This window comes from Marmota marmota, unplaced genomic scaffold, assembly GCF_001458135.2.
Source record: "Marmota marmota marmota unplaced genomic scaffold, marMar, whole genome shotgun sequence".
Lineage (NCBI taxonomy): Eukaryota > Metazoa > Chordata > Mammalia > Rodentia > Sciuridae > Marmota > Marmota marmota.
In genome coordinates this window covers 3,753,079-3,807,997 of record NW_026000140.1, presented here as the reverse complement: position 1 = coordinate 3,807,997, position 54,919 = coordinate 3,753,079, and the positions used below count along the sequence as shown (strand labels likewise).

At 36.4% G+C, this 54,919-nt stretch overlaps 2 protein-coding genes across 4 annotated transcripts; one reads left to right on the top strand and one right to left on the bottom strand.

Moving 5' to 3' along the window:
• The first annotated feature begins 1,962 nt into the window (after positions 1 to 1,962).
• LOC125611317 (broad substrate specificity ATP-binding cassette transporter ABCG2-like) lies at positions 1,963 to 28,701 on the top strand. Of its 2 annotated transcripts, XM_048785790.1 has the most exons (9): positions 1,963 to 2,170; positions 3,571 to 3,660; positions 3,967 to 4,214; positions 11,728 to 11,810; positions 17,415 to 17,504; positions 19,086 to 19,210; positions 20,318 to 20,472; positions 22,717 to 22,806; positions 26,069 to 28,701. In XM_048785790.1, the coding sequence occupies exons 1-9, from the start codon at positions 1,990 to 1,992 to the stop codon at positions 26,078 to 26,080; spliced, it is 1,074 nt and encodes a 357-aa protein (XP_048641747.1). In that variant the 5' UTR covers positions 1,963 to 1,989; the 3' UTR covers positions 26,081 to 28,701. The 2 variants fall into 2 exon arrangements, with proteins under 2 accessions (XP_048641747.1, XP_048641746.1); XM_048785789.1 differs by lacking the exons at positions 22,717 to 22,806; positions 26,069 to 28,701 and having other exon boundaries at positions 20,318 to 20,935.
• A 21,371-nt stretch (positions 28,702 to 50,072) lies between these two features.
• Positions 50,073 to 52,282, bottom strand: LOC107158783 (growth-regulated protein homolog gamma). 2 transcript variants are annotated; one of them, XM_015505273.2, is made up of 4 exons: positions 51,995 to 52,282; positions 51,765 to 51,888; positions 51,571 to 51,654; positions 50,073 to 50,754 (listed from the first exon to the last, which is right to left on the bottom strand). In XM_015505273.2, exons 1-4 carry the CDS (start codon positions 52,089 to 52,091, stop codon positions 50,742 to 50,744), a joined length of 318 nt encoding a protein of 105 aa, XP_015360759.1. In that variant the 5' UTR covers positions 52,092 to 52,282; the 3' UTR covers positions 50,073 to 50,741. The 2 variants fall into 2 exon arrangements, with proteins under 2 accessions (XP_015360759.1, XP_015360758.1); XM_015505272.2 differs by having other exon boundaries at positions 50,740 to 50,752; positions 51,567 to 51,654; positions 51,995 to 52,211.
• Between the last annotated feature and the right edge of the window lie 2,637 nt (positions 52,283 to 54,919).

Sequence of the window (54,919 nt, the reverse complement as noted above, 5' to 3'; positions counted from 1 at the left end):
GTAGCTATGGTCTCTCCCTTTGTCCACCACCTCTAGAAACTCCTCTGCCCCATTGTTTTAAGCTGCCAATCACACTACTTTCATGGCCTCCCTTCTGTCACAACCTTGCTTCCTCTGATGCCCATGACTCTTTGAGGAAGTCTCTATGCTACAAGAGAGGAAACAACAAGAACTGAAGATATGTATGGGTTTAAACTTCTTAAGTTTAAGATGTCATTTACACGTATAAGTGAAGATGCCAAGACATGGTTCTGGAGTTCAGGCCCCATTACAAAACATATGTAGGATATTTTTATTCACAGACATTTTCTTTGTGGGTTGCTCTGCTTAGCACACAGTCCTCTTTCCTCATGCCCAGAGCTTTGGTCAGTCCTTCCCAAGCACTGCTGAGCATACTCATCACCTGGGGACTTGTTGAAATGCAGATCCTGTTTCTCTAGGTTCCCGGAAGGAATCAAAGTTCTCTACAGTAGTTTTAAAGAATTACTGACATTGATTCAGTTAGTCCTCAGGCCCCACTTTGAGTGTTAGAACTCTCAGGTATCCCATGTCCATCTTCCAGTCCTTCCTCAGCTTCTTATTGTCAGTTGAATAATTTCCAGTTTCTTTTGGAAGGGTTCAAAATGGTCCTCTTTGGTTCTCTCTATTAGTTATCTTCTTCACCCAAAACAACAGCAACACAAGCACACACATAGACACTGCTTGTTGTGTTACACAGAAACGCTTCTTATAGTTTTGAATTTTAGACCTGTTCATTTCACACTTTGTTCACCTTGTATCTCTTTTCTTAGTTCACTATCATTGGGAATTTGGATATTCTACTTTTATCACCTCCAGAATGGGTTATCACTTTCTCTTTTTTGTTTATAAGGAGCCATTAACTTCTTCAAATCCAATCATATTGAAATTATAGACCTTATCTCTTGTTTCTCTTTGAGGAAGATCATCTTTGGATATATTAGATATACTAGGTGCTTATCAAATTCTTAAATTGAAGTGATTCTTCTCATAAAATATTTACAAAACAGTTTGGGAAAGTTTTTTTTCTGCCTTTGTTTCTTATACCCATAAGTAATAATTCCTATAACAGGTAGGTGAGAAATGTTTCTACTATAAAATCAAACCAGACTCAGATTCCAGCCTTGCTATTTAGTAACTGTGAGCCATTGGTTAATTACTTGACCTTTAAACTTTATATGTCAAAAGAAGAAAATACTAATATTATAATAGCCTTGTGAAAACATTGTGAAAATTCAATTTATCTCTAAAACATATAGCTAAGTGCTAAATAACATTCAAAGTGCTTAACAGTATTAATGTATTACTAAGGTAGGATGAAAAGCAATTACTAAAGATCCAGGATACTTAAATGATCAATGAAAATTTGTATATGAACATCCTTTTAATACTTCATTGATAACTAGTTTCAAAAGTGAGTATACTCAAAGATAATCTAAGATACTTGTTAATAATATGGACTCTCTATTCCAACCACCAGAGATTGTATACCAATTTCCCTGAATTTACTGTCTTGGAAAACTCTCTAGGAAACTGCATTTTCACCAATTTCTAGTCAATTCTAGACTGCTAAAGCAATAAACTTTAAGATTCTTTAGTCTTTTAATAAAAGCATTGAATTTAAATATTCTCAACTACCATGTATGTAATGAGTTGAGATGAGAAATTTGTAAGAGAAAATCAAGTTGAACTGAGAGAAAACGCTCTACTGGCAGAAATAAGTATTTTACAAAATATTGCAAGGTTCAGATATTTTGGATGGAGGATACTGGGGATTGAACTCAGGGACACTTGACCACTGAGCCACTACCCCAGCCCTATTTTGTATTTTATTTAGAGACAGGTTCTCACTGAGTGCATAGTTCTTGCTTTTTCTGTGGCTGGCTTTGAACTTTGATCCTCCTGCCTCAGCCGCCTGAGCCACTGGGATTATAGTCGTGCACCACCTTACCAGCAAGGTTCAGATAATTAATGATTTATTATTTTCCTTTTTCACTTAGGATTTCTGAGCAGGGATGCACGATCATCTTCTCCATCCATCTGCCTCGCTATTCCATCTTCCAGCTGTTTGACAGCCTCACCATACCGGCCTCAGGAGAACTAATGTATCACGGTCCGGCCCAAAGGACTTTAGAGTACTTTGAGTCTGCAGGTGCGGTTAAACATTTTATGCCCTAGATCCTTCATTCATAGACTCCTGGCAGAGCACAGGAGTCCCCAGGAGTGCTACAGGAATGCTCCTTGATCTTGCATAGACTTAACTGGGGTGCCTCCACTCTAAAACATCTTTGGTCAGTTCAATGCCAGAATTCTTTTTCATTTTGCAGCATTTGCTTGTTTTTCAGGTCTCTTCCCTTTTCCTGTCTTATTTGAATATGCATGGTGTGTGTGTGTGTGTGTGTGTGTGTGTGTGTTTCATGGGACTTTTTTCTCCTTTTCAGTTATGTTGACCTTTCCCTGAAAGTTCAGTAATTAACATGTTGGACTCACACTTAGTATTCTGTCAGTTGAACTTTTTTGAAAAGTTCCAAACCATTGCCTTTTAAAACATGTAACAGATTGTGATATTACAGTGTTTCCCCTGACACATAATCTTGCTCTGCCTTCTTCAGGGCTCATGGAAATGTTTCTTAGAAACATTAAATTGAATATTTAAGTTTTGAATGGTTGGCCCTGAATCTGATATAATGGGCCAAAATTTCTGGTCTGTCTGGTTCTTTCTATTTCAGACTGAGTACTCTGATTTCTTTAATGGTTTACCTTTCTGCTTCACCTTCAGGGGTTTGTGGATATGATTATAGATGTTTATCCACGACCCCAAATGAAGTTGTAAATAATCATTCCTTCTTAATTTGTTTTTATTAAACATCTGTCACTTAAAAAAACATCAGACACATGAGAGTTGGGAATCCAGGGAAGATGAACTAAAGAGTCAGAGCTCAGGCCAAATTTAGATGTTGAGGTGAGAGGTCAGGTGTGCTGTGCTGGTCATGTCTCTCGATAATGCTTCTCTGGGAATTTGTTGTCTATTTGAAATTATGGCAGCTTGAGAGATGATCATTTGGAACTCTGAAATTAGTAGGTTGCAAAGCAACATCTGCTAACATACCTACTGCTGTTCCAGTATTCTCTAGGTGAACTGAGAGAGCACAGTTCACCAGAAACTTAATATCCTTTCTAGGCTCTACATTTAGATTTTTGAAGAAGTACTAATAAACAGTAGAGCATATTGATAGCTGCTTGGATTTTGAATTTTTATGAGAGGTAAACACTAATGTAAGATGTTCTGAAGAGTCCAAGAATAGTTTGGAATACGTTTTTTTTTTTTGTTTTATTTATTTTTTTGCCTGAGAGAGACAGTTGTTGAAATGTTATGTGATTGAATAAAGAAGAGGAAAGGATAAATTAGAGAGGGCAGAAGAGAGCAAGAAGATGAGGAAAAAGTTGTTCAGTCTGCCTTCCCTACCCCTCACCTCCAGCATCCTCTGCATGTGAGTCTTCTTTACCTTCCAAGACTATCAGCTTGAGTTCTTGGGGTATCTTATTTTGTAGGTTTTCCCTGTGAATTCTACACTAATCCTGCAGAAATATTCCTGGACTTCTTTCATGGTGTAATAAAGAGAGAGTCAGAAGAACATGAAGGTATGTGTAAACCTTTCACATTTTCACATTTTTGCCCGAGATTTAGCAATGAGGTGATTCATGAAAACATGATCTTGTGAATTTACATGTTAATGTGATGAGCAAATAGACATTGTCAGTGAGTGCTGTGGGCATTTTTATTTGTGAATGTACATGCTAATTCCTTTTTGTACTCAAGCTTCAAAATATAGGAGTTGTACAAATAAAAGGTCAAGAGAAAACTTGTGATATCAGGAGTAATTTGTTTATAATGAGTTAGTACTCTATGCAGTAATCTGTGACCTGTTATCCTCTTCCATTCCAAAGCTAACAAGACTGAAATGCCTTCAAAGACAGATGATTCACAGATAAAAGAATTAGCTAATAATTTTTCCAAGTCCACTTTCTACAAAGACATAAAAACTGAACTGCATGAATTCAAAAGGGATGAGAATAAGAGGTGCTGGGTCAGGAAGGAGATTCCTTATGTCACCTCCTTTGGTCATCAGCTTATTAGCCTCACCAAGCGTTCATTCCAAAGCTTTGTGGGTAATCCCCAGCACTGGATAAATGAGGTAAGTGAAAAATTCTTCCAATTATGCTGTGAAATACCCATGTGAGAGCTATTTGTTTCTAATATGGACTTATGCAGGATTATTTTTTCTTCTACCCATCCTTCCATTTATTAGTCATGCCCCCTCCGTTTGGAATTTAGAAACAGCCAATCAATCTAGTGTATTATCTTTGATATGAATGGTCCCCCAAAACTCATGGTTGAAGACTGGTCTCCAAAGGAACAATATTCAGAGGTAGGGCTCTTTGGAAGTGGCTGTATCATTTGACATCATCAACGGACTAATCCTTTGATGGATTCATAATTTGATGACATTATTAGGAGGTGATGTAAACTGTTCCAATCAGGATCTAGTGAGAGGAAGTAGGTCAAGGTTGCCTGCCTTGGAAGGGTTGTGTTGTCCCTGACACCTTCCTTGCTCTGTTTCCGGACTGCCATGAGATGAGCAGCTTTCAGCCTCCACACCCACATGCCTTGAAGTTCTGCCTCACCTTACTCTTAAACCACAGAATCTGAACTGACATGTCTAAAACTGTGAGTCAAAATAAAAGTTCTCTCTTACTTGGTTTTCATGTTGCTGTGACCAGTATCCTGACAAAAACAACTTAGAGAAAAAAAAAACAAAACATTTATTTGGGGATCATGGCTTCAGAAGTTTCAATTCATAGAGAAGTGACTGCATTGTTCTGGGCCCATGATGAGGCAGCACATCATGTAGGAAGGGCTCAGCATAAAATGCTGTCTAGCTCATGATGGACTCAAGAAGCAGAGAGAGGGAGCAGGGCTGCAGGAAGAGCAATGCTTTCAGGGCACCCCCTGCTTTACTCCCAGTGACTCATCTCTTTCAGCCACAGCCCACCTGCCTGCAGTTACTGCCCAGTCAGTCCATTCAAACTAGGACAGACAAATTAGATTACACAATTCAATCATTCACCTGTGAATTTTCCTGTATTACCATAGGAGCTTTTGGGGGACATCTAATGTCCAACCATAACATGTTCTTTCTTGGTGTTTTAAATTTTTATTTTTGTCTCAGTGATAAAAGTTGAGAAACACAACAAGTAAAAAGCAATTGAGTTTTTACTCATGTAAAGCTCTTCAAGTGGCTTCTGTACTATATAACTCAAAAATGTTGAATATATATATATATATATATATATACACACACACTATAATGGATAATGTTAGTCACAATTTTTTTTGTTAAAAATGTTCAGACAGATGATATCAACCACATATGGAATTTGCTGAAAGCTGTCCATTGTCATTTATTGATTCATTCCAAAGATACATTGAAATATCATGTGTTCCATTTAGAGACTCTACTACACTAGTGAATGAAATGAGTAAAAATAAAAATCTCTGCTTGTGTAGATCTTTTTTCCATATGAGGGAAGGGAAATGATAGATGAATAAAGAAAATACAGACTATGTCAGATGGTAGGATGGACTATGCAGAAGGAAAGAGATAAATCGTAGAAATGAAGAAGAGAGAAGGCTCAAAATAGGGAGAAGAGGATTGATTTGCCAATAAAATCAGGTGTTAAAGGATCCCAGTGTCATTTATATTCTTGAAGGTAGTTTGTTCTGTCCACTGTCAGAGGGAGGGGACTGTAGGCAGAATGCTATTCCTTAGGATTGACCCTCATCATTGAGAGATTTTATTATTGGCAAAACAATAGATAACTCAAAGTATGTGTGGTTTATGCACAGGAAGTAACCAGATACAACAAGAATATTCATGGTGGGGTTAATTGCCTTAAATATGACATGATAGTGTTCTTTTCTCCTTTTGATCTACTTTGTGGTAGGTGTTTTCAGTCCTCCAGGTTTTTATTATATTTTGTTTTGTTTGTTTGTTTGTTTTTTGCAATACTGAGGATTGAACTCAGAACTTCACACATGCTAGGCCAGTGCTCTGCTATTGGGCTATATCTCTGGCCTATTTATTAGTTAATCTTAATCCCTATGTCACACAAAACACTGATTCCTTCAGTTAATTTGTCCAACATTTGTAGGGAAATCAATTTAGCTGGTTATTATTTTATTGATATTTTCATTGTCAATCGTTGCATTTCTATGTATTAAGATATGGCATGTTGTTGCCTTAATTAACTGACTTCTCAACATAAGGACCACAATTTTCATATTTAAGTATTGTTGCTCTCCAGGTGTACCTGAGGGCCTGCATCCCCATTTCAGTGAAGATGTTCATTGTTTCAGACTTCTTTAGTCCATGTGATTTGGCATTTCTCTCAAGCAGTTTTGTGTCCCATTGTTCAAGGACAATATTTTATTCTTAGGTCATCGATTTGACATCATTTGGAAAAATGTCAGGCCAATTAGATGCATTAACTTTGGTAGCCCATTGTTCAACAGGAAGATGCAGTATAATAAGCTGATTCTTCAGAGTGATTTATTCATTAGGCTTTTCTTACATGTCTCTAAAACTGATTTTTAAGTGTCTTATCCAAGAAACATATGGTATTCTGGGCAAGATGTTATTAGAACACAGGTGTTTTTACATCAGGATTATGAGTGTTTTGAGCTTAGGCTTCCTTAAGAGTCAAACAGCAGGCCCAGAGCCTCCAGGTAGCACATTCAGCCTACTTGTCTCATCATCGAATTCGGTTCTCCAAAAGCAATTCCAGCAATGATCAGGGAAGCAATAGTCTCTACCATAAGGGAAGAACCTTGTAGATCCCTGAGCTTAGTGGAACAACTCTTGTTCAGGATTTTAAATGTTGAAATGTTAGCTCAGGAACAGGCAAACCCTTGTAGGTAAAATCTCAGAAGTTATTCGTTTTAGACTTTCATGGCCACATATGTCATTTGTTTCACAAAGTCTATTCTGCCATTTCATGATTAAAGCAGCCACAGCTAACATATGAGCAAATGAACATGGCAGCATTCCAATAAACTTTATTTAAGGACACTGAATTTTGAAATTCATATTGAAAGAAATATTATTCTTGACATTTTATCTCCCAAGTATTAAAAAAAAAATGGAAAAACCAAACTATTGGTTGACTGTTTTTGGCCCATAGTTTACTGATCCTTGGTATAAGTGATTTTTGTTTTGTTCTGTTTTGTTTTTTGGTACTGAGGATTTAACATTGGGGGGCTGTACCACTGAGACATATTGCCACACCTTTTCACATTTTTTTTAGGACAGGGTGATGCTATGTGTATTAGGGCCTTGGTAAGTTTCTGAGGTTGGCTTTAAATTTGCCATCCTCCTGTCTTAGCCTCTCAATTCACCAGGATTACAGGCATGTGCCTTCCACCATGCGACCAGCGCACTGGTTTCATTAAAGAGGTTCGTGGCATAAAAGTTAGCTAGTGAGATCAAAATAAACACACAGACTCAATTACCTTTTTCTATGACCAGGTCCGAGACGGCTCTCACCTCTCTGGCTCATACCTGGAACCACCCGGCAGGGCAGCAAGGCTTACTCAGGGCTAGCAGGAGAGAGAGAGAGAGAGATCACACCAGGGAGTGGCCTTTTATTGGGGAACAAGAAATTCAGGGGAAAATTCCATCCAATGAAGGTCTAGGGGGCAGCATTCCAAGGTCAGGGTCAGTGATTGGCCTCAGGGTCAGTGGTCAGTCACACCCCCACACGGACAGGCTCTCACACCAGGAGAGGGTGGGGAAAGCTCCGACACAGTTTAGCCAGAGCTCCTCACACCCAATCCGGGAGGTGCCCAATCACGTACAAGAATGGCTTTCCACATGTGCCACCATGCCTGGCTCTAACATGGAGTCCTTAATCTTGTATGTTTTTTATTTTTGTAAGTTTTGTGAAATGGAGTTATTTAAATGTAGAAGATATACAATCAATCAACAAATATATGAAAAAAATGTTCATTATCGCTAGCAATTAGAAAAATTCAAATCAAAACTAATGCTTTCTTAGTGACATTCCTTAATTTATTGCCTGATTTTTGTATTTTGTTGTAAACTAGTTATTTGTTGACATGATTCAGACTTGACATTTAACCAGATATGTTGGGAAGGTATAGGAATGAATGGATTATTTGGAAAAAAAAAGGTTTATTGTTCATTTAAGTCTACTTTGACAACATTCTCATTGATCTCTCTGAGATTCATTGTCTATATTTGCATACTAAATATTTGACTATGCATTCAATTTTTTATTAAATTATTTATTTATTCCAATTTGTTATATATGATACCAGAATGCAGTTCATTTCATATTACTCATATAGAAGACAATTTTTAAAGTCTCTGGTTGTACTCAAATATTTTCACACCATTCTGTCTTCATACATGTACTTAGGGTAATGATGTCTAACTCATTTCACCATCTTTCCTACCCCCAAACCCCCTCCCTTCCTCTCTTGCCCCTTTTCCCTATCTAAAGTTCCTCCATTCCTCCCATGCTCTGACCCCCATTGCCATTATGAGACAGCATCCTCATATCAAAGGATACATTGGGCTTTTGGGTTTTGGGGATTGGCTTACTTCACTTAGCATTATATTCTCTGACTCCATCCATTTACCTGCAAATGCCATGATTTTATTCTCTTTTAGTGCTGAATAATGTTCCACTGTGTATATATACCAAAGTTTCCCTATCCATTCATCTACTGAAGGGTATCTGGGTTGGCTCCACAATTTAGCTATTATGAATTATGCTGCTATAAACATTGATGTGGCTATGTCCCTGTAGTATGCTGTTTCTAGGTCCTTCAGGTATAAACGGAAGAGTGGAATAGCTGGGTCAACTGGTGGTTCCATTCCAAGTTTTCCAAGGAGTCTCTATACTGCTTTCCATATTGGCTGCATAAATTTGTGGTCCCAATGTATGAGTGTGCCTTTTTCCCCACATCCTCACCAAGACTTACTGTTGTTTGTATTCTTAATAGCTGCCATTCCGACTGGAATGAGTGGAAATCTTAGAGTAGTTTTGATTTGCATTTTTCTAATTGCTAGTGATGATGAATATTTTTTCATATATTTGTTGATTGATTGTATATCCTCTTTTGAGAAGTGTCTGTTCAGGTCCTTGGCTCATTTATTGATTGGATTATTTATTTATTTTTTGGTGTTAAGGTTTTTGAGTGCTTTATATATCCTAGAGTTAGTGTTCTATCTGATGTGCTTGTGGTAAAGATTTGCTCCGATTCTGTAGGCTCTCTATTCACCTCACTGATTGTTTCTTTTTCTGAGAAGAAGCTTTTTAGCTTGAATGCATCCCATTTATTGATTCTTGGTTTTAATTCTTGTGCTATAGGAGTCTTATTAAGAAAGTTGGGGCCTAATACAACATAATGAAGATGTGGCCTGTTTTTTCTTCCATTAGACACAAGGTCTCTGGTTTAATTCCTAGGTCCTTGATCCACTTTGAGTTGAGTTTTGTGCATGGTGAGAGATAAGGGTTTAATTTCATTGTGTTACATGTGGAGTTTCAGTTTTCCCAGCACCATTTGTTGAAGAGGCTATCTTTTCTCCAATATATGTTTTTGGCACCTTTGTCTAATATGAGATAGCTATAATTATGTGGATTTGTCTCTATGTCCTCTCTTCTGTACCATTGGTCTACCTGTCTGTTTTGGTGCCAATACCATGCTGTTTTTGTTATTATTGTTCTGTAGTATAGTTTAAGGTCTGGAATAGTAATACCACCGGCTTCACTCTTTTTGCTAAATATTATGCATTCAATTTTTAATTTTTTTAGTGCAAGCTACAAACATCCATCAATCCATAACTTGAGATGTGTTCTTTAAATACTTCTGGAAAAAGGGAGAATGACATAGTTGAAGAATATCTCATCTTGATCTGTTTTGAACAGAGACCATTCGTACATATACAAAAAGCTCATAGTTAGGTTCATCTACACTGTTGTGAAATGTTCAGTTTACTCAATGGCTTTGTTTTTCTTCATGCAAGAAGATATAATACATGTGAACTTCGTAAAAGCATGGCATTATCATGGATTCATCATTTTGTCAACATATTTGAAAATTGGCTAAAAATAACTAAGGAATATCCAAGTGATAATATTCAGTCAGTGAAAGAAATGAAGTGTGAATACAAGAGAAATGAAGGATACAGAGTGTCTAATTTGAAGTCTGAATATATTGAAGGTTATACAATGGAAAAGCATAGACTCTTGCATAGATGTGCATGCTGCATGGTGGTAGAGCCATTAGCATAGATTTTGGAAACTTGATTAGTTGCAACAAAGAACAGATTCTGAGGGTCTTGAGGGATATAGCAGGGGAATGGATTCCTACCCCCTACCCCAAATTTCTGTATTATTAGCAAAGGACATTTCATAGGTGAAACATTTCACTAATTTTTCCAGAGTCTGGTTTTTACAAATTATTCTTTACAATTCATTGTTCCTTTCTTTGCATGTTGCCTGCATTTTTGCCAAGTATCCATTACAAATTAGTTCATGGCTTGATACTGTTGTAATATTGAGATATTTTTTTAAAACTTTGATTATTGCAAGATAACTGGTAGGTATTTAGTTTTCTTTACATTCCTATCTCCTGTATTATTATATTTAACTCACATATAATTATAAGAATTCCTTATATAAAATATGTTCTAATGTAACCCTAATCTTTTGCCAACTGAAGCACCTTTAAGAGAGTTTTTATTCTAAGAGGAAATGTAATATTGTTCCATTTTCTCTGGGAGGTATATAGTCTGAGTAGGTGAAGATGGGTGGGAAAGGCAAAGAATTGGCAGCTCAGGTGTGTCAAGTTATCTGTAAGCCTCATTGGCTGGGAAAGAAAGACAAGAAATATGAGCGGAGATGGTAATGGGAGGATTTGGGTAACCCCATCTGGCCAAGTACTTTGGTGACAGTGACAATGCACTTTTCCTGTGCAGGTGGGGATTCCCCACATGTTAGCTAGGTGCATTCCACTTCTTCCTTATCATTCAAAATTCCATTCTTAGAATTTGGATGTGGCATTAAAATTTTATGTATTTCTGTACTTTGCAGTGATGGGGATCAAACCCCAGGTCTAGCACATGGTAGGCAAGCAGTCTATTGCTTAGCTACATCCACAGCCCTGAAATTTCCTTTATTTCTCACAATTAGAGTGAAGTCATCTTGTTTTAATTTGAATCTCTTGAAGTTTAAAGCTGTGCACATTCACTGGCATGAAAGTTGAAAATTCAGTTTAAGTCAGCATTCTTATTTTGTTCCCAAAACATCTCCCTCATATGCCTTCCTCACACAGATACCCTGTATGGTATTTGTGGACAGAAATTGGTAGACACTGGAAGAAACTTATCTCATCAGGTCATCTGTTCTCTTGTCCTGTCAGTGCCCAAAACACAGAATCCTGACATTCTCAATTTAATTTAGAAAATGTTCTAATAATAACCACTGTCTGATAATTCCCCAGTTACTCTGGCCAATCCATTTAATGTGTGTATTTCAGTGGAGAGATTTGATTAGGTAATAAAAAGTTTTACCTGTAATTGAAATTTTTTCTTTCTAATTTTCATTTTTCTCTTTGAAAAGATAATTGTCACATTGGTTTTGGGACTGGTTACAGGCACCATTATCCTTTTGCTGAGAGATGATTGTACAGAAATCCGAAATAGGTAAGTAAATTTGAATCTCAATTTTGTGAAAATGCTCTTACTTTGATGAAACTAATGAAAATCCATTCAGAATTTGAATTTATGACAATACAGGGTAAACATTGCTGTTTTATTATGGGGTAGGATCAGATAGTGTATTGAAATGGGAATGGAAGAGTTAATTTTCGGTTTCACATATGTATGTATGTGTGTAAATTACACATCATGGACATATCCTAACCATTTTGAAGTGCACAGTTTAGTGCCAAAACGTCCATTTATGTTGTCACCTGACAACACCATCCAACTGCCTTTTCTTTATCTTCTCAGATGCAATCTTCAACCCACCTTAGAGTAACTACCCATACTCATCATTGCCACCTCTGCAACCATCTGCAACTTTCTGTCTCTGAATGTGGCCATTCTAGGAAACTTATCAATGTGAAGTCATACAGTACTTGTCTTTTCATGACTGCCTTATTTTCCTCAGCATAAAGTCCTTAAGTTTCTTCCAAGGTTGTAGCATGGGATTATATTCTTTTTTTAAAAAGCCAAATAATATATGTGTAGAAAGTACATTTTATTTATCCACTCATCCATTGCTGAAAATCAGGGTTGCTAACACCTTTGAGCTATTGTAGTCATGTTGCTATGGGGGGCACACACTTGTCTGAATCTTTCTTTCAACAGTCATTTGGGGCAGATACCCAGCAGTGGAATTGCTGGGTTATGTGGTAATTTTTTGAATACCTGCCAAAGCCTCTTCCTACTGCATTTTACATTCTTAACAGCAACACATAAAGTTACAATATCTTCTCATTCTCACAAAAACTTACTTTGTTTTCAAATAACAGTGATCTACATGATCTTTGGAGAGATGTTTGTTTTTAGTCCTTTGCCAATTTTTAAGTTGCATTCTTTGGTTTTGGGGTGTTTTGTTGTTGATGATGGTTGGAATTCTTTATAGTTATGGGTTATTCATTCATTTTCAGATATATGATTTACAAATATTTTATTCCATTTTGTGGGGTTTTTTTGCACTCAGTTCATAATGCCTTTTATGCTGAGATGTTTTTGATTTTGAAATATACTTTTGCTCTGTTTTCTTTGGTGGTTTGTGAGTTTCCTCAATTTTGGTGTTTGTATGACTTGGGAGTATAAGATGTATGGATGGGAATCAGTTTTTTCTAATTCTGTATGGAAAGCACTTACATTAGTGTCATGCTCCTTTCTAGTTTCAGTCATAATGTGCCCTTAAAACTCTTATTCCTAGGTGTTATTTTAAACAGCTGGCTCATGTTCTAAACATAGATTCTCAACATTCCAGAATTCATGGTTCTCATCACAATTCATGTATACAGAAGCACTTCTCACTAGGCACTGAGCTTCATGCTTGACAGCTATGGCTAATGTTAACTCCCAAGGGCCAGAGAGTGGGTGGTCTCATCCCCATTTTACTGTTGAGAATGGTGGAGCTTGGTCTTTGTCCCAGATGCTGATCTTGATCCAAATAATGAGATGGTGTTTTGTTTGTTGTTTTGCTTTGTTTTTGTTTTTGTTTTTGTACTGGGAATTGGACCCAAGAATTGAAGGGCATGACAACCGTCCTGGGGGAGAAACAGTGTTAATCTTGATCCCCACAGGCAGGGAAGGAGGAAAGGAAAAGACTAAGGAAAAGAAAAGGAAGACATGTCAGTTTTTAATTAAGCCTCCTGTGTTTGAGCAGCAAGATGCATACCAAAAGCCTGAAGTGAACTCTGGATACAGGCAAATTGTTTTTGAATGAAAAATAACCATAAAAATTCTTTATTTAAATTTGTTTATTAAAGTGGATTTTCCTATTTGTTGAAGTAGATGGTGTTTTCTTACAAAAAGATGACTATTACAGCTGTTTTCCAGAGTTAAGTCACTTTTTTACCTTCTTCAGGAAGAGATCTCTGAATTTTTTTTTTTTTACAACCGTTAGTGTCTGTGCCCTATGTACATGCTGTTTCTTAACAAAGCTCAGCAGAATCACAGGGTTTTGAGGCCATGAAACATGTATACTGTGCAGCAAGAAGACTGTGTTGAGGAATCTGTCATCAACTGCAGTTTGAAAGAAATGAAAAGCTGACCACCACAGGTTTTGGTCAAAAACGTCAGAGAAATACATGAGTGTAGTCATTTCTTCAGATGTTTTCTGGAGAAATTGGACACTAACCTTATTTTAATTTGCATTTTTGACTATCATTAGCTACTTTTTAAAGAATATTTGGACTCTGTGAGAGTAGCCTCTGTGTGTGTGGTTCATCTACCTCTGCTTTGGATGACCAGGTGATTAGTGATGACTGGGTAAGAAAATGATGTCTCAGCTTCTTCTCTGGAACCAAGTAGTTAGAACTTTCTTTGGGCAGGAATATCCTTCCTTCATTTGACATTGCTGTGAAAGCCAGTGGTTTAGTACTGTTCTTGGAATCAAGTGGTGTCTTAGCAATTCCTCTTACCTATGTAACTGAGGAACTGGGTTTGAATCCTGTGTAGAGTGTGAAGCACTTTGACTTTATAGCCTTAATGTGTTGTTTTGACAGCTAAACAAATTAGGAAAATGATGGTTTTTTTTTTTTTAAATTGGATCTATTAATCCCACTTCAGGGTGTTCACACAAAATATTTGAAGTCAATTAGTTGAAGAGGGATCTGCGCTCCCGTGTTCATTGTAGCCCTGTGCACAACAGTCAATTTGGACATCAATCTAAGTATCTGTCAGCTAACAAACAGATAAGGAAAATGGGTGAATGCCCCAGGGAATGCTGTTCAGCCACAGGAAAAGGAATTTTACCATTTGTGACACCATAGACGAAATTGAGAATGTTATGCTAAATAAAGTGATCCAGACTGAGAAAGACAAAAGCCACATATTCTTGCTTATATGTAAATTCTGACACTTTTAGTCTTTTAAAGACAAGAGTAGAATGGTGTATGCCAGAATGGAGTATGTGAAGGTCAAAGGTACAAATCTCAAGAAGGCAGGAAGAATAGGATATTCTTTCTATTGAGATACATTGAACAGGGTAGTGAATGCAGTAAATAATAGTGTAGAATTCAAAATTGCTGAGCATAAACTCCAAATGTTCTCACCATAAAAATGATGAAAATTAAAGTATATTAACTTTAAAAGTAATGGATCTCCATAATAGACTCATTTTATTATTCTTTGACATTTTACTCTCTAGGGACGTTTTTTTCTCAGTCCTTTTAATTTTTTGAGACAGAGTCTCATTAAGTTGATTTGGGCCTCCCTAAATAGCTGAGGTTGGCTTTGAACTTGTGATCCTCCTGATGCAGTCTCCTGAGTGCCTGAGAATACAGGTATGAGCCATCATACCCAACTAGCATTGAATTCTTGAAGGATAACTTTACTTTGTACCCTACAAATGTATGAATATAGTTTGTCAATTTATAAATAAAAATAAATCTGATCTCTACCAACAATAAAAAATTAAAAAAAAATCTGATCTCTATTTATACATGGCACATGAATTGCCACCTTAAAAAGCATTGAGTGCATTAAACTTTTTTCATGATAAAAACCTGTTTATTATGAAGTAAATCATCTTCTGTCTTAGAAAGGATTTATGAATATTACTGTATTGTTAAATGTGAGAAAAAAAATTTAATTGAATTTTTCTTCTATCCCATTGTTTTCCCATGGACCTTCAGCTTGATATTAGGTTTACTATGTACTAATACTTATTTGGCTGTTTGATTCTTGGACCTGACTATTTTCCATTCTTTTTAATTATTGATGAACTTTCATATTTAAAAGAGCCTGCACTCTTACTTCTTCATTTCTTAGATGTGATAAATATCTGTCTAGAGAAGCCAGGCTGCACCATAATTTTCTGTTGATGAGAGGCTGTTGTGGAAAAGGATGGACGTAAGTGGGTGATTTGAGGTGATATAAAGTGTTTATTTAAATTGAAAGTACACATTCACACCCACATCTGAATGAAGTAAAGTGTACTTACTGCTTGTAGGGAGGATAGCTGTTTTTATAACATGGATATAAGCTGGGAAAGCGTGATTTTGTATAGGTTTCAAATGAACCTTCTCATGTGTATGAATAAAAAGTTTTCTATAAACTCTTTAAGGTAGTTGGAATTGTTCAATTGTGTTTACATTTGAAAAACTTTCTCTTGTTTTTAAGTAATTTAAATGATGTACATATATCCTTTCTTTACATGTTTATAGTAATATCTGTTTAGGTGTCTGATTAGGCAGGGAAGCCGATGTTTTAAGGATGTTGACAAACTCCTTATTTCACTTGAAATATAAACTTATTTCACTTGAAATATAAACTAGCCGAACACTTTTCTTGCTAACCCTCAATTATTTTACTGATATACATATTAATAGTCTTCACACAGGTGATCAAATTGATTTTTATTATGAATAAACATCCGTTTGATTTTTTTTTATCACTTTGGAAACCCCATAGGAAAGTGGTTGTTCCAAATCAAGGATGGTGTCCAGGCTTTCTGGTGGTCTTGTGTAGTTCTGGCATTTTCTTTCCACATGCCTTTACTCTTTTGTTTCTTCACTTCAAAACCAAATTGAATTGAATACCTTAACCCTTTGGAGCTCTATTTAACTTAAAGTTTCTCTTCATACATTAGGAATGATACTCAGGATTTTTGTGAGTTAAATTCAAGGTGAAAGTATTTTATAACCTAAGTGTTAGCACAGGCTGTCATAGCAATGCACCAGACTGGGGGACTTACAGGACAAAACTTTGTTTTGTTTCAGTTGTAGAGTCTGGGAGTTTGGGTTCAGAGCTCCCTTCCAGCAGTAGGCTCCTGTGAGGGCCCTGCTCTTCCTATAGATGGCGCCATCACCCTGCATCTCTCATGGCATAGAGTTTCTGGGGTTTCTTGCTCTTACCAGGGCACTGGTCCCATCATGGGGGCTCCACTCTCATGACCTTGCCTAAACCTCATTACTTAAGTTACCAATCTCAAAAAAACAAGTGCCAAATGTTTTCTCTGACATAAGGTAACTGACTCATAGTGGGGTAGGGATGGGAGAATGGGAGGAATAGATGAACTCTAGATAGGGCAGAGGGGTGGGAGGAGAAGGGAGGGGACATAGGGTTAGAAATGATGGTGAATGTGATGGACATCATTATCCAAAGTACATGTATGAAGATACGGGTTAGTCTGAACATACTTTATATACAACCAGAGGTATGAAAAATTGTGGTCTATATGTGTAATATGAATTGTAATGCATTCCACTGTCATTTCCTTACAAAATAAATAAATAAATAAAATTTAAAAATGTACCTCTCAGTACTATTGCATTGGAGGTTATTTCTTTATCATATGAATTTTAGTGAATACAAGTCAGTGCACAGCAGTCCACACAGAAATTTCAATATGTACTATAGTGTGGAGTAACCAGGGCACCTCTGAGGACACTCAGGGAGAGCCCTGATGGGGTGATGCTTTCCTATCTGTTTAAATGAAAAAGTTCCACTTTTTTAATGTCTTTGATTTTACATTACTTCTGGAAGGAGTTCTGAGGGAAGAAACCAACCTAAGAGCTCTGATTTGACTGAGCTGCTTTTATTCCCATTTTCTCTTGACAGAGCACTGATGCTCTTCTTCCTGATGGTCTACCTGTGTTGCAGAAGAACAGTGGCAGTGGATCTCTTCATGATCCAGAAGAAGCGGTTTGTGTGAGTTGGACTCTGTTCAGGGAAGGGGCATTGCAGCCTGGTGGGCAAACTGGTCACATCCAGAATTGGGCCAAGGATTTCATAATGGGGATAACTGGAAAATTTATTTTCTTCTCATTTCTTTCCCATATCTTATGTTTAAAATTGTCATATTTAAATTGTGTCTATCTGTACAACACAAGCTTTTGAAGTATATATAGTTTACCAATATTATTTGAGAAAAAGCAGTCTTCAATGGAGTGGAAAACCAAGAGCACATGAGGTCTGCTACTAAGGGAAAAAAATATCAAGGTTTAGGTGTGGTCAGCAAGTCCCAATTTTGCAGAGAAAGTGAGGAATAAAAGGATTGAGAATTGTCTTTGGTTTTGAAAAAGTAATAGGTCATAAAGCCCCTCTCTAGGAAAATTCAGGAGTTTGATAGATATTTAAGTGTTAAGTATCAAATTGGAGATGGGATATGAAGTTTACAAAGTATGTGGCCAAGCACAGCCCTGAGTGGATCAAAGAATGGAGAGAGCCAGAGGGCAGCCTTACAGGAAAGGGCAGGATGGTTTTGTTCATTGTAGTTTGCAAAGATGGAGGAGATTTGCCCATGCCTACATGCCCGGAGTGGGATCACCGCAGAGGGAAGGAATGAAGGCAGTGGTGAAAGAGTTTGGAATTTGGAAAGAGAGGCATTAGGAATAGCAAAGATTAAGGTTTGGTATCTGACAAGGGTATCTTGTTGAAAGGCATGATCATTTTCTTGCTTCAACATAAGAATAGATTTGAAAAGAGGTTTTGGGATCTTCATCTATGTTGGATAGAGGATGATTCTTTTGTTCTTTTATTGTTTGCTTAATATTATACTGATATTGGCACAATTAATATTCACAAGTACACAGGGAGCTACACCAGCTGTACTCATCCCTTCTTTTCTTTAAGGATCAAAGCTATGGATGGAGACTCTCTTTGTCATGAGTATAACAAGTTCACTTGTGGGAAGAAGAAAAGCTTCTTTTTTGGAGGGGAGGGGTACTGGGGATTGAATTCAAAGGCTTTTGACCACTGAGCCACCTCCCCATGCCCATTTTGTGTTTTATTTAGAGACAGAGTCTCACCGAGTTGCTTAGCACCTCTCTTTTGCTGAGGATGGCTTTAAACTTGCAATCCTCCTGTCTCAGCCTCAAGGGCCTCTGGGATTACAGGCATGCACCGAGTGCCAAGCCAAGCCAGAAAAGCCTCTTTTACCAAGCCTCTATTACCACTGATATTAGCCCTTTCCAGTGAGCTAGCCTCAGAGGAAAAGCAGAGGCTCTGAGGAGAGTGAGGAAATGCAGACTCTGTGTTCCTGGAGGGGTGATGTGGGGCCAGAGGGGATGGAAGCAGGAAGGGTGCTGCCATGAGAGAGGTCCACAGCATGGGGCTGATGTCCCAGAGAGGATGCACCTGCGATGGGGAAGGACATGGGGGGATGAGCACAGAGCTTGTGGGCAGCTGCAGGGTTAGACCTGGTGGCAGCAGGAGTCTGAACAGCATCTTATCTGGGCTGTGCCTTTTTAAACTAACCTGGCCTGTGTGGTGTATGTTTTTATTCTATAGACATGAGTCCATCAGTGGGTATTACAGAGTGTCATCTTATTTCTTTGGAAGTCTTTTGCTTGATTTACTACTCGAGATGATATTGACAAGTTTTATATTTATTTATACACTATACTTTATGGCCGGTAAGTAACACGACAAAGAGAATGTGTCTTTACTTTTGGATATGTGGAGAAGTTAACTTCTGTTTGCAAACATGAATTTTGTTCCCCAAATGGCAAAGCAATCTATAGGGAGAAAGCATGTGTCTATTGAGTACTTTATAAATAGCTGGTTAATGCGGACACTCTTTACTAGACTTTTCCCAACTGAACTATTAAAACTACTTATAAAATGGTAATTTACCTATCACCATTTATAAAACTATACAGATGCTGTGTGTTTTACACAAATATGGTCCAAATTTATAAAATTATTTGAAACTGTGCTAGAGGAGCCAGGATATTTATTGCCTTTTTCTACGTTTTTTTTTCTCTCTCTGTATATATTTCAATATAGAGATAAAATATCAATAGGAAGTGTTACCTCTAATATCTGTAGAGACATATATAGAGAGATAAGAAATCATTATACACTTATATTCTCTTCATGTTTACTTTTCTAATTAGATAAAGATGATGACTTCGGGGTTTATTGATTTAATGAAATTACTTGTTTGATGAAGTGGACAATATCATTTGTGAATTATACTCTGGGTTTACCCTAGACTCATTGAGTTATCGTTTCCATAATTTTCACTGATACACACATACAAACACACACACAAACACATACATTCACACACAACAAAAGTTTCTTTAACAACCCACTATAGAGTTTGAATCATTGATAGAGCTTAAACTTTCCATTTTAGAAATATATGTATGTGATAAGAATTATTCATGGAATCTGGAGCCCTGAACTCCTATCAGTGTTTTTTCAGTTGTTCCCAAATCTTCAGATCATATGACACAAAGCATTAGCTCATGATAATTATAAACTACTTTAAGAACTTAGCAGCCCTATTCGCAATCACAGAGTCATTTGGCAATTTGTCTATGAGTACTTAGTGATACCCCCTCTCAGTTATATGGAGGGAAATAATGAAATTGGTGACCCAGGGTGTTAGGACAGAGGATGATTATTTTTGTTCTCTTACTGTTTGCTTAATATTATCCTGATATTTGCACAATAAATATTTATAAATACACAGGGAGCTACACCAGCTGGACTCATCCATTCTTTTCTTTAAGGATCAAAGCCACGGACGGAGACTTTCTTTGTCATGACCTTTACCCTCCTTATCTTTGGTTTTTCATCCATTTCCATGACCCTGGCTCTAGCAGCAGGTTATAGCAAAGTCTCTATACAAGGAAATGTTGTGGACACCTATTTTACATTTATGCTGGTGAGTGTGAACTGTGCTTCTCTGGGACAGAATTTTTCCCCTTGTTTGTCCCTTCACCTTCTGTCATGTAAAACCAGCTTTGAGGATTGTGGGATGGGTCTCTGATGCTTCAAGGAGGTTATATATTAAAATACAGTTTACATTAGAGAATGTGCAACTTTTCTTCTTCCTCTTATCCAGTCTTTTTTGCCAGTTTCTAATGTAGTTACTTAACTTTGGCCCCATGTACTTACTAATGAGCTTTTAAAAGGGACTTCTTGGTGACATATAAAACCTTCATAGGTTGGGACTTCAAAACCCAGAAAAATTGGCTGATTCCCTCACAAAAAACATAGCTCTCTGCCTGCCTTTCATGCTGGTGTTAGAGAACTTCCAGCTGTGTAAGCAGCAGAGGTGGTTTGGTTGGATTCACTACTCTCCAAGGTGAAAGTCAAGCTCCCTGAGAAGTGCATTAGGGGGGGTCTAGCCAGATGCCTCTTGCATTTTGAAAACGTTTTAAAATTTATTGGAAAATTCTAAAGTCCATAGTATTAGGTCACCTGTTGTGTGGGTTACTGAGAATCTCTTACATTAATATATTTCTGTTTTATGCTTTTAAAAAAAGTTGCTTAATCTATCATGCTCCTAAATCTTGCCCTCACTTATATGAATCAACAGATAAACAGAACAAATTATCACATTCCCTCCACTACTATGTCAGTGATGCAGACATGCTCAACCTACAGAAGGAAAAGATGTCTTTCAATGACATTTATGGAGCACATATTCTTATTAAGAATTGTTTATTATTGAGTTATAGTTATCCAATAATATTGGGGTTCATTTGGGTTTAACCATTCCAGCATAGCTTAGCACATACTATTGCCAAAGTTGAGTTCTTCTGTTTCTGAATTTGGAGATGAATATGAATATGAATATCATTAAAAAAGTGATGTCTTGTTTTTATATCATCTACTGTAACAAAAATGTACTTCAATAAAATAAAATGTTTTGTTTTATTTGATACTTGATTGATTTTTTTTATTTAAAGGTTTCCATGTAGAATTTTAAAAGCTAGTCATGAAATTGCATTTCACTCAGGATTGCCATGTTATGTATCAGGCACTTGTTAGGTCAATTCTGATATACGCAGGTACACCAACACTATCATTGCTATGCATATCCCAACATACCCTGTACAAGTTAGGACAAGTATAATGTGGATTCCTTAGCAGTCCCTCTAGTTCATCTCCAGCATTCCTTCCTGAGTCAGCATTACACTGCTGCTTTTTTATAGCCTTAAATGAAAAGATTCACTATGTATTCTGCTGTACTACACTGCATTCTGCTGTTTATCAGTTCTAGGCTTTGGGTAACCTGAAACCTGCAATTCTGAAGCCCAAATTATTATTAACATCATGGATACAACATGCAAACTTTGTAAATAACAACACTTATTGATATATGGAAGTAGAGAGGGATATGTGTTGCTCAGGAATGTTCTGTATATGTTTCTAGATTTCTAAGAATTTTAGAGGTAACACATGGTAGAGATATAATTAGAATATAGAGTACAGTCAGCCCTTCAAATACATACTTTATGGATTATAAGATGCAATTGACTACAAACAAAACTTACAAAACAAGTACTGTGTCTGCATAATTTTTCTTTTTTTATTCATTATTCTCTAAACTATTTAGTATGTATAAGTTATATATCTATGGTATAAAATACATACATAGCATTTCTATGCTACTAGGTATTATAAGAAATATGGAGCTAATTTAAAATCAAAGGATATATATACATTTAAATATGAAGGATTTACTTGGAATTACACACAAATACTATGCTATTGTGAAATAAAGGGCCTTGAGTATCTGCAGATTTGGGTATCTGTATGCATGTGTCCTGGAGTTGATCTCCCTTGCATACCAAGAGAAAAGTATACTTCTTAATCTTCCATTGTGTACTGGTACAGAGGAAGTTAAGTACAAAGTATTGACAATAAGGATCTTTCAAATAAATGGAATATATAATATAGATGTTAGTATATTTTTATTAACTTAAAACCATGAACATCCTTTGCCAGGCAGAGGTTTACACATGTAAAGGAAGTTTAATGTTTAGAATAAGTGCAAAGGATTTCAAGAGTTCTTCCTAGCAGTAATGTGGAGAAGTTTCTAGAGATCTCAAAAGGCATCTTCTGAACAATTTTTCCTGAAATCTCTGGACTCTTCTAATTCATACTTTTTTCTCTGTAGATTCTTTCAGGTGTGTCTTTGTATTTTGGAACCAGAAGATCTCAGTTTCCCTGGCTTCAGTACTTCAGCATTCCATATTATGGCTTTATGGTAAGCTGTCCTTATCTACACCTGTGAGTGTTTCTCCAAGATGGGAACAGTGAAAATAAAACCCAGCCTTCCCTGCTATGACCTGTGGACACCTCCCACCCAGGAATGTCCTTTCAGGAGCAGTGAATGAGGATTTCCTAATAGCCTTCATTAGCACAAGGTCAGGGCATCATCTGTAGTTTCCTTCTATCATCCTGTTTTTTGAGGGTGAGGAAGGATGGGGAGAATAAATCTCATAGTAAAGCAGAAATAATGATGTGAAACATTGTTTGCATTCAATAAGGAAATGAGAAGATGGGAGACCAGAATAGTAGATCATGTTGAAAGGGAAATTATAAGAGGAACAAAGGTTATGTAACACTCAGCCCTATTGGCTCTAGCAAGCTAACCAACTCCAAAGAAAACAGTGTCTTAATACAGTGTAACCAAGATTCTACCACCTATCATTCATTGTAAGTGTTTTTATTGAAAAGAAGAAGTGTCATTAAAATAAGTCTTCAGTTTTCAATGACCAACAATGAATCATTTTACTTATAAAGCTGTAGAGGTCACAGGGAGAGAAGATGGAAGGGGCTATGGGGTCGTCTAACAAGAGGTCTTTCTTCTTGGTTAATTGAAAACATCATCCCAACTCTGGACCTCTTGATTCATAACTTTAATCACTTTGTCATGACAGATTGTGAATATGAAGCTTGGTTTGTCTTTTAAATATCATGTTTAGCTCAATAAGCCAATCCCCCCAAACCAAAAGCTGAAGGTTCTGTCTGATATGTGGATGCTAACCCACAAAGGAGAGTGGGGAGGGGAAGAATAGTAGTCCATTGGATTAGACAAAGGGAAGCTAAGAGAAGAGAGGGAGAGGGGATAGGAAGGACAATAGAATTAATTGGACATAACTTCCCTAGCCTTGTATTTGAGTACATGACCAGTGTAACTCTGCATCATGTATAACCACAAGAATAGGATGCTAATTAGAATAAGTTATACTCCATGTATTTATAATATATCAAAATACATTCTACTGTCATATATAACTAAAAAGCAGAAATAAAAAAGACTAGTAAAGATTAAGTTTGAGGATTTCATTGTGATAATTCTTTGGAAAGTTTTTGAAATTTAAAATCATCATGTCTTATTCTTTGTGTCACATAGGCTTTGCAGCATAATGAGTTTTGGGGAGGAAACTTCTGTCCAGAACTCAATACAACAACCAGCAATAAGTGTCCTGACTATGTAATGTGAGTTTGTGTCCAGTGTCATCAGGGGTTTACATAATACTGTAATGAGATACAGCAAGTTCCCTGGGCTTATAGCTGGTATGAAAACTTTCAAGGTCAACAAACATTCTGAGCCTATATTTTCTCCCTCATAAATTGAGTCATTGTGCACTAATCAATATGAACATGCTATAAGTACAGTGAAAATTGTACTTATTGTGGAGAAATGTTTGGGCCCTTTCAAAAGATCATGTTGACTTTTTAATTTACAGTTGAGTTTTGGGTAATTTTGAGTTCTCAATTTTCAGGCCATTTAAGTTGAAAATGGGTTGTTCTGACAGTTTAGCAAAGGTTTTAATCTCTCAGTGTATGGGGTTCTGTGCTACATGTCAGCTGAGCTCATGTTAGTAAGAAGTTTCAGGGCAGCCATAGTATACATGAAGTGAACATGGTCCCCCAAGATTTTGGCCCTTCATTTTGCTCAGGCCATTGGAAGACACATAAAATCCAAGGCCATGTAGTGCATGTGTGAGTGTGTGCCTGTGTGTGTGTATATATATTTGTGTGTATGTGTTCTGAAATGGAATATTCTCTCACAGTGGCTATGTTTTTCAATGAAAGAAACACATATTTCAGCCAATTGAGAAGTAAATATTATTTCTGCATCATGTCCTTAAAAAAGAAATGCAGAGGTTTAAAAAATTAAAAGACCTTGTTTTATATTTTAATATTTTACTTTTCTATTATTGCTGCTAATAGGCCAGGTGCCTATTAATGAGAGAAAAGAGAATGCTGATGTCCTGAATCCCTTTTGAATGTTCAAATAACATAGAATAATTTGTAATAATCAGACAAGTTCCTATTTTGAATTACTGACAGGTAAAACCTCTATGAATAGAGTTTTCTCTACTGGGCCCCCTTGACCTTGGTTTGATCTGGCTGTGGTGTCTTTGTAACACAGAGTCACCATCAGGCTGCTAGGCAGAATGCAGTGGTTGGAAACAGGGGAACAGATAAGCAGGAGCCACCACAGCCTAACTATTCACAAAGAGCTATCCTCACAAGAGGAAGGAGGAATCTCTCCTCTAGGCAGAATGAGGGCATGGCTATTTTAGGAACTGCTAAATGCCAACATGCACAAAAATGGCAGCAGGCAACAACTGTGGCTGCATCATGTGTTTTAGTATCAGGTACTTTTCTATGTGGCAGGAATGCTCCATCCTGCCCTGCTTCAGCTGGTTCTTAAGGTCTGAGTCTTTTTTCTGTGCCTGCAGGTAACATCCTGTAGCTGAGTATCTGTGATGGTCATCACAGTGTTAGACTGACAACTGACAGACTTGACTCTGCCCACAAGCCCTTGCTCCCTTCTGGTTTTAGAATTTTTAGCCATTTTTTTTCAGGATGGCTATCTCATGGGTGAGCAAGTTGTCCCCATCAGCAGTCAGTGAAAGATCAGTTGATAATTATTTGTGCTTTTTTTTTTTTTTTGGCACCATGGATTGAACCCAGAGGCAACTAACCACTGAACCACAGGCCCAGCCCTTTTATACTTTATTTAGAGACAGGGAATCACTTAGTTGCTTAGGGCCTTACTAAGTTGCTGAGGCTGGCTTTGAACTCCCCATCCTCCTGACTCAGCTTCGGAGCTGCTGGGATTACAGATTTGTGCCATCGCACCTGGCCTATTTCTGGTTTTTGAAGAGGGTAGCATTATATACTTGGAAACAAATGAATCTGGTTTCTACTTACACTAGAAATTTGGTTTATAATATGATTGTAAACTTGGCTAAGTTAATTAAGCCTTCTTCCCCTCCTCTTAAATGAATATGATATCTATACCCCTTTGGAACATTTTAGGGATAAGTAAGAAATTATATGCAAGTTATTTAGCATAGCATCAAGTAACAATGACTGATAGCTATTGTATGTGAAGGGATAATTTTGAAGATATTGTTAATCCATAGGTTTCTTTAAAGAAAAGCAAATAAATTGACCAAAATTTCACAGATGCCAGGAATAAAGTTATATTTTCTGTTTCATTTCAGATGTTCTGGTGAAGAATTCTTGTTAATGCAGGACATGGATATCTCACCTTGGGGCTTGTGGATGAATCATGTAGCTCTGTCCATTCTGATGATTATCTTTCTCATAATTGCCTACCTAAGAATGTTATACCTTAAAAGAAATTCTTAAATTTTACTTCCATTTACTATGAATTAATTTCACATTTAAAAAGTACCTGGATTGGCTGTCAGTAGTTAATGATTTTTTTATTGTCTTCTATTCAGTTCCATCACACTGCTGATCAGCAACAATCATCTTCAATAGAAAAGATCACAAAACAACAACAAACTGAATTATATATCCAAAAACCAAAGCCAAAATCTGATGGTATTTCTTAGTGCATATTACTTTATCTCCCTCAGACAATAAGTGTTGGGAAGAAATCCAGGCTAATTTATTGACCTGAAAAAGGAGAATTGATCTCTAGAAACTCATGACAACTTTCTCTTATCTCTGGCATTAGGTTCCTCATGTACAAAATGAGTAGGCTGGCTAGTAGCCCTCCGGTTTTGATATTCTGTGACTCTACCATTAAATATGATCCCATTAAATAAATAACTTGTGTAACTGTTGTATTAAAAGTATGAAACTTAATTACTTTGAAAACATAATGATATTTCTAGGGTGAAACAGATCCGTGATGATAAAAAAAAAAACATGTCTTAAATAAGATAATTTAGATTGGTGGAACTTACAGATATTTGCTAATGGAATTGTAAGAGTTCAGGAGTCTTAGCTGGGGTCTTGGGCTGCAGGTGGAGTTGAGGGCCAGGGTCAGGGGTTATGGCTCTTGTGCCATTTCTGGGACATTCTGCCTCTGAAATTTCACTTTGCCTCCTTGCATGTCTCAGTGGTATATAATCTGGCTACATCAGAATCTCTGAGGGCTTTGCTAAGACACAGATGTCAGGTCCTGCCTTTCCCACTGAAGGAGCACCTGGAGAGCCGCCTCCATGGAGAACTTGTCAGGGCTGAATTTGGCCATTTCTAATGCTCTCTCAGCTCTGAAAATGTTATGCTTGTGATTTAATAACTTGGGTATCTTTGCCTACACAAGATCCCATTCAATGCTTGCAGATTTAATTTATTTATGTATACTCATTTCATTCTTTACCTGTAATAGAGAACTATTTACCAGTACTATGACTGTGTTTAAGAACTTCTCTTTTGTTGAAGGGCAGTGTAACAACAACAAAAAAATACAATTCAGTGAGTTACCATAAAATGATGACACATGTGCAGCCACCAGTCCAGGCCAAGAAGTAGAATGTAACCTGACAGGAGAGTCCTGCATGCACCTTCCTAATCTCTGATTCCTCCTCCTCTCTCTATGGGTTGCTTTTGAAATGATTTAAGTATATTCCTCTCTGTTGCTATTATCAGAACATCACTGCAGCTCAGGTTTGTGTTTTTTGTGGAAAGTTACATGCTTAATTCCCTCTTCCATTTTTAAAAAGCTTTTAAATGTTTAAATAGCTTATATTTACAGAAAAGCTGCAAAGAGAGTGTGGAAATCTGCCATGTGCTCTTAGCCAAGATTCATTTAATTTTAACTTTTTATATTTCAAGCTCCACCAGTCAAAGATCAGAAATTAACATTGGGACATCTTTGTGTTCAAATTGCACAATTGTTACAAATCCACCCCCCCCCCTTTTTTTTTACTAATGTTCATTTATTGTTCTAGGATCAAATTTTGGGTATCACATTGTGTCTAGATCCCTCTTGCAGAAGGAAATACAGGAATGAAAAGATCTAGGGACTCACCAATGTAGATGCCTGTTACTTTGGTTCTCTAGGAATATAACTGACCCATCATTGGGTGCTTTTCCATGTTGCTGCAATGTCAGTCTAAGGAGCTGACTTTAGATGTTTATCTTTACACTTTAAAGAATACTGCTTTTTATGACATTTGATTAATGCATCAAATAATATCTGTTTTACCAAGTTTTATGGAAATGTCAATGTCAAATAATTTTTTCTACTTTTGGTAAAATTTTTCTGTATCTGTGCTTACAGTTACCTACATATATACATCATCACACAGAGAGAAATACATATGCATATTTATACACAACGTATATCTGCCAGGTTAAAAAATAGCTCAAATTAACAATATCTTCTTTGGGATTTATTAGACATTTAATTGTTCCATATTTTATTTATTCTTTCCATTATAATTTCCTTTTTATATACTTTTTATTGAGTCAAAAAACACAAAATAAAAATTACCATCTTATCAAACTTCTAAATTGAGGAACATTTAAAAAGTGTGATATTATTTTTCTTAGGTTAAAAAATAAAATGTTAGTTGATAGAAATTTCTGTAAGAACACATATGTATGCTTGTGTAATTTGTTCTTATTTCCTTGCATGTCAGAAGTAATCTATAAAGGACGGGAACTGATCTATCATGCAGGAATAAATGAAATGTCAGTTGATATTTATTCCCCAGTTACTCTTCTTTGGATGCCAATCAAGACTTCAAGAAGACTGCTGCTATGAAATGTTCTTCAGTGTGTTGAGGAGGGAGGGAAGAAGGGAAGAAAATGTGGGTAATGTAGAAAGGTGTTAAAGAGGTAATAAATATAACACTTTCTCTGTTTTTGAAGTCATCTTCATGCACCTAAGATTTGAAATTTATTAAAATTCCTTGCACTTATATCCTTTTGACAAGTAGTAATACTGATTTTTGAGATGTCTTTTCTGATTCCAATAGGCTTTAGAAAAGAGCTGTCAAGGGGGCAGAGATGGAGGCTGTCAATGGATCCTACAAGAGCCTGGGCTAGCACCAAGGTTGATTGACTGAGGGCAATTAATATTTTAGTATGGTCCTGCCCTTCCAGGAGACCATACCAGTCAGCAAATTGGTGGCAAAATGATGACATGCAATAACTGAGTCATTATCCCTGATGTCTTTGGGGACCACTTCATTAAGATATAGGTCCTCATGGAGTTATATTTTTGTATTGGTTATGGCTGTTTTTGCTCTTCGACAGCAAAGTCATTGAAAGAAAGACCATGATCATTTGTAAAACCAAAAATATTTACTATCTCACCCTTTTTGTAAGCTTACAGAAACTGACATTAAATCCATAGGTTCTGTTTCCAAAAAGTGGGAAACAGGTCCATAAGCCAAGCAATTACCAGCCTCTTTCAACATCATTTCCATGAACTCATTTGCAGAATTTATGCTTTAGGTCTAGGCACCTTTAGGATCTGCTGTATAGACATCTTTAATCCTGAAGAGTAGGTAGACGGGGGCACATGGCAATACAGGAAAGGTTCCACAAAATCTGAAAGTAGCTGCCCCTTTGTCACTTTGGGATTTCCACAGTGGTGTCACAGCAGCAAGGAAAGGTGTTATAATAGTGGTCATCCCTGTGACAGTGAAGGGCAGGATTACTAGCCCTCTACATAATGGGTAGAGAATTCAGAGAAGTAACTCAATGTTTCTCTGTAATAATGTCTCTGAGGCCTCAGTAGTGAAGGTGTGGACATCTGTTCCAAGAAAACAGCTTAGATTACAGCTGAAGTAATGGCCAAGAATTAGAAAGTTCTAGAAAGGATGTGGAAGAGAGAAACAAAAAATTGTGATCATGAGCACAAACAGCAATGGGACCAGCNGTGTGTGTGTGTGTGTGTGTGTGTGTGTGTATATATATATATATATATATATAAAATCCGGCAAGTGGAGTTTGTCTCTGCCTTCTGATCATCTTGTAACCCATCTCCCTCTGCCACATTCTTCTGCAATGCTCTTTTGCCTCACCTGGATACCTGAAGAATGAGCCGGGTGCCCATGGACTGAGACCTCTGAAATCATGAGCCACCAAATAAACTTTTAGTTGCAGCTTCAAAAAAGCTGACTAAAACAGAAATAATTTAGTTTTCTTAAGATGACTCTTAAGGAAAGCATGAAATATTAGTGTTAGATGAAAAACCCCAGTTGCCTAAGTTAAGTTGACTTAATTTAATACTTTTCAGTGGACTAAATGAATTCACAAATGTTAACACGATATGAAAAGACAAAACCTTTAAAACTATCTTAAGTAACTCAGATCAAAAGTGTTAAAAGTGTTAATTTGTACCAAATCAAAAGACTCAAAAAGCTTTTAAAGAAATAATTGTTAAAACAATTTATAATCATCATTTGATTGAGTTCTACAGTTAATATATTCATATTCCTTGTAGGTAGTCTCTACATATCTATAAAGTGTTAAATATGAATGAGTTAAAAGATAATATCTTTATCTTGGTATGCAATAATTCACTCAAACACTTCCTGTGCCATCCTGGATCTAGCTTGCTTTTCACTTCCTACTTTTATAAGAAAGAAAGAGTGAAATGAAAAGTCATGCCACCAAGTAACTATGAAGTGTTGACATCTGTGTTAAAAAATTATGTGAGTGAGCATGTTCTACTTTTGAGGCAAAGCACTGTCTTAGATAACTTTATTAATCTGCATTGGTCTAATTTTTTGCAATATATATATATATATATATATATATATATATATATATATAATGTGTGTGTGTGATATTCATTATTGTAACAAAATATTTGAGAGTGATTTGGGAGACTGATGCAGTAGAATCACAAGTTCAAGGCCAGCCTGTACAACATAATGATGCTCTGTCTCAAAATAAAAAAGACTGGCAATATAGCTCAGTGGTAAAGCAGCCCTGGATTTATTCCCCAGTGCAAAAAAAAATTGATTATTAAAATGCAAACAGTTAAAACTGGTATCAGAAGCCAGCAAAATAAGAGTAGATTGCCTTGAGGCAAATAGAGTTGGTACTAATGACATGTGCGCTAGCTTACTCTGAACAGAGAAGAGCAAAGAAGAAGGTTGGTCAAAAGCTCAACAAAGAGCTTAGATGTGGAGGAAAACAAGATACAAGAAACAGGAGTGACGCCCAAGCAATAGCCAGATGAGTAGCTATGGACTGAGAGGAAGCAGCAGCCCAAGGAGCTGAAGAAAGTTATCTTGGCAATATCAACCTGGATGGGCAACTTCCAGAGGATATTTTAAGATCACTACATTTTTTTTGGCCTAGAATGGTTCTTTTGAATACAGATTGTTGCTTCCTGCTTTTCTCTAACTGCTCCTTTAAAAAACAAACAAAAAACCCCCAAAACTTCATTAAATTTAATTTTTTCAATACTATTTTAAAATGATTTTGACTCAGTAATTTTAAATATAAAATTAGTGGTAGAGAGTTTGCCTAGTGTGTGAGAGGCCCTTGGTTCAGACTCTAGTATGGGGGGAAAATGTGAGGTTGCAAACAAGAGAAATGAATGGATTAGTATAATATGATTTGGGGGGAGAGGTACATATATACCTTGTATAATCATCAAAACAAGTCAATTGGTATATCCATCACCTAATTTCTTAGCTCTTTTAAAATATGCAATAATTGTAGCTCTATTAAAATATGCAATAATTACAGTCATTCTGCAATGTGACAGACACAAGAATTTATCAATCTGATTTAATGTGCCCCAGAACTAACCTCTTTCCATCCCATCCTCCATTCTACTGTTCCCAGCCTCTGGTAACCCCTATTCCACTCTTTACACTATGAGATCAACTTAAGTTTTTTCATACAAGCCAGAGCATATAGTATTTGTCTTTCTGTGCCTGAGTTATTTCATTTAATATAACATCCCCCAAATATAATCATGTTACCCCAAATAACAGAATTGCATTGTTTTTATGAAAAATAATTTATGTATGACTAATATTTATTACATATAAATACCACATTTTTTAAAACCCACTAATCCATTGATACACATTTCAGCTGATTTCATTTGTCTTGGATATTGTGAGTAGTACTGCAAATAAACATGGGAATGTGAATGTCTCTTTTACATTCTGATTCCATTTCCTTGGCTGTTATACCTCTTCTGGGGTAGTTGGATCACATGATAGTTATAGTTTAACTTTTTTATTTCCAGAAATAGGAAATAAATAACTGAATCACATCTTTCACAAGATTATAAATTAGTCATCTTTTTAGTTTTAGCTAATAGACTGGGCAATAAGTAGGATTTATAAACATCTTAATTTGCTTAATTTATTTACTTTTCTTCACTGCTAATTAAGAAGCATTTTTTTTCTTTTTCATCTGCATTTTATTTTCTCTTCTATGAAATATGTCATTTTATTTTTTTTCTAATTGATATGTGATTTATATTTGAATGTCAATTCATTTTCAGTTTCATGAGTAACAGGTATTTAAGTTTGTGTCTTTCTTTTTTGTTGAGATTTTCAATAAATGAAATTTCTTATTTCTGGTCTAACTAATCAATCTTTTATGTTTGGAGCTTATTGTAATGTTAAAGTAATTGTTCCCTACTTTAAGATTATACATGTATATTTCTGCTTATTTACTCTAGAGCTTTTTACATAAGTTTTGATTTACAGATTCAAATTTCTAATAAGGATTACAATGCACATCTTGCACACACACACACACACACACACACACCCCAGGGATTGAACCCAGGGATGCTTAACCACTAGGCCACATCCCCAGCCCTTTTTTATATTTAGAGACAGGGTCTCACTAAGTTGCTGAGTCTGGCCTTGAATTTGCTATCCTTCTGCCTCAGCCTCCCAAGCCACTGGGATTACAGGTGTGCACCACCATACCAGGCTCAACTATATTTCAAATATATTTTTGTTAAATATTAACTAGCAATTATAACAAGAGCATTTATTACTAATCCATCCATTTCTCTTGTTTGCAACCTCACATTTTTCCCCCACACTAGAGATTGAACCAAGGGCCTCTCACATACTAGGCAAACTCTCTACCACTAAGCTATATCCCTAGCACATTTTATGTTGAGACAGTATCTCATAAAGTTTCCCAGGCTGGCCTTGAACGTGTGGTCCTCATGCTTTAGCTTCTCAAATAGCTGGAATTACATACAGTCTGTGCCATGGTACCAGCCTTCACTTCTTTCTTATGTGAAATCTCATATAAGCATAGGTCTGCTACTGTTCTCATTTTCTAAATTAGTTAATGACAGATTGATGTGGCATAAATATTAGTGAACCTGAAGACATACAAATCATCAAAAAAGAAATGTATAGAATTAATATTGTTAAAGTGGCCATACTATCAAAAACAATACACAGATTTAATGTAATCGCCATAAAAATACCAGTGACATTCTTCACAAAACTAGAAAAAAAAAAGTCCTAAAATTTATTTGGATGAATAGAAGGCCCAGAATAGCTAAGGCAAAAAAGCAATTCTGGAGACATTACAATATCTAACTTCAAGTTAAACTACAGGGCTATAGTAACAAAAACTGCAAGGTACTACATAAAAACAGACACATAGACCAATGGTAAAGAATAGACGACATGGAGACAAATCCACACAAATATTCCCTAACAAAGCAGCTAAAAACAGAAAAGACAAACTTTTAAACAAATGATGCTGGTTATGGGTGTGTAGAAGAATGACACTTACACCCTGCAGAAAAATCAACTCAAAATGGATCAAGACCTAAGAATTAGGTCATAAACTATGCAACTCCTAGAAGAAAACATAGGGTTAACACTCTAGCATAGAGACACTGGCAATCATTTTCTCAATAGGACCTCTTAAGCTCAGGTAATAATACCAAGTGTTAATATACAGGATGACAGCAAACTAAAAAACATCTGCACAGAAAGGAAACAATTAAGAATGTGGAGAGAGAATCTACAGAACTGGAGAAAGACTTTGGTAGCTACTCTTGTGATCAAGGATTGATATCTATAATATATAAAGAACTCAAAAAACTTAACACCAAAAAAAAAAAACAACAATTAATAAATGGGCAAATAGAGCTGGGGCTGTAGCTCAGTGGCAAAGCACTTGCCTAGCATGTGTGAGGCACTGGGTTTGATCCTTACCACCACATAAAAATAAAATAAAATAAAGGCATGCTGTCCATCTACAACTACAAAAAAAATTAAAAACTTATATGGGCAAGTGGATTAAACAGATACTTCTCAAAATAAGAAATACAAATGGCCAAAAAAATATTTTTTAAAAAGTTCAATATCATTAGCAATTAGGGAAATGCAAATCACAACTACACTGAGATTTCAGCTCACACAAGTCAGAATGGCAGTCATCAAAAATATGAACCATAATAAATGCTGGAGAGGATGTGGAGAAAAAGGAACACTTTTACACTGTTAGTGGGACTGTAAATTAGAACAACCACTATGGAAATTAGTGCAAAAGTGTCACAAGCCGTCTGTGGGCTGTGTGGACTATGTTGTCCATAGTAGCCGAATGAGGGGTTAAGTCTGGCATTGGGAACCTCCTGTGACACCCCCTGGATCACCTGATGCAGGTGAACTTCCCCCTCAAGCTCTGCCAGAGGTCCCATACAGCACCTGAGATGGGTATGACCTGCCAAGATGTCAATCAACCTGCTGACTGAAAAACAACTCAAGACTCTGCCCTTGAAACCTTATCCCTACCTTTGATGTCTTTCCATATAAATAAAGCAAGAGTAGGCTGCCTTTGGCCTTTTTCAGTGTGGAAACTTGATCCCTAAGATTGGCTAACCCACCTGGCCCTTCTTTCTAAAAATATTTTGGGTTCTGTAGTTCTTTCACATTTCTGTTTTTCTTAGCTTTCATTTTGCAGCCAGCCCATTCCACAGAGAGGAACCCCATTTCAATTGCCTAAGTGGGACACGGGCGAGACAGAAGTTCCTCAAAAGTTTAGGAATGGAACCATCATAGGGACTCAGTTATACCACTCCTTGGTATTTCTCCTAAAGAATTCAAAACATCATACTATAGTGATATATGCAGACCCATGTTTACAGCAGCACAATTCACAATAGCCCCTGGAACCAGTCTAGGTGTCTGTCAACAGGTGATCGAATAAGAAAATGTGGTATATCTACACAATGGAGTTTTATACAGCCTTGAAGAAGAATGAAATTATGTCATGTGCAGGAAAACGAGTGGATAATTGTAAAGAAAGTTTTCTTTCATAAGTGGAAACTAAAGGGAAAAGAAGGGAAAAAAAGGTGGGGAGATTTCATGAAAATCACAGAGATCAGTAGAATAGAGGAAAGGGATCAGGGGAGGGAGGAGAGAAAGGAAAGAGGAAATACTGGGGAATTATATTGGCCAAATTATACTTTTATATTGTGTGTATGTAAAAATATGTGATGACAAATATCATCATTATGTACGACTATAATGTACCAATTTAAAAAAAAAGTGAAGACTGAAGTGTTGATGCAGGCCTGTGATCCCAGTAACTCCAGAGGCTGAGGCATGAGAATGGCATGTTTGAGGCCAGTCTCAGCAACTTGGCAAGACCCTGTCTCAAAATAAAGAGAAAAAAAAAAACTTGGTATGTAGCTTAGTGGTAAAGTACCCATTTTTTTTATACCCAATATGTGTGTGTGTATCTCTCTCTCTCTCTCTCATATATATATATTGAACCAAGGGCCTCTCACATATTAGGCAAACTCTCTACCACTAAGCTATATCACTAGCATATTTTATGTTGAGACAGTATCTCATAAAGTTTCCCAGGCTGGCCTTGAACGTGTGGTCCTCATGCTTTAGCTTCTCAAATAGCTGGAATTACATACAGTCTGTGCCATGGTACCAGCCTTCACTTCTTTCTTATGTGAAATATATATATAAATGTATTACATTATATATATAAATGTATTACATTATATATACAAATGTATTACATTATATATATAAATGTATTATATATATATAAATGTATTATATTATATATATAAATGTATTATATTATATATATAAATGTATTATATTATATATATATAAATGTATTATATTATATATATATAAATGTTTTATATATATATATATATATATATACACACACACACACACAGAGAGAGAGAGAGAGAGGGAAAAGATAAAAAATAATAATAAGTCATCAGCAAGCCATGGGTTAACTTTATTTTTTTTTTTTTATTTTTTTTTTCCATGGGTTAACTTTAAGACACAAAGTACAATGTAACTGGAGTTCCTAAATGAATGGGGTGGAAAACAAACATATTTTTATGGCCTTGAATTATGTTGCTTTTTTCTTTTTTTTTCTTTGTAGTCTAGCTTCAAAGAGTAATGCAAAACATACTTTGTGCTCCTGAGGGAATTGTTCAAAAAGCAAAGTGGCAAAACGGAGAACAGTGGGCTCTTAATGTGAACTCTGGGGAGAGCTAACCAAATTATAATTGTTACATGTTAACATTGGCAGCAAGAAGAAAGCAGATATGCATCAGTCCTCAGTAAGATCATAGAACTTGATGTTCCAGGGCAGGAGGCTTGGCAGAGCTGGCAAGGAGCAGCAGTCAGGATGTCTTAGTCGGCCTCATGAATTAGCTCCACCTCATGTAGGCACTCATAGAAGGCCTTTGTTTGTTTGTTTGTTTTTTAGATTTTACATCTCAGTATTCCACAGAGGCTGGGTGAAACTGGGGTGGAGTTGGGTACTGCTTACTGATGTGGTAATAATGGAAGAAAATGGAGACAACAATCCGGCATCAAGCCTTGGCTCTGCCGTTAGTAGGTTTTATAACCTTGGACAAGTCAGTTCATTTCTCTTTGCTCATTTCCTTTCACTAGCAAATCATAGTAAAATGAAATGATTGTTATCATGACACCTCATTAACTAAATAATACTGGAAGGGCTCAGGAAATGTCTCTTGGAGGAAGTGATTTGTAAACTAAGAGTTGAAGAGTAAGTAAAACTTAACCAGATGAATGGGCTAAATCTTAGTGAGGAGATGAAAGATGTTTCAGTTAAAGGAAATAGAATGGGTAAAGTCCTGATCCAGAACAGAAAATGGTCATTTCAGGGAAGAAAAGAGTGATTTGATGTAACTAGAGCATTGAATTTCATAGCTAAGTAATTAGGAATCTTAAATTATTAGCAGCAAAATAACTTGCTGAAGGTTACCTGGCTATCAAGGACCTGGCTCATGATTGCACTAGCATTTTAACTGTTAATTATATATAGTCTTTCTATTGAACCATGCAAACAAGAGGAGATCATTGCTTTGGATGTTACAGGTATATAAAAAGAAACTACAAAAATGAGGAAGTGAAACTAAGTAAACAAATCAGTGGACAAACTATGACCATTTGTTTCTACCATATTCCTCCAGAAATACAAAAACCATCTCAAAACAGAGTTTGTGATCAATACAAAACTTTGATGCTTAGTTTTGTATTGTAAACTTACATTTCACTAAACAGAAAATGAACCTGAGCTGGGTGCGATGGTGCACACCTATAATCATAGCGCTCCGTAGGCTAAGGCAGGAGGACTACAAGTTTAATGACAGCTTCAGCAACTTTGTTAAGTCCTAAGCAACTTAATGAGACTCTGTCTCAAAATAAAAAAAAAAAAAATTAAAATGGCTGGGGATGTGGCCAGGTGTCCTTGGGTTCAATTCCTGGTACCTAAAAAAAAGAAGAAAAATGAACCTGAAAAGCCATGCAAATCACATTTTTTTTAAGTATAAGACAGATCAATTCATTTTTTATAATGAGCCAATTACATTTTTGTGAGATGGGATGAATTGATTTGTCCACGCTCTTGTGTAAGACACTGACCAATAGGAGATTACATTAATTTATTATAAGATCTTCATTACGTCCTCTGCATTCTGATGTCTTACTTGGAGATGTCAAGGTATGCAATTCTTTTAATTTGCCCTGCATGTAATTTGTTGGGATTCCTGAATATGAGGCTTGTTATCTCCAGTGACCATGGAATTACATCATTCAGATCTTCCTCTAACACAGCCTACTATACAAGCTCAGTTGATGGTCCACAGTGTCAGGGCAGCTGGTTTAATAGTACACCCTTAATTGGCAGTGTTTTCTGTCTACTTCTCTGCTAACCTTCCCTTTCCTCCTCAAGCACATACTTGCACTTCAATCCTTGTCTCAAGGTCTATTCTTATTATCCATTTTCTACCCAATGATTGGCCGACTGTGTTTGGAGTTGACACCATGTTGGAGATAAAGGATATCCTCTAAAGAAGAAAAAAATAATAATTTTTTAAAAAAATTTTTCTTAGCTAATATGTCTGTTTGATCTGTGTAAGAACTAGGTGCTGATCTTCACGTAACAACTCATCACTGGGATATTTAGGGAAGATAATTACAACATAGATCACTTTGAATATCCTGTCACATGACATGAAAAGTATAGTTCCATTCATTCAAATCTAGAACAGAAATTTTGCTTAAATAATAGTCTACTTAAGAAAAAAAATACTAACATCAAGATACTTTGGCATTTTCAAGGGACAAAAATCACAGGAATTTAGTTTAATCATCTTAATTGGCTCTATTTTCAATGCCAGATTAGGCAACATCTCATTCCATGAAACAGAATAGGGCTCTGAACAAAAGATTTGGATTTTATAGACAGAGAAGGGCTTGAAGAAAACAGAACAAAACAAAAAGGCAATTGGCCATTTCAAAATTACTTTCTTTATAAGGTGGGGACAGGGAGACAGAACAATAGGAAAATAACTGATTAATTAACATTAGGTTATTTCAGGTTACTTATTTCATGTGAGGATTAAAATAGAAGAAATTTCATTATCATGCCAATTAAAACTGGTCTTTTCAGGAGATTTGTCTGTTCCCTCTCTACTGTGGTATAGTTAAACAGCCCCCAAAGAATCCATGTGTTAAAGACTTGGTCCCCAGTCTGTGACACTGTTGGAAGATGGTAGAAATTTTCAGAGGTGGGCCAAATGGGAGGGTTTAGAACATTGGTGTGGGGGTCGTGCCCTTGAAGGGATCCTGAGACTCTGGTCTCTTCCCCTCCTTTCTTCACACCTGGTCATAAGGTTAATGAGCTGCCTCTGCCACATGTTCCTATCACAACATACTTTCCTGCTACCAGCACAGAGAAATGGGGCCCATAGGTCATAGAATAAAATCTCAAAACTGTGAGCCAAAATACACTTTTCTTCTTTATAGCTGGTTTACCTCAGGTTGTTGTTACAGTAATGGAAAGCCGATTAACACACTCTAATCCTGATTTCTCCAAAGATCAAACAAACAGCTTAGTTTCAGCTTAGTGACCTGACACTTCAGTGTGAATAAATCCACTTTCACTCTGAGCATGAACTGTGCAGGAGCTTACTCTAAAACAATAGCCTCTTGTAATTTTTATTTAATGTCATGTACCATACTTCTCTTTAATCTTTTAGATAATGATCATTACTCATACATCCTCAAGAGCCAAAGAAAACTAACTTTTCTGTCAATGTGACTCTAAAAAGGAAAACACTTGGAAATTGTTTTAAAATGGTAATACTATCTGTTAAAAAAGGGTTCATTCAAAATTCCAACACATTTTAATAGTATGTATTTTTAACAACTATATAATATATGTATTTCAAAATAAATTTGTTTCAGATATTATTCTACTATATATTTAGGATATAATTTTCTAAATGCATTAATCATATTTTCTGCCATTGACTATGAATAATGTCAGTTATAATCTACAATAGGAACTTTTTAGCAGTAAACTGATCAGAACCCCTTTCTTACTATGTATAAGGTTCTGTGTTAGGTTAGGTAATCTACACAATATCTCCCAAGTTGCTACCATAGAATACATACCATATATTTTTTAGCATTATATCTCTGACAGCCCTTTTGGTCAGTTGTTTGTTTTGCTTTTAGAATCTGATTTCATTTGTTATTGGGAAAAAACAACCTTCATTTTCCAGATTGAAATTAAAGTGTTCTGTGTTTTATTTTTCTGAGTTTCCATTTAAGTTAATTCTGAACCTTCAACTGCTCTTCACAGAGCACAGGGCTCTACTTAGATCTTCAGGATTTCCCAGAAGTCTATTAGGTGTGAGCTTGGCCATCTTTAAATTAGGAGTGAAAAATCCCAGGATTTAAAAATAATGTAATTTAATATTAATTTTTATGACTTAAAGAGAAAACTCAAGAAAGTATTCACAGCAGATAGCTTCCTTCACCTCACAAAGGCAATAGAACACCTATAATAAATATTACACTTAGTGATGAGATGCTTAGAAGGTTTTATTTAGAACAAAACAAGAGAGCCTGCTATCACCACCTCCATTTCAAATGAGTACTGAAAGTTTTAAGCAGTACATCAAAGCTAGAAAGTGATATTAAAATTTATAATTAATGAAAAAATAAAACTGCTATTAGTAGGAGATGACATAATTGTCTAGACAGAAAAAGCAAAACAACTTAGAGTTACATAATTAGAATACTAATGGATACAAAAGTCAGAAAACACAGTCTTTAAAACACCATTTATAATGGCAAAATACAAAATGCAAGTTTCTAGAAATATGTTTAAGGAAAAAGTCCAAGAAGAATGTTTAAATGTCATTTAAAGAACTCAATTTTATAGGCTATATCAAGTTCATAAATTATTTCATATTTTAAAGATGCATCATTATTTTACCCATAAATCCAATGCACTTTCATTCAAAATTCCTATATTGACAAGCACTGCTAAAGAACAAAAACAATGCTGTGAGACTTGCCTTTCCAGTCATCAAGAATTTTTATAATGCTATAGTAATTAAGATAGTGCTGCACTCATGTAGATGTGATATATTGACCGAATAAAAGAAAGAAAACAAAGTCCAAAATCAAACTACACATGTATGAAATTTAGATTTATACAGAGATTGGAAATTGATGATCTTTCCAACACTTTGTACTGGGAAACTGGTTACCCATATATGGAAAATAAAGTTGAATATCTATCTCATATTATACAGAAAAATCGATTTTAAGTAGATGAAAGTTCTAAATATAAAATACAAATTTATTCATTTACTAGAAGACAATATAGTATGTAATTACGATTTTGAGAAGCATAAGAGAAAAATTAAACAATAGACAATTCCTTTCAAAAAGCATTACAGAGACAATTTTATGTCACATATATGTGATGAATGATTAGTTACAAAAAAAATTTAAAAGCTTTTATGAAATAGCAAATAGTACATAGAGCAAATGGGCATTATACAAATTATTTGGCAACAATATAAAAGTCTGCCAGTCTATGAAATGGCCAGTAGGTGGAGGAAGAGGCACTTTCATAAATTGCTTTTGTGCACTGCAAACTTGGTACAACCATTTTGAGAATTGTTTGTACTATTTGGTGAAGTTGAAGATATACATACGCTGTGAGCCAGTAATTCGACTCCTACATATCTATCCTAGAGTATCTCTAATTATCTCTAACACATGTGTTGTGGAAACCAGTATAAAAATTTGAAAGCAGCATTATTCATAGTAGTAAAGCTATAAGTAACACAATTTTCTAAGCAACAATGGACCAAATAAATATATGTTGGTGTTATCACAAAATGAAATGATATTTTATTAAAATGATCAGCACATACAAAATTATGTAAAAATGAATCTACCTTATATAAAATTCATAAATATGGTATTGAATGATAGAATTAAGTCATATTACAGAGCCATTATCTAATTTATCCAGAATTCAAAGGCAAATGATACTAAAGAATTTTTTAGAATTCCAATAATACTGGTAAATTTGTAGAGATAAGTGAAAAATAATTAACACTGATTTCAAGATGAGGGTTAATATGGTGGTATGTTACAGGGAGGGAGAGGAACTGAGATTTGGAAGAGTATAGAGAGTGCTTCTGGTATTTCAGGAATGTTCTAAGTTTTGGAGTTGGAAATAAAAATAATTATTTACATTTTTACTGTTTCTAGAACTATATACATACATATGTATACATACACATACATATAATATACATATGTATGTATAATCTTTAATATTATTTATGTAAAACACACTTTTGTGTTTTATACAATATTTTTACACTATCTTTTATATCTACGAATTTTTTTTTCAATTTTTTTTAGGTGTAGATGGACACAACACAATGCCTTTATTTCTACAAAATTTTGTGCAAATTTAAAAGACATTTTAAACCTAAAAAATTATGTTGTTTCTTTTGAATGTTTTCTATTCAAGTGTATAATAGACTTCCAAATAATCTAGAACTATCCATATAATCTTACTGCTTACCATGCATCTTTGCTTATGGTAGATGTTCATTGACATCAAAATTAAGTCTATGCATGTCAATTTATACCTTACTAATGTTCTCAGAGCCCCCTCTATGTCCCCCATTTTTTTCCTTTTTTTTTTTTTTTAAGAGGCTACATGACAGTTTCTAGAATGGGACCTTGAAGACAAAGCAGTTTTTCTTTGTGTGTCATATAAAAATTATGCCCAATATCTTAGTCTCTTATATTTTTAGTCTAATGAAGTTTAAACCATTTCAGCTCTGAAAACTCCACGACCAGAGGCCCTTATTTTCTCCTCATTTTTCCTACTTGAATGGTTTCTTTTCAGCTACAGTAAGAAGCTGCAAGCATCAATTGGACATTTCAATAAATTTGGGAGAAATAAAATATATTTGAATAGGTTGACATTATAAGCTCTAGGCTCTTACAAGCATCAGGTGTGTGAAATAAGTACAGCAAAAGTCAGCTATTCTTTTTTATACATGTGGTGATATATGCCTATGAATCCCAATTACTTGGGAGAGTGAGGCAGGAAGATCACAAGTTCAAGGCCAGCCTAGACAATTAAGAAAGGCCTTGTCTCGGGTTGGGGATGTGGCTCAAGCGGTAGCACGCTTGCCTGGCATGCGTGCAGCCCGGGTTCGATCCTCAGCACCACATACAAACAGAGATGTTGTGTCTGCCGAAAACTAAAAAAATAAATGTTAAAATTCTCTCTCTCTCTCTCTCTCTCTCTCTCTCTCTTTTAAAAAAAAAAAAAAAAAAAAAAAAAAAAAGAAAGGCCTTGTCTCAAATTAAAATTTTAAAAGGTCCATGTAACTCACTAACAAGTGCAAGGCCCTGAGTTTAATCCCCAGAACCTCAAAAACAAAAAAATGAAAACAATTTTAAAAGCCTTAAAAATAAACCCCCCCAAACAGTAAAGGTCTGAGTGAAAATAAAGACAGCCATATTACCCAACTGTTTAATATTTCAAATCAATGTACCAAGTCTCAGTGCTGGATCAACAGTTCAACATTGAGAGAAATAAACACAGAGAAATCACAAAAGACCAATTATTTGCCAATATCATCAATATGCATTAATTAAGCTGCAACTATGGAATAGTATTGAGCATATAGTGCAAGGATCCATTCCTTAAGGTTTTCATTGTCATCAAGACAATGGCCTGTATAAGTATAAAAGAACTGCTCAGTCCAGTGAAAATTTGTAAATATGATAGCCATGAGATCTTAGTTGAATATAATAATTCTATCTACTAAATAAATACCCCAGGTTGACAGGCAGTAATTATACTGTCACCTCTAATAAGAGGAGTACAAACACTTGTAGTCATAGTCTCCAGATAATTAAATAGATTTTGTTTTGCTCCTAATTGAACTTTTATACTTGACAACCTGTGTGAACATCCTGATTTAATTTTAGATATTTCACAGTTTTTGTTTTGCTTATAGAAAAAAAAAACTCTTTAGATCTGGCTTTCCTTTATGAAATGTTCCAATAGATAAAAGGAGGCAATAAACCCAAGGGCAGATAGCAGAACAATGTTGGTGAGATCCCATAGGCAAGTTTGATTTCCACCTTGGTGGATTCAACACTGGTATTCCTTATGCACCACAATCTCAAGATTAATTTTGTTTCCTTCTCCTTCCTTGTTGAAGAATGAAAGGAGAAGCTTATCAAATACAAGTCAATAAGGAAGTAGAATATTTCTGTCCAATTTGTTCTCCTTGGGAAGGATGAAAAGTAGAGAATGTAATAAATCTATTAATAAAGACAGAACATTTTTGATGTGTTATTTCCTGGAGATGGACCAATGTAATTTTGAAGGACACAATGACATTTTCAGTTAATCATGATTTAAAGAATGTTGTCATGAGAAAATTGTTTGTGTCTTTCTAAAAACCATTTGGGTACAAAGCAGGAATTAATATGGCTTAATTTGTCTTTTCATTTTATGTTCACTTGCACAATCGTAAATGAGGTCTTAATTTAATTCAATATCTTATGATAAACTATTATGAAAATTAATTTAGAATAAATTGATATTTTTTATTTGGACAGGCCCAGAATACTAAGCCTCAAAGTTCTTAAAACTAAATTGTTAAAATTTAGTTTTAATTGTATCATATATAACAAATCAAAATAAAAAATAGAAAAAAATGAATTGTGAGCTCAAATTCTACTGTTTTGTTAAATGAACTTGGCTATGTGATATTTAACACACTTTTTTCTGCAACAACAAATCTAACCCTTTAACTGAGTAATCAATAGAATTTTTGTGGGTAAAAGACAATAAGTAGCCTCAAAAATCAGAATATCTCATTTGCCTTAACAAGGAGAAATATCACTGACTTTTTGTCTAAAAGGATAAATCAAAGCCTCGGTATATTGAAAAAAAGCTAAAAAATATTGCAAACAGAGGCATGCTCCAAGGGCAAAGTTTAATTGACAGTAAATGGTATTTTAGGGGAAAATCTCAGCATGCAATAAAATTGGAGAATAATGTAACATTTTGCTGAGTCATTGATTTTTTCACCAATCAAAAAGCTACAATAAATCAGAACACCCTCTGGACACAATCTTAATTTTCTTACTCCAAATTCTGTAAGAACCACAGATGGTGTATCAAATTGTGCTTGTCAGTGTTTGTAGCTACCATGATGATAATAAGGGAATACAAAAACAAACTTGGTCCACACTGTAGTGAACTTAATGAGAGCTCTGAGAAGAAGAGGAAAACTATGACATCGCAGTGTGCACAAAGAGCTGTCATAGGTTTTGAAAGATTCCTGGACTCATGATCAAAAACCTTGGTTCTCCCCCTTGATTTGTATGTAGATGGTTCTGTGAGGGGATTGAACTGGGTGAATCAATGGACGTGTCTCTGTTTCATAACCACAAAGCAGACTTCCCTGAGTTCTAACTTGCTTTCCATGGGACCAGGTTCTTTTGATCTGTTCATGACTCCCCAGATCATCTCATGTTATTTTCCGAGGATCGTTAAAGATAAAAGACACAATTTGGGTCACCCGTCACTATCACTTTTAATGCGGTAGATAAAATGCTCCCACAGGAGTACCATACACCCTGATGAATTTGAAGTCCCAGAGGTAGGCTGGTACATTTAATAAAATTGTAGCAGTCCATTGCCTTGACCACTTGGCCACCATGCATTCCACTGTCATATATAAATAAAAACATATATATATTTTCTGAAAACAGATTAATAATTTTTTCCCAGGCAACACCTGCTGGAGAAGAATAGTCAGGTAATCTAGTTTCTTTTTATGCAATTATATGCCAAGTTGATATATAATTTGCTTGCTATTTTTACAAATGTACAAAATATCAAATGATTCCTAAGTCAAATTTACAAAACAAGCTACATTTTTTAGCCTTTTACTATTTTATGTTAATATAAGAAAATGTTTTATATTAATATAAGAAAACATGTACATGTATTTTATGTTAACCATCAGAAATTACAATTTACACACTATGTTAACATAAAAAGTAAAAAATTAAAATTGTAAACTTTGCCTTGGGCTCTGCTTTATTGGAAACCTAAGATAAAGCAAATCCTTACCTTTTAATTTTTATGCTTTAGCAGGAAAAAAAAATTGCATCATTGTTTTAGTTAGATTTTGTGTCACTATGACCAAAATATCTGACAAGAACAATTTAGAGGAGAAAAGGTTTATTTTGGATTTAAAGTGTGAGCAGTTTCAGTCCATAGGTGGTCAACTCTATTGCTCTGGGCTTAAGGTAAGGCAAAACATCAGGAAGGAAGGATATAGTGGAGGGAATCTGCTCCCCTCAAGCTAACAATGAAGCAGAGACTGGGGGGAGGAGGTATGAAGGGATCACAGGGAAGAATGCTCCCTAACATGGCATACCCCCAGTGACCCACTTTCTCCAACCAAGTCCTACCTGCATACAATTACCACCCAGTCAGTCCATTCAAACTGGGATGGACTGATTAGGTTTCATCTCTCATAATTCAATGAGAGTTGGATTCTATTGCAGAACTTTCATCTTTCCTTTTTCTTACATCCCACCAGCTTCTGGAAGTCTCTAGAAGACATCTCAGAAAAAGTCTGAAGATGTTCTGGCTTCTATGCCTAGAAAACCTCCAGTACTACTGCCATTGCTGTTTCCTGGTGGTCTCTGAAAGTCACATGGGCACTGTGTTACAGTGTTCTAAGACTGGTTTTTGAATGCAAAGAACACCCCTTTTCTGCCCTCATGGTCTAGTGACTTTCTCCTCAAGTATCTCTGTTCCCCACTCCCTGCCTTGATGTTTCCCGTGGAGGTTTGCCTTATACTCAAAAGTCTTACAGATATTTTAATGTGGTGCTCACTCTTGCCTTTTCTGTTTACCCCATGAATGTGTCAATATCAATGAGATTAGCTACTCAACAATAAACATAGAACTAGGGAAACTTTCCTCCCTCTTATTCTTCTAGTCATCCATGAGTGCCCACTGATTATGCAATATCTTTCTTTCTTTGTATGCTTTGAAGTTTTGAAGTCACCGGGCTAGAGAAAATACCTAAATTAGTATTCTTTAATACAGGAACATTAACAACAGCTTCATGGCTTGAACATTAGCAGTGCTGGAATCATTTTAGTTCTTTCCACAATCTCAAGTTTTCCTGCTAAAATATGTGTATTTTCTTAACTTAACAAAAAGTACTTTGAATGCTGACCTCAAGCCCCTGTAATAGGCTAAATAATGCCCTTAAAGATGTTCTTGTCCAAATCCTTAGAAACTGTAAATATGTTACCTTATATTATAAAAGGAATTTTTGCACAAGAGATTAAATAAAGGATCTTAAGATGTAGGGACTATACTGCACTGTCCTGGATGGGCCTGAGATAACTGCAAGGTATTTGTTAAAGGGATCCAGAAGGAGTCAAACAGAAGGTAACTGGGATGAGGAAGAAAAATGAAAAGAGAGATTTGAAGAAGTTATGCTGTTGATTTGGGGAGATGTAGGAAAGGGGCCATGTAGCAGGAGATATGTCCTCTGATAGCTAGAAAAATTAAAGAAGCAGATTCTCCCACAGGGTCTCTGGAAGGAACCAGGCTTATAGACACCTTGATTTTAGCCCAGTAAAACTGATTTTGATCTTCTGGCCACCTAACTTGTAAGAGAATTATTTTTATTGTTTTAAGCCACTAAACTGTGGTAATTTGCTACAACAATGATAGAAAAGGAATTTACTGCCTCCACCTTCAAAGGAATGTGCCTGCACCTGTGTTCTGGAAATTCCAAAGCCACTACAGTCTCTCAGGCACTGTTTAGCTCTTCACTCAAATCATAACTCAGAAATCTGGTAATCACCACAAAACAGTAGTAGTACTGTTATGGAGTTGGGGTCTTCAGAGAAACTGAGGCAGCTCGAAGACCCCCTCTTCAGACCACGACTCTTGCGACAAAGAAAGATTTCAGACATGTCACTCACAGTAACAGGAATGAGTTTATTGAAAGGATAGGGAAAAGGGAAAGGGGATACTCTCAAGGGAGTGAGTGGGTCCTCTCAGAGAGGAGAGGGACAATGTGCTTCTTCTGCACTCCAGTTTTATTGGAGATCCTAGAGAAGTTTCCAGAGAGTACCATACAGGGACTTTTGACTGACAGCAGGGTGACATCAGACTTTCAAGTTCCTACTGCCATGGCAACTCTAGGTCACCTTGGCCCATGCTGACTGGTTCTAATTAGATTCTTAAACATACATTCTTATAGATTTTATGGTTAGGAGGAACTATCCTTATCTCCCAGAGTTTCACGATCTGGTCACAAATATCTCCCAGGTTCTTCCCATCAACATTATCTTGGGCCTGCATTTCTCCTGCAGCTAACAGGTACTTTGCTGAGGGATGTGACATATCCTGTCCACTTTGGCCAGGCAGGGCTGCAGGTAAATGCTTCTTGGAAAAGAAAGCATGTGAGGGTCAACACCATGGGCCCATTTTATAGAATTATTCTCTTAACCTCATGTTCCCACCATTCACATCTGTCTGCTCCCTAACAGTATTATTGTACTTCTCTACTGAAAGGAGAAAATGAAGTTTAGATTAATCAAGAAATTTGACCCAACATCACAGTCACAAGGGAGTAGAACTAGAATCTACTCCCAGACCCATTCAATTCTTCATAGCCTATGTTGAACTGGCTGCATCTCCTTTATCTTTCTTTACATACACCAAGCTATGTCTATGCTGGGCTTTTAATCTTTATAATTTAAGATATTTATCCTGAGTGAACATTCAAGGTACTCTGAATAAGAGATAGATTTATCATTGAATGACTCACAGAAAATAAGCATGCTACATCCTAGTTGCCTCGGGCTTTATCCCTGGCAATGGAATGAAAGTCACATCCATAGTCCTACACTAGTAGTCAGACACTCCACACACTAGGAAAAACAATTTTTTTTCCTGCCCAAAAGAAGGAAAGAAGGAATAAGCCTCAGTTCTTCCCAGAAGAGCTCTCCAATGAACTACAATTTGCCTCCAACCTTTAGATATGTAAATAAATTATCTCCAAGAGACTTCTCTCCCCTTTTAAGACCCAGAGGAGTCACTAAATTCTGTGGCTTCATCTCTTTTGACCTGTAAATAACTAGAGAGAGAACGCTTACATCTTCTCCAGCACCTGGCTCTTAACTAGTGACCTAGTACTGGATGTAACCTTTGGGCCTTTTGAGTGGGACAAATTAGAAATGTTTATCCTCCAGGATCAGAACAATTAACTAGACAAAAGGCTACAGATTTAATTCTCATAGAGGGGAAAGGACTTTTCACAGAACACTGATGATCTAAGGAAGTGTTATTTCCCACAGCCTAAAACACATTAGGGAGCTAATTCATTTTTGGAGGGTCCGGAATGGTTTGCATTTGTTCAACTCTATGCAGTGCAAAAACTGTCATTTCACCTTATCTCATTCATTCTAAGCAATAACATTGGAGTTATGAAGAGACTACTATAATTACTTTTCAGCGGAATAATGGATAGTCAAATAGTTGATTTTTGCTGCAGTTGTCCATCTGCTTAGAGTGGGCCACCGGTGGCCCACTCAGGCCCTCTTTCCACTGTGGAGGCTATAAATTAGGATTTGAAATCTAGAAACAGGTTCTGTCTCAGTCACCCTCCCTACTCCTTTCTTTCTTCTGGCACACACAATTTCTCCCTACGGGGCCAGAGAGTATTTTCCACTGGACTGGATCTTTTCCTAACTGGAGATGACACCTTGGTTTCTCTGGTGGAGGTTCAGTAATCACCTGTCATTTTGCGGCAATTTAAATTCAAATGTGCAGGCTAGAGCATTTAAACCATTATCATACTTGGGAAGCATTGAAATAGCATTACCTTTAATAATTTCCCCTTAAAGTTTAGAGAATGAAACCCTTCTCAACTAGTCCCTTTCACAGATGAAGTACTCAGCCACTCAGTGTTTCTATTTTTTTCCCAATTGCATGAGTTGCTTGAGTACTGAGGAAGAATCCATTTTACTAATTCTTAATTTTTTTGAAAAAACTTCACCAAATTAATTTAAACAAGAGCTCTTTGAAAAATATCTATTAAAATTTCAAAGCAATTTAAAACTCTAGAACAGAAGAGCAGATTGTTTATCATGAAGCAAAATTAACATTTTATGTGAAAAAGTGTTTTTAAAGGTGGGAGCCTGCATGGACTTTGAAAATGCATCAAATATGCCTTCTTAAGGGGAAAAGGGAAGTGTCAACTAGTGGCAGCCAGTGGCATGATTTATATAGTCCCTCCTGGATTCCTCATACCTCCTTTACTCTGGAGAAACAAAAGCTTGGATGTATAAAACAAACCTAAGCATGGAATTTTTGTAAAAGCTTTATTTTCATATTATTTGTAAAAATACATCAATATATAAACATCTCTACTCCAAGACTAGAGACACATTGCATAATCAATGCTAAATAAAAGCATTGTGCCTTACATAAGAAGACATAAATGTCCAAGGGATAAGTAGAACATTAGAGTTCTTAAAGTATCAACATCAGAAATGTTGACCACATACTGTGAAAGTGTTACAATAAATAACAGCTGACATTCTTCTGCAAAAATAGACATACACACATTCCCACACCTTATCAGTGATCTGACTATCTTTGATCTCCCACTATTTATCCCCAGCATCCATTACAGTGGCCAAAAAGCTTAATGATTTAAACCAAACAACTGGACTGAAACAACTTTGATTTAACATTTTAAAAAATTACCTTTAAAAAAAAACAGTACAGTGAATTACCAAACATATTCATATCTTTAAATATCAGAACAAACATTAATATATATGCATGAAAATAAATAAACAAATAAATAAATATATAAATAAATAGAAGAACTCTCATAGAAAATAGTCAAACACACCAGGCACAGTCCAGATGCCCCTGAGGTACTATTTGTTTCTCTCTCTTCACTCCAATTCCTTTTAGAATCTTCTTCAGAAACAGTATCAGACAAGCTTCCTCCTTCTCTCCATGTCAGTTGCTGCCTCTGTGATGGAAAAATTAAAAAAGCAATTATTGTTTGTGGGTACTTAAGAAACTGATTGCACAGCCTTAATCCCTGATAGTCTAGGATTTTCTAAATGTGGCCATTCCCTAGCCTTGCACCAAGTGGTTACTACCCATAGTATTGCTGCCTTGCATAACAAAAAACACACCAGGTTACTGTTTAATTAGGAATAGGTGATCTGTGATCACAATTGTATCATTAACTTCAGTCAGAATAATATTACAATGTAATATTGTAAGAATGTACATGTACATGAATGTACATGCATGCATGTAAGAATGTACATGCATGACCTCATTTAGGCTTCAGAGAAACACCATGAGCAGCTATTTCTTATTTCACTGAGACTCAGGATAATAAGAGGTGGGGACCTAAACTTACACTGGCAGGTGTCCTGTCACTGCACCCTGCTCTTCAGCAGGAAGGCTTAGGCTCATATTGCCCCAAACCTGGTATTCCACTATTCAGGACTTGAGCCCAAGGGAGGCTGAGACATACATTGTTGCTCAATAAGTAGAAGTTCTTTTTTTTGTTGTTTGTTTGTTTTGTTTTGTTTTTTTAGCATCACTGGTCAATTCTTACTCTTTTAGGAGCACACATTTACCTGCACATATTTAAATACAGGTTTGAACACTGGAGCTATCTTCATGGCACCAGAGGTTAATCATCTTAATGGCACGATTATTTTATGAAAATAATCCTAATTTCTAGTCCTTTAGCAAAACCCTGAGCTTCTCTGATGAAATGTTAAACAATGACGTCAGTATGACCCATGACTCCAGTCACATAACTCACTTGTTCAGCATCTTATGGATGATTTTCTTGACCAAGGGGGCCTCAGGGTTGAGACAAGCTTCCTGTCCATTCTTGAGAGTGGCTCTGCAGAGAGAAAGGAGGATCCCCAGTGAGGCAGGAGGTTCAGCTGGGGAGCAGCAGGAGGGTCAGGGCGACTCAAGTCATAGCTTCAAGCAGCTCAGGGCAGGACTTACATGACTTCTGTCTGGGCGCAGTGGGGTCCTGAGGGAGTCACCTTCACACTTTGGATGTTCTTGAGGTGAATTCCTTGCACAGTCTGCAAGCACTGGCAGCGCAGTTCAGAGACCACTGGCGCCCCTGAGGAGAAGAGACCGGATTAGCAGGGCTGTCCCCACCCTAGGCGTCCCCACCCAGTACCCTCAATCCCAGTCCCTTCCCGGGGACCCCAGAGCGCGGGTCTCACCTGCTGCGCGCCGGCAGGCGGCTACCAGGAGCAGCATCAGCATCGCTACCCGGAGGAGCCGCGGGGCGCGGGGGACGGCGGAGGCGGTGCGGGCCATGGGACTCAGCGGGAGGATCGCGGCGGAGCCTGGAGTGCAAGAGCTTGTGGCGAGGGGCTGCTGTCCTGGCTCTGCGGCTCTCGGGGATCCGCGAGCCCCTTTTATGCATGGTTGGCGGGAAAGGCCAGAGCCCCTGGCCAGGGAAATTCCCGGAGCTCCGGGTGCTTCCCCGAGGGCGGAAGGAGGTCGCCGCCCCGCCCCTGGCTGGAGGTTGGTGAGGGGACAACACTCTGACGCTGCCCGCCTGGCCCTGCTGCCTAGCTTCCGGGGACCCTGTGACCCCCAGGATGTTCTCTTTCTGCCCGAGATTCCCAAAGGAGAGGGAGTGGACGCCTGCCAGCGGGACTGTGCGCCCCCAGACTCCCTTAGGAGGCGGCGTCATCAGCTGACACCGGTCAGTTTGAGGAACCTTAGTCGTCAGGATTGGAGGAAGGAAGATGGGAAGTGGAATACCCGCTTTTCTATTTGTTATATACCCATAAATATCTTCTGGATGAAGAATTTCCTTGCGTCTGCATAATATACCCTTTTGAAATATATCACTCTCCGATTACACATAAGAGTATCCGTTTGGTTCCTGGTATTTAACAAGCACAAATAAATCGCACTTTGTGTCATGCCTTTCTTCACAGCTCAGGGAAAGGACAGTGTCAAGAGTTTAATTCGACGTTTAATTTAGAAAACAGTGTCGAAATCCTACATAACTTCCTTTCTCTGTGAAATTCTGGAATTTCCAAAGCTGGAGTAAGTGGACAAGTACCACAGTTTGATGTATGAAAGAGTTGATGGGTTCATAAAATAATGACCTATTGGTGGTCAGGGAGCTGTTCTTGGGAGGGAGTGTTACATTGGAATTTGCAGAGTGCACAGTTCCTAGGTTTGTATAGCATATTAAATGCTATCGATAATTATAAATAAATAAAAGAAATTGATTTTTTTTTCATATCACTTATGCCCCGGGGGAATAGCACCCACTGATCATCTTAAGTGGCAAAAGGATGTGTTCTTGTGAAATATACACATGGTGGTCATAAATCTTGTCCTACTTTGCTTTATAAAGACAAAATTTCTTTCTTTTCCACCTTATATGGTCTTTCCTGTCTCCAGTAATTTGATTTCCCTTCTAGAAAAACAATCATCGTCATTATTTGCTTTTACTGATCTCTAATAAACCTTTTAAAACTGTTAACACAAGACTGTCATTCAGCAATTCCGTTTTCACTCTCAATTTTAATTCTCTGCATCACATTACAGGTCGGATTCAGAGAGTTTAGGGGTGGTTCCGGATGTAGATTTTCCAGAGGTGTGAGGAAGGGCTGCAAGAGGAGGGAGGGGATGCTGCAGAGCTGCTACAAAGGCACAGAGCAGGACCCTTCACAGAGCGCCCTGAGAGGAGTCAACTCTGTCAGTTACTGGGGCATGACCGTCTACTTGATGATATAAAGATTCTTGTCTGTAAACGGACATAATGTGGTACTATCTACTTGGCAAGGTTGTTAAGATGAATACGTGTTATCATATGTAAAATGCCAGTACATATTTAATGCTATAGATAATTACAAATAAATGAAAGAAATTGATTTTTTTCGTATCACTTATGCCACTTCTCTAAAGTTTTTCTATTTTTTTTTTTTAAAGAGGAAATAGGATGAGTCTTGTTGTCTAGTTTAATTGGTGGGTTAATTTCTAATCCTAGTTTTCGTAATTTCAACTGCAAAATATGAATAAAAGTAAAATTGTCCCCTCTTAATTACTACAAAAAAATTATGAATAACTAGATTTCTGTCTTTACATTTTTCCCAATGATTTTCAGTACTGTCCAGTATAAAATAAAACAAATTTATAGAAGATTATATATATATTTTTAAAAAAGGTATAGGAAGTGAAAGATAAGCTAAAATTTATAAAATATGATGAATTCATCAATAACTGAGTATTTGTGCCAATGCTACTATTGTTTTTCTTTATTTTTCTGTGATTCTTAGTTGGAAATATTCTGTTTTCTTGAAATAATCAGTAGTTCAAAACAAAGTAGCCATTCTTTGTTTTCTTTTTCTTTTCTTTTTTTTTTTTTTTTGGTATTTTAATTGGTGCACTATAGTTGTAAGTAATGGTGGATTCATTGTTACCAATTCATTCACACACACACACACACACACACATACAATATAACAATACAACTTGGCCAATATTATTTCTGAGTACTTCCCCTTTCCTTCTTCTCTTTTCTCTCACAAGTCCCTTTCCTCTATTAATCTCCCTAAGTCATGTCATGAGATAGCCCAACCCCAGCTCAATTTTCTTTTTTATTTTGTTTTCTAACTTACGCATATGATCCTTGACTTTCTGAGTTTGGCTTATTTTGCTTAAAAGAATGATTTCAAGTTCTATCCATTTTCCTGCAAATTATATAATTTCATTCTTCTTTATGGCTGATTAAATTCCACTGAACATGTATACCATATTTTCTTTATCCATTCATCCATTGATGACACCTAAGCTGGTTCCATAGTTTAACTATTGCGAATTGTGTTACTCTAAACAGGAGTCCACACATATTGCTATAATATGATGACTTTAATTAATTTTTATTTTTATTTTTTGGTACTGGAGATTGACTCAAGGGGTGCTTAACCACTGAACAACATCCCCAACCATTTTTTATATTTTATTTCCAGATAGGGTCTTACTGATTTGCTTAGGGCCTTGCTAAATTGCTGAGGCTGGCTTTGAACTCATAATCCTCCTGCCTCAGCCTCCTGAGCTGCTGGGCCATGGTGCCTATTCTGACTTTAATTCTTTTTTTTTTTTTTTTTTTTTTTTTTATT

Bases quoted from the DNA above. Each gene is read 5' to 3' on its own strand.
- LOC125611317 (XM_048785789.1), top strand. From the start codon at position 1,990: ATGATTTATTATTTTCCTTTTTCACTTAGGATTTCTGAGCAGGGATGC. The intron at 17,505-19,085 runs GTGAGTTGGACT...TTTATTCTATAG, and splicing joins ATCCAGAAGAAGCGGTTTGT to ACATGAGTCCATCAGTGGGT. The intron at 19,211-20,317 runs GTAAGTAACACG...CTTTTCTTTAAG, and splicing joins TACACTATACTTTATGGCCG to GATCAAAGCCACGGACGGAG.
- LOC107158783 (XM_015505273.2), bottom strand. From the start codon at position 52,091: ATGGCCCGCACCGCCTCCGCCGTCCCCCGCGCCCCGCGGCTCCTCCGG. The intron at 51,889-51,994 runs GTGAGACCCGCG...TCTTCTCCTCAG, and splicing joins CGCCTGCCGGCGCGCAGCAG to GGGCGCCAGTGGTCTCTGAA. The intron at 51,655-51,764 runs GTAAGTCCTGCC...TTCTCTCTGCAG, and splicing joins TGCGCCCAGACAGAAGTCAT to AGCCACTCTCAAGAATGGAC.